The 72,089-nt window shown below is 40.5% G+C and overlaps 1 pseudogene across 1 annotated transcript; it reads right to left on the reverse strand.

Moving 5' to 3' along the window:
• Positions 1-4,391: 4,391 nt before the first annotated feature.
• On the reverse strand, positions 4,392-42,785 carry LOC308659016 (transcription factor JunD-like; annotated as a pseudogene). Its single transcript has 2 exons — positions 42,719-42,785; positions 4,392-5,464 (listed from the first exon to the last, which is right to left on the reverse strand). The product of its transcript is annotated as a transcription factor JunD-like (transcript).
• Positions 42,786-72,089: the final 29,304 nt, after the last annotated feature.

Consider the following 72,089-nt stretch of genomic DNA (forward strand, 5'->3'; position numbering starts at 1 on the left):
ATAATTACTTAATACCAAAACTATTGGCAAAATATTTTCATTTTTTGCTTATATCATATATTTCTCAGTAATATACAAAGAAAAAAGTAGTGAAAACTCTAAATAAGGAAAGGCATATGGTATCATGGTACTATGTGTTTCATTTTCCTGTAAATCTACAACTCTTCCTTGCCTCAAACATTCCCAGCTCTAGGACTAGTCTTCAACAATAAAACTTGTACTGAGAATAAATAATTTCCAACCTTATTTTTCTTTCTTTTTTTCTATTTTTACAATTTTCATTATCTTTTTAGAGAACAGTGAACATAAGTCCTTAGTGAATAAACTAGTACCTTACATTCAAAAGATGCTTTTACATCAATAAAAGTGGTCATTTATCACTCTGCTACATAGGTAGTAATTCTTTGAATACTAAGGAAAAGATGTTCTAAACTTATTTTACTACACTCATATTCATGTGAAAATTATCTGAAAATTTTTTAAAGTATACCTCACTTCCAATATGCTACCTATAAAATGAGAGTACTTTCTTTTTCTTACTCAACAAATCTCTGGTTGAAATAAGTAAAGATAGGCCAAGAAAAGAGGTGTACTGATACACATTAAAGGCCAGATAAATTGTGGGTGATATTACTGAGAAACACAGTCCAATTGATCTGATAAATAGTAGGCATTTGGTAATACTGAGATCTCTATATTCTTTCTCCATTTTTAAAATTAATTAACCCTTTTCAGGTAGATCTTGCATTTCTGAGCTTTGGTAGTTACTAACACTAACCTACCCAAAACAGATAACAGGGACTGTGAGTCATTTCTGTCCAGATCAAGTTCCATTATGCTCACAACAATATTTAGTAGAGTTGGACATAATCAGGGCCAGTCAGGACCTTCCCTTACATTCTCAGCCAAGGTTAACAGAAAAGAGGTCTCATTTTGGTTCCTAGAATGGGAAAGAGAAAATCCTGCATGATTGGCATCCACAGTTCTTTTATTTTTTCACAGTTCTTAAACTACCTGCCCATGGCTAAGCTGGACTGTACAGTGGCTGAAGAAATTACTTTCAAGCACAGATTAGTTCATAATCACAATGTATATCTGCTATATATTCAATATGATGAGTGTGAGAGAATGAGAAGATGGACTATAATGGAAAGGGGGTAATTGGAAGGAAAACTGGCTCCCTCAGGAAAAAGTTCTTTAACCTGTCTTCATTCCCAAATGAAAAAAAAGTCAAATGTCTTTCTTCCTTTCTCTCTTCTTTATTTTCTTCCTTCCTCATTTTATTGGTTATTTTTTTCTTATCTCTCACTCTCTTAGATTTCTTTCTAAGAGAAGATGTCTCAGTTCACTCATCATATTTACTTCTCACAAACTAGTCATTTGGAAAATAAAGCTCTATGGGAGGGATATCCATTTATATTAGGTGTAATTACTCTGAATTGGTTTTAGTTGAAAAACCTGAAAAATATATTTTAAGAGTATACACACATAAAACATTAGTATTTTGTTTGTTTGATTGTTTGTTTAATTTATCTTCTTACACAACAAGCCATACATGTCCCGGGTTTAATGAGAGGCCTTACATTGTTTTTTGAGGAACACAACCAAAAACAAACAACAACAACAACAACAAAAAGACAATATCAATAAAAACCAAATGACTTACTGACTTTTCTGTAATACAAGCAGTTTATAATAATTTAGAGAAAGGTATTTTATCATTTTCTGAGAAGTATTCAAACTTTCAAACGAATTTTCACTGATTTTTCACCCAAATATCAAAGGATGATTTTGTTCATTGAAAACTTTCAAGAAAAAAAATGCTCTTCAAAGACAATTTAAATTCTTTCAAAGAATGACAACAGACTTTGGGTGTTTGAGTAAAGTAAGCATTTTCTACAGAAATTTTTGAAATTTTAAAAGAAAAAGATAACTGGATCATCAGAGTACAGCTTTGCCCCAAATATCTGAATCCATACATTGATTTCAGGATGGCCAAATCTTGGAAAAAAAATGAAATTTTTCTTGAAGAAGACTATAAGCCCTGGGTACATATTTCTTTGTACCCATGAGTCTTTCAGGAACTGAGAGACTATTCTATAAGCAGCACCAGAGTTAATGAATATTTCAACATTATTCAAAGTGTAGCCATTTATCTGAGAAAACTTTCTGTTATTATTGAGTTTATTCATGGAAAATAGTCATTTTTTCTTCTCGGTTATAGATGTGTTAAAGACAGTTGAACAAGTTGAACTTGACAGTTCCTTCTACCATAGCCTGGTTTATTAGTTTACCTTGAAATGAAGCATTTTATTGAATTTGTTACAAATATGTGTGTAAACTATTATCTTCTAGTCTGTACTGAGCAGCAAGAAAACTGATTATCATTTGCTTAACTTTGTTGCTTTCTACAAAACATCTCTAGGCTTCACATTTGGGTTTTCAGTTAAACTCAGCATGATGCTCTTGATAGAGCTCCTCTTATTTCCCTATTTCTTAACACTGTAATAGTGTCTTATATACTCATACTCTACAAACACCTAAATATCTTAGTGTAGTAATTATCTCAATACACACACATGAAAAATGTTGATTCAACTTTTCATGGAACTTAGATTTTAATTCAGAAGTATTTTATACTCTTCATCCTGCTCTCATGGGGGCTTTGTCACTTCCCTTGACTGATCTCCTTGTGTTTTGTTTATTTCAAAGTTTCTTATATTTATTTCAGGAGAATTATGTAAAGTATGAATAACATTAAATTCAATTAGAAATAAATTTTATAATATTGGAGAGTTAGGGTGTTAAAATATTTTATCTCATTATTCCATACTTCCATGTAGAGACTCTGATACAAATTATAGCTAAAAGTGTTGCATGGATCAAAAATTTAAGATGTGGGCTAAAAAGCTTGAGTAAAGTACCCAAATTGACGTTATGGTTGTGTTATTTAATGCAGTTTTACCAAGTGATCACAAAACACTGGATACACACACACACACATACACATACACGTTTAAAGAAAGGAGTCTTGGAGATGTCAGTCCTCTCCTGGGGAAAACAAAACAATGTTTAAAAAATATTGTTATTTGAGGACTAACATTTGCTAAAGCAGGCTAATATTAGAGTAGGCATTTCTCCTCTAAGTATGAAGTCTTGAGCATATTACATTAATTCTCACAAGCCAGGGATTATCACAAGCCTAACAACTAAGAAAAACCCAGGATCAGAGGAATTCTCAGCCCGGTTCTACAAGAAGTTGAAAAAAGAATGAACACTAATTCTTCTAAAATTATTTTATGAAATAGAAAATATAAAAGACCTTCTAACCTCATTCTATGAAACTAATATCAACCTGATGCAAAAACCAGACAAAGACACATCAAGTAAAGAACATTTCAGACCAGTATTGCTGATGACCACAGATGTAATAATTTGCAATAAAATTATGGCAAACAGCATACAAAATCATATTAAGAGATAGTATAACATGATCAGTGGGCTTTGTCCCAGGGATGCAGGCTTGGTTCAACACATGGAAATCAATAAACATATTTTTAATTAAATAGATGTAAAGACAAGAATCAAAAAAAATTATCTCAATAAATGCAGAAAAAACATTTGACTAAATACATGGTCAAAACACTAGAAAACTATGTATAATAGAAATACGTCATAACACTATAAAAGCTGTCTATGGTAAACATATGGAAAATATCCTCCTCCTCCTCCTCCTCCGAATAAGGAGACTTTACTGAAAACAGAAAATGGGGAACAAAGGATTACAAACAGGAATGTGGACTCCTAGCAAACAAAAACAAAAACAAAGAACAAAAAGGGCAGGGGAGAGGGGTGTTGGGAGGACAAGAGGAGGTAGCAAGAGTGAGGAAAAGGTGTGATATATTTTTTCTTCTTCCCATTTCTTTTTAAAAAGCCAACACAAAGAAACACACGCACACACAACCCTTTGTTCCCGAGTAGAAACATAAATGTGGAAGAATCAAAAAACTCTGTTCTTCTCTCTTCCAAAGGCAAAAAAAAAGGGAGGGGGGTAGCAAGGAAAAGGCTTAATTTTTTTCTTCTTCCCATTTCTTTAAAAAAAAAGCAACACAAGGAAACACACAGGGACACACAACCATTTGTTCCTGAATAGAAACATAAATGGGGCAGAATCGAACACTCTGTTCTTCTCTTTTCCAAAGGCAAAACAGAAAAAGAAAAGGCAGGTTGCAGACTATGCCCCATAGAGACCCCTTCTGCAGCGGTGTGTAGGAAGGGGCGGCCTGCGGGTTTGTGCAACACCTGGCAGCAGCGCGGGCAACAGAGGTAGCATGGGGAGTGGGTCATGGGCTTCACCCCCCTAAAGGAGCAGGGGGTCCAGCTTGTCAAGTCTAGGGCTCCCTCTCCGAGTTCTGGGCACCCATGGGGATATCCCTGGAGACCGGGCCCTCTCCAAGTCCTGGGCCCCTCGCGGAGTTGGTCGCCAGGGCTGCACCCTCCCTAAGTCCAAGGCGCTCACACCATCCCCCTCCCCTGTGAGCCCGCCCCTCAAGGAGGGGGGCCGCGCATGCGCCCAGTGCTTGAGCTCCGAACAGGGGCACCCTGCTGTGCCAGCAGCTGCAGCCACTGTTGTTATGGCTGAGGACTTTCTGCTTGAGCTGCGCCACTTGCTCAGTCAGCAGGCTCCTAGTGGACGCCAGCTCATGTTCTGGCTCTTGAGCTCTTCACTTTCTCCTCCAGGAAGAGATGCTCCAGTTTGCCCTTGGGGCACTTGGAGCCTGCGATGCGGTTGAGCAGCTGCTTGCGCTCAGCCGGGATGTGTTAGTATGTGTCCATGTGGATGAGCGGTATCCGCAGGCTCTCGCTGAAGCTGGGCAAGTCGGGCACCATCTGTGGCTCATCCTTGAGCACAGCTAGGCATGGCGGCCCCAGTGCGGGGGGGGGGGCAGCGACGGGGAGAAGGGAAGTGGCTGGAAGGTGAAGGGGACATTTGCAGCACCCTCGGCACCACCCCTGTAGCTGCTCAAGTTCGTGGAGACCAATGTCAGCTTGGGGGGGGTAAGGGTGTGGCGCCCCATGCCTGACAGAGGGTCCTTTCGCGGAGGCTGCAGCAGCAGCAGCAGTGGGGCTGCACCCTCGACAAGCTGGTGCTGCTTTTCCAAATCCTCCAGGGCCTTGACAAAGTCCTCCGTGAACTCCTGCTCCTCGCTGGCCAACACCTTGGGGTAGAGGAACTGCGTGCTCCTCGGTGTAGTGGTAACCAGCACATTGGTCTGCATGATGAGGCACTCGAGCTCAGGAGAGGCGAGCTTGAGCAGCCTCAGGTCGGGCTGGAGAGCAAGCTGTCTGGGGGCGCCTGTTGGGGGTGCAGTTTGCGGACAGGGGGCCAGAGTTGGCGCTGCTGCCACTTGTTCCCTCAGGCTCAGCTTCAGGGCATCATTCTTCACCACACTGCCTGCCGCCCCTGTTGGCGCCTCAGGGACAAGTGGGCCATGGACACAAAGTTCCTGCCACTGCCACTGACGCTATTTCCCAGGCTTCTCAGTGCCTCATCACCAGGGAAGAGTGTTTCCACCCTCTGCTGCACCGAAGGCTGGCTCCGGTGGGGGAGGGTGGCCAGGGCCTCTTTCCTGGGTCTCCCACCCCCTCCCCTGCCCAGTCAGCCCTGCACCCACCCTGCCGGTGGGCTCTGTGCCTGGCCCTTCTCTGGGGGCTCCTCAGAAACATTATTCTTAAGGGAGAAAAAATTAAAGCATTCCCTCTGAAATTCAAAAAAAGGAAAAGGATGCTTTGTTGCCACTTTTATTCAACATCATTCTTGAAGCTCTATACAAAACAATTAGAAGAAAGAATTAAAGATAATGAATAGAAAAACAGAAAACCAAACTATCACTATTTGCTAATGACAGCTTCTATATTTAGAAAATCCAAAAAATTTCACCTGAAAACTTTCTTGACTAATAAATTCAGTATAATAGTAGAATATAAAATAAACACTCAAACAAAATGAATTTCTATAATCAAGCAATGAATCCAGTGTAAAAACAAATTAGGAAAACCACCCCATTAACAATGGCCTCAAAAAGAAAAATAAAGAATAAAATAAAATTCTTGGGAATCAATCTAAAAAAGATGTAAAAAACCTCTACAATAAAACCACAGAACACTAAAGATAGAAATTGAAGATCTTAGAAGATGTAAAGATGTTCCATGCTCTTGGATAGGCAGAATGATCATAGTCAAAATGGTGATACTAACAAAATAGTTATAGAGATTCAATGCAATTCCTTTTAATCTCCCAATGACATTCTTCATAAAACTAGAAAAAGCAATCATGAAATTAATTTGAAAAAATAGGAGAGCCACAATAGCCAAAGCAATTCTCAACAAATTGAGTGAATTAGAAGGCATCACAATACTAGACCTTAAACTATACTACAGAGACATAGTAAAAAAAGAAAAAAAAAGTACCAAAACATATATATAGACCAATCCATACTAGACAAAGGTGACGAAAACATAAATTGGAGAAAAGAAAGCCTCTTCAACAATTGGTGCTGGGAAAACTGGAAATCCATATGTAGAAAGATGAAATTAAACTTCTATCTCTCACTGTGCTCAAAAATCAACTCAAAGTAGATCAAAGATTCAGACATGAGAATGGAGACCCTGTGCCTAACAGAAAAAAAGAAGGTCCACATCCTCATCTGTTAGCTTAGGATCTGAATTCTTGAACAAGACTCCTAAAACACAAACAGTAAAATTAGGAATCAATAAATGAGATGGATTCAAATTAAGAAGCTTATTCTCTGCAAAGGAAGCAATCTATAACATGAAAAGAGAACCTATAGAATGTGAGAATAAATCCTTAGCACAAACACATCAAATAGAGCAGAAGTCTCCAAGATATATAAAGAACTCAACAAACTTTTTGCTAAAAAAAAGAGACATAACCCATCAACAAATGGATTAAGGAACTGAAAAGACACTTAACAAAAGAAGAAATACAATTGATCAACAAACATATAAAAAAGATCATCATCTTTAGCAATTAGAGAAATGCAAATCAAAGCTATTTCAATATTTTATTTCACTGCAGTCATAATGGCAATTATCAAGAATACAAGCAATAATATTGTTCATGAGTATGTGGGAGGCAAAGGTACACTCATACATTCCTCGTGCCACATCAATGTAGAGTAGGTCAATTTACAATAGCTAAGCTATGGAACCAACCTAGGTATCCTTCAACATATGAATGAATAAATAAAATGTAATATATATATATATATATATATATATATATATATATATATATATATATTATATATATATGTGTGTGTGTGTGTGTGTGTGGTGTGTGTGTCTGTATGTTTGTGTGTGTGTGTGTGTATATGTGAATATATGGAATATTACTCAACCCTAGAAAGAATAAAATTATGCCACTTGCTGGCATTAACTTGAGAATACCATGCTAAGCTAAATGAACCAATAGTAAAGTTCCAAAGGCTGAATATTTTATCTGATGTGCAGATGCTAATTCACAATGAGAGGCACTAGGGAAGAATAAATACACTTTGATTTAGAGAGAGGGAAGTGAAGGGAGGGAAAGAGGTATGCAGTTTTGAAGGATCATGAAATGGATCAGATATTATTACCCTGCACACTTATACAATTACATGACTGGTGTAATTCTGCATCATGTACAAAAAGAAAAATGTGAAATTATACTCCATTTATGTATGCTGTGTCAATGCATTATACTGTTATGTATAGCTACTTTTAACAAATGCCAAAAAGATAGAATCAAACAAATTACAAAATACAAGAAATAAAACACTGTTTTACTGAAATAGAAAGCAACATACACACCAATGCACAGAAAAGAGAACAAGGATAAGCCCAGACATTCAATGCACACTCATCTTTGAGAAGGGGTCCAATAATACAGAATGAATAAAGGATAGTTAGTCTATTTAACAGATGGTGCTGAGGACACTCAATATCTGCACGGGGAAGAAAGAAAACAAAAACTTATCTTACATCATATCAAACATCAACTCAAAGAGGAGAAAATGTAACAGTGAGAGGTGAACCTGTAAAATTCCTGGAAGAAAGTACTGGGGTCCCATTTACCAATCTCTTCCCATCCTACTAAGGTGACAAATATGATCTCTACACAGTGTTATATGTGTCAAAATATCATGCTATACAACACAAGCAGATGAAGTTGCTATTTTTCAATCTAAAATAGAAATAAAGAAAGAAGAGCATAAGTTTGTGAGCAAAATATACAAAGAAAACACAGAAGAAACACTTTATAACATTGATCTAGGTAATGGTCCTTTGGCTATGACAACAAAAGACAGGGAACAGAACCATAAACAGACAAGTATAATTCCATTAAACCAAAAGCTTTTGCACAGCACAGTAAAGCATGAACAGTGAAAAGATTCAACTGTTGGAATGAGAGAAATGACTTACACATCACCTGAGAAGAGTGTAAAATCTGAAACATCAAAAAATTCCTATGAAAAACCATTAAGTGAGCTGGGTACAGTAGGACATACATTGAATACCAGTGATTTGAGAAGCTGACATGGGAGAAACACAAGTTTAAAACCAGCCTCATCACATTAGCCAGGCCCTAAGCAACTGAGTGAGACCCTGACTCTAAATTAAAATAAATAAATAAATAAACAAATAAACAAATAAATAAATAAATCTCTGAGGAAGTGGCTCATTAATTAAGTGCTGTGGGTTCAACCTCTAGTTGCAATATATAAACATAAACAGAGAGTAGCATGTTGTTTGCAAAGAAATGTGGTTAGGGTAAAATGGGGTGCTGCTCTTCAATGGATATAAAGTTTTAATTGCATAAGATAGACAACTTTTAGATATTTGCAGCATAATTCTGTACTTACACTTTATAATAATATAATGTTCACTTATATGTTTTCAGAGAACATATATCCTACTTAGTGTTCTTACTATTGTGCAAGGGAGGAAGGTAGGATACAAGGGACTGAGGGAGGGAAGGATGATGGAGAGAGAGAGTAGGAGGCAGAAGGCAGGGAAAGGAGGACTAGCCCCATGATGCTGTTTCTATATTACAGTCAGAATTCCTGCTCAATATGGACCTGTTTTTGAGTAAATAGTCTGCTGTTGCTTTCATAATTGTTATTGATTTTATCTTACTACTTATTTTTCAAAAGTAAATTCCCAGAAGGCAACAGACCAAAGGTATAAACGCATCACACAAATGTAACCTGCAGGTATACTGCATTTGACCACCTCATGTACACTGAGTTTTCATTCCCATTATCACAAATTCCAATGGGCCAAGGAAATATGGGAGCTAAGAGAGAATTGGGTACAATGTGACCATGTCCTATCCACAAGTAAGTTAAAAAAGGGGAGCATGATGAAACCCAGGTAGGCCACACATTAATGCCCAACCAGAATTAGATTCAAATACAGAAAGAAGACAGCCTTGTCACTCAAGGTACTTCACTGTGTTAGCCCACCTTTCCAGCTGAGGATGTGAAGGATAGGGAAAGCAGGGTAATCCACAGTCACTTTTATTCCAGCTCTTTCAAACTCTTAACAAACCAGCTGAAGAAATTGTTCACAGATATCAAGGTGTAGTAAAAACAATTGCACTGGTTCTGTGTAACATATTCACTGCTTTGGTATTAATGAACACAACATGGATGTGTAAGCTCTCCAATGTGACTTGTTCATAAGTTTGCATTTAGAATTGATATGGCATACAAAAAGATGAATGTTAGAAATCTTGCTAATAATTTAAAATTCTGTAGTAAGGACAATTAAAAGACAAAAGGACCATGACATGTGAAGAGATCACAGAAGAAAGAAATAGATTTCTGTGGCATGATGTCAATGGTAGAGGTCACCTGCTTTTAGACAGGGAGTCTAAGTTTTCATTTTTCATTGGTCCTGACAAATTACACAAGTTGCCCTAAAAATACCAGTAAAAAGATATATATTTCCCTGGAGAAAGTGGTGATTCTAGGATCTGGAAAGATAAATTAAAAAAAATGAGCCTTAACATATGAAGGAGGAAGAGAATGAAGAGTAGGAGGAGAGTCTCCCAAGGTGTCCAACATGTGAATTCCTGACAAATGACAAAAGAACTAAAGTAAAAGATCCTGAAAGAGTGAAAGCTGGAAAAATATGAGCAATAAAATAAAAACCTTTAACAGTAAATTATAAGTGAAAGCAACAAATGAATGTATATTTTCTGAGAAAACATAATTGACTACATTGATAAAAAGTGATGGGAACAAACAAACCTTTCATATACAAGAGTTCAAAACAATTCAGGAGAATAGCATCCCCACCTGCATGTGGAGTTTAGTATCTTTGCCATTTTGTGGGTGAGCAGATTCAGTGACTTGATTGCAATAGTGAAAGAATAAGGGAAAATATTACATTCCCAAAGCATGAACCTGGCACAAACTACATTGACAATGGATGGACTGTAGAGCTTCAAATATTTCGGTGACCATCAGATAACCTCATCATGCTGTGACAACAAGGCACTACAAATCCATACTATTCCTTCCAAAATTATTTAATCAGTTTTCTTTATAGGTTACTAACAATGACCCTTTTCACAAGCAGGAAACAAACCATAAGGATATTCTCTCCCTCAGTGTTGAGTGCCTACCTTTCAGTTATCAAATAGAATAATTAGTTTTAATTTGTTTTAAATTAACAAATATTTATTGCGCATGTTAATGAAATTGAGCATAATATTTCCAAATGCATGGTACACAGTGATCATATCTAATTATCTATCTTCTACTTTCATTGATTGCCCTGCCCCAGCACCCTTCTTACTCTCCAGAAATTAGTATCAGGCTTCCATATTACTTCTAAAAAATCAACTTAGGGTGTAGGTGATACACATGGTAATAGAAAAAAGATTTCTGCAGCCACAAACAAGCATTTGCAGGAATGAACTCTCCCTACATCTCCGAGAACATAAATGTTAACACCTGGCTGAGTCTCCCTTTATCTCACTGTACACAATCAGAAAAATGATCTCCAGCTATTTCCTTCACTATGCTGACCTTAATTTTTCCATAAATCTTCTATTTGGCTTCAGTTCCCACCACCTGAGGACAGAGGTTCCACTGATATCATCAGAAACCCCTATGGCACCAAACCTCAAGGTCCCTCCTTTGTCAACCTGTGGTTCACTTTTTAGTAGTTTTTAGAACAAGAGGTCTGCCTTTCTTTTTAAAATCATCTCTTCCAGAAATTCATGTCATTACATTTTTCTGGTTTTCTATTTCCTTAACTGGATGCCCTCACTCTCTGTCTCCTTCATATAATTTTCTTCTCCATGGCTAAATATAGGTATGTTCCCAGCTCAGAGAAATGCTCCCTGTACTTCTATATCTTCACCTACACCTAGGGTCATACTCAGTCTCATTTCAGTATTATTCACATTCCCCTGCCTTCCAAATATTAATTTTCTTCCCAGTCCTCTCCTCTCACCTTCAGACATGTTTATATGGATATCAAGGAGAAATCACAAACATCAACACAAAAGCCTTCTTCAAGACTAACACTCTTTTCCCTGCCTCATGTGGTTTTTCTGCAACTACCCTAGAGGGCTCAAGTAAAAAATTCAGCAATTGTCCTTGATCTTTTCAACATTACACTCATGCCAATCTATCCCCCAAACCTGCTTATCCTAAAGACAATATTATAATCATATACGTGTGAAAGAGGGACACAGAGAGATATGTATTCAAAATTATTGCTTTACAAGTATACAATTATACGTGCATTAAATATTATAAAATATATAATTATAAATAAATAAATCAGGTTAAACCACTTTTATTCCTGTTATCAAGTCATGACATCATGTTATATAATACATATTCCATTGACAATCATATCCATGGGGACAAGTTCTGCTAAATGGCCACAAATCCTCATATCAAGGGACTTAAAAGCTGCTTTTGCCAAAAAGCACTGAATATTCACTTAGGCCTACAGATGCCCAATGGACAACTACAAGTGAGATAACACTTGGCATCTCTGAGATATATTTATTCTATTTAATGGCTTTTACTAATCACAGGTTAGAAAAGAGAAATACCTGCAATATTAGTAAGGACTCCTGAAACATTCCAGGCACAACAGGTGTAGAAAGAGGCCATTATTGAATTGAAACCCTTATCCCACTTCTGAATAAATTTTGAAAAAACTATATGTATATATGTAATATATATATATATATATATCACAAACACACACACACACACACACACACACACACATACGCACACATACATACACTGGGTAGTTAGTGTAATACCCCCTTTCATAGCTGGACGATTAATTTCATACAAACAATTAATGAAGATTTGTACAAAAAAAATTAAAAAGATGCTTGTAATACAAGTACTGAATGGCTTTCTAAAATGTTTCTTAACCAAGCCAGACAATAAGTAGGCAGATACTATGGTGGATGCTAGAAAAAAGTCAAAAGTACATTTCTGGCACCATCAATACTATTTAGACATGCATTTTTGTTGAATTTAGTAATTCTAACTATAAAACCAAAGTTAAATATCCATTCTATTCAACAACCATATATATGTCTCACATAAGATACTAAACTAGCATCTAAATTGTCTCAACTATAGTTTTATATCATAGCACATGTCTGGTGGTTATTGATTGAATTAAAATTAAATAAAAATTCATTTCTCTTCACTTTAAATTATTTCTCATAATAAAGAAAAAAATTAAGTTTTTAAATCTGCATCAACAAACCTTGCAGAATAATTTTGGTTAAAAAAGAATATGGATTTATAATTATAATGAATAAATCACTATGGATAATATAAATATTGATTCAAATGATGTAATAGTAATTAAAGTCATCAAATGACCTATGTGTTTTGAATTTTAGCATCTGTTTTAAATTTTAGCATGTGAAAAGGGGAGTAAAGAACAAAACAAAATTCATACTATTCAAAGTTAATGGCCAATTCCTAAATAATTATGAAATTGTATTATAATGTCAGAGTTTCTGACCTAGAAATATATGACTAACTTACATACAAGAATGTTATTTTGTATATTTAAATATTTTAGAAGAGAAAATGTTTTTGAAATAGTTTATAATTCTAAGTATTTGCTGAGTTTAGAATAAATTCTAATAGTTCTGAAACATTCTGTACATTATAGAAAAATTCTTCTTATAGTTAAAACTGCCTAAACTACATTCACAGTTCCTTTCAGTGAACTTCAAAAAAATTCATGTATCCTTCATTATTTCATATTTTGAACAAATCATGACCTCATTAACTTTATAATAAACATTTTGTTTTCCTTAAAAAAGTAATGTAATATCACACTTGTTCTATTATAGGTTTTATTCTGTGTGTGTGTGTGTGTGTGTGTGTGTAAACTACACTAAAGTTAGCATAGGTTAAAGTTTTTATACTCTTCACCATGCACTTTTCTATATGATTTAAGTAAATCACATTTTCAGATTGGAATTCATTATGTAATATTTAGAATTATGTGAAATATTCTATAATTGTAATAATTGGCTCTTCATTGTTATTATATCTTGATCATTTAAACTCATTTAAAATTTAAAATTTAAATCATTTAAAATTTCTTCATATCGGAAGTATGTAGTCAGATTTCATTAAAGATCAATATAGCATGAAGAGACAAATATAACAAATTGATTTATAAGAAATCATACAGATAAGAAATTATCAATAAAACCCAAACAAAAGCTGTAGCAGTAAGTTCTCTCATAGAAACACAAAAGCGCACACACACACACACACACACACACACACAGTGAATGTACTACAGAACTTTAAAGAAGCTTTAAAGTAATTTTGTCAGAAGTTATTTTTTTCTGAATTTCTAACCCACTGAAATTAAAATTTACAAATTATTTTGAACAATATTACAGTCTGTTCAGTAAGTATAAGTGTTTTTAAATGTATATTTGCTAAAAGTTGGCTATACAATTATAAATGGACTTATTAGTAGTTATTAAAGAGAATTTCCTAGAATTAGACAAGTTCATATTTTTCAGCTTGGTGTGGGGAGTCCTTTAATGCCAAATAGCAAGGGCTTAATGACCCTTAATATTAACTTAAGTGTCACTTAATATAGTTGATTCTATTAAATATCTCAGTATCAATGACAAAATATATGCTGTCAAATTTTTAGAGATGGCAACTACCCTTAAAAAATGGTTGTTTATCACATATGTTGGCCAGATCTGTTTACATTAAAAGTCTTTAAGCTTCTAGGTTATATAGTACAAATGTAGGAAACAGTACACATAATCGAATGAAACAAACCTGGATTTTAGTTCTATTGTCACTATTTCCTAGCTAGTTAACTTCTTCCTTTTCATTAATTACTGTGAGCCACCATTATTCAAGATAAATTATTAATATGTCTTTTGTGGGACTCTTTGGATTGACTATAATGCAGTCAAAGTGAATACCACACTGCTTGGCACATGGTAGTAATTTTACTGTAGCTAATATATTTATAAATAGTTGACTTTTAATGCAAATTATGTATATGCCATCAAATTTGAGAAAGGAAGGTAGAAGTGTAAAAAAATGACTGAGATAGCAAAGAGTCATATCCTTGAGTGTCCATCATATGGTCAATTCTAAGGAAGACTACCTATGTGAGGCATATGTGAGGGCAGAGGAAGGAGAGGAAAGCATCAGGCTGACTTCATTCCCATTTAGCGGGGACTCTATTCTCTCCAACAGTTTTAGTTTTATTACATGTCCCTGAATCCACAAAGCACTGATTCAGACTGATGAAAAGCACACTGGTATCTTTTCTCTTTTGATGGTTCACATGACAACTTTATTTTTGTTGCTGGATTTCTCTAGTCGTGTAGAGTATTTTCTGGTTTTGCTGGCATGATTCTTGATTGGAAACAATCATGCGGAAACAGCTATTATATGACTTGAGAGTGATATTACATTCCAGGTATCATTTTTGTCTTTGTAAAATAGATAAAATAATAGTGATGTAGCCAATACCTTTTCTTTGTGGAGAAAAAAAATCAAACTATTTATTATTTTGCATCATCTCCCAAATTCTAATTTTAATCTAGACTTTGTAAAGAATGTTCAAAGCCCAATAATATTTCTGCTATAGTTTTCCAGATTATAGCAAATTAATGCTTTGGTAGCAGGATGGAGGTGAGGGGAGGAGTGAAGGACTTATTCAACAAATAGATATAATGGAATCAAAGACCTCCCAAACCTCTGACGTCCCTGGAGGCCTGTGAAAGGAGTACTTACAGAGGGCAGCTTGCAGTGGAAAGGACCTGAATTGTATCTGAAGATTAATACTCATGGTATTGCTCTAAATCACAGCTTAGAAAGTAAGAAATAATGGCTAATGAGAAATAACAGTTAAATTGTTACAAACAATCAAAAGTGTTGCTGGAGAAACCAAGTCTTCACATTGCTTTATTGCAAGGCCAATAAAGAAAATGGAAACAAAATCTAACTACAATGTTTCCCAATGTTATTTAATATGAAGCTGTCAAAGATACAAAAATAGAAGATTTGCATATTGGTTTGAATAAATTGAGCCTGAGGAAGTTCAATCAATAACTTACTTTAAGACCTTTAATCGCATAAGGTTTTTGGCTGAGATTTTACTTTGTTTTATTCCAAAGGACCCAAGAGATACATTATCCTTCAGTCAAGTACAGAGCCCTTACCTGTTGTTGAGATTTTGCCACACTATTTGTTACAATAAACCAGAGATTGAAATAGTGGTCAGCATGATTAACCATGTACCAAATCTTTACATAAAGAAGTAAATTTGATGCATATTTAAAATGAAATCCATTTTTTTCGGGTAGAAGAGTTTTTCTTAGCAACATAAAAAAACTCAAATTACTACTTAGCATTACAGAAAATACTTCAAGAATTAGCTTATGATCTATGAAAATGTCCAATAATTATAGTCCTTTTTTCTACTAGGTTGGGAATTAGTCTTCAGTAAAGGCTTTAGATTTAAATAATCAATTTCACTATGTTTTGTGTTTGCCTCTCAATACTTAAATAAGAATAAAATAAAGAACAATGGATCTGATCTATTGTAATAAATTATGTGAGTTCTGTTCTGACAGTAACTAACATGGGAAGAAAGGATCATGAAGAGGGCCTTGAGAGGGCAGTGGGCCCATTCCCATAACTTTATTCTAATAAAACAGAGGATGTCAATATTTATTCCCTTATTATAGATAGAACTCCACCACTTATATATTCACCTTGTATTGAGGGGACATTAGTCATGGCTGAGTACTCTGATTTCCCCACTCCATCTGGACAGCTCAATGAACAGACTCCCTCCTTCAGGATCAAATGAGATAATGCATGCAAAATCACTTTGAAGAGCATAAAGTATTTCACAAATGCAAAGTATTATTACTTTCAGATGAGTAATTAGTGCTTTTAGTAATAAAGAAGTACCACTTCACAAAACTAATTTATGAATGATAGTTCTTTGGAAATGACCCTCTAATCAGTTGGGCTCATACCTAAGTGATAAGTAGTATAACTTTAGTCACTTTATCTTACTTTTCTGCTGAGAATTCAAGAAATGTTTTAAGAACAAAATCTATCAAGCTTAAAAGATATACAGTGTCTACTGTTTTTCACTGAAAAATATCTAGAATTCTAGAAAAGATCATTCATTAAATAAAGCCTCCAGAAATATTTGTTGTTTAAAATCAAATATGAACAAAAAGTATTGAGATTTTTTTTTAAAAATCACATTTTATATAAAGACAGAGAGAGAGAGGAGGGGGTGGAGAGAGAGAGAGAGAGAGAGAGAGAGAGAGAGAGAGAGCGCATTTTCCTGCATCATCTAATTTGTTGTCTTTTTAAAACTACAAATGTCTCTCTGATTACATGTTCATGTGTTACCTGCAGCGTGGTATAAGTCTATTCCTCTTTCTGAATGGGTAAATTTCTTTATTAAAATATTTTTATTGGTGTATAACCATATACAGAATAGTTGGTCTCCTTGTGGCATTTTGCACATGCACAAACATAATTTGACCAATTTAATTCCTCTACCCACTCTTTGATCCTATTCCTCTACTCCACTGGTTTTCCTGCACATACACTTTTTTTTCTAACCAGCTTCCACATAGGAGAGAAAATATGTGATCCTTGCATTTCTTAGCCAGCTTATTTCATTTAACATGATGCCTTCCCTGTTCCATCATTTTTTTTTTTTTTTTGCTAATGGCATGTCATTAATCTTTATGGCTGAATACAACTTCATGGAATATGTATGGGAAACATTATTTTTTTTTCCATTCTTCTATTGATGGATACCTAGCTTGGTTCCATAAACTGATTCCTGTGATTCATGCTGCAATAAACATGGATATGCACATATATCAATTTTCTTCTATGAGAAATTCTAAAAACTACTGAGATTTTAATCTTATATATTTTATTGATGCTTAATTCAATTAAATGTAAACTATTTTCATGAATTTAAAATATAATTTTTGAGCACAAATGATGGCTCTGTTCTTTAAAATATAATGTCATTGACATGATATGCTTTTGACATCTTGAAGAGTTATAAGTAATCAAATCTATAACTAAAACAGAAAGCATGAATTAACTATGAATTAAATATATGGCATTAGAATAATTTTAAGCATCAATTAACAAATATTTTTTTTAATGATGGAATAACTTGAGTTTGAATTGTTAGAACTTCAATCTTACGTCATATAATTTTGTCTCTATGATATTCTTTAAAAGTTTACAAGTATATGGATAGTAGGAAGATAGACATAAGTACACAGACAACTTAGCCATCTTATAAAGTAAGAATTAAATTAAATCTTCAAAGTATTAAATATCAACATAAAATATCCCCTAATAAATTTCGGACTTTTAAAATTTTGCTCAGTTTTTCAAAATTAGATTATTTATATTAATATCTTGAAAATATACATGAAAGTCTTAAAACATGGGCAATAGGCTTGAAGCAATAAGAACATAATATTTTTAAACCTCAGAAGTAAATTTTATGATATTTCTTTAAATAATGCATGCTAGAATTTCATAAAATTAAACTTATTTACAAAAGGGGATTATATGGCAATACTATTATTCTTTCTACTATCAAAAAACACAATTTTCCCATAGATTACAAAATGAAATATGTAAAAGCTCTTCTGATTTCCAAACTTTAAATAAGAAATACTAAAACTGTGAGATGTCACTCCAAAACAAGATGTACTACAATTAAACTTTTAATATAAATTAAATATAAATTTTAATCCAGATTAACAAGCATATGTTTAGAAATGCCTGGACAATTTCAAAAATTAGATGAAAATAATTAATGCAATTCTTTTAGTAGAACATTACTTTTGCATTTTGTAATATGTCATTCTTAGCATTAATGATTCTAACTAGTCTTCTGCTAGTAAGAATAATTATAATAAATTTTTGGAGAATATTGTGTGGGTTATTTTTCAATGTTCCATTCCATTACAACATGAGTTATAAGAATCTCATGTACAATAAATAATTTATATTAATATGTATAGATGTTTATACAATATATATGAATATTATAAATACCTATATAGTTATAGGTCTATATAAAATCTATAATTCAATTGAGAAATTTCATCATTGGATAAATAATAAAGACTATATCAATGTAGTTTTTACTCAAATATTTTAATAGACATTCTTTAGAAAGCTTACACAGAAAATATGAAAAATTCTCATATAACCTCTTCTCACACAGTTTCCTTAATATTAACATTGAACATTAGTGTGGGACATTAGTTTCAATGGCTGGACTAAATTTTATTTAAAATTGTTAATTAATGCCCATAGTTTAATTTTGTGTAGGTATTTGTAAACCCTTTATTTTGTAAAGTCAATGGGTTCTGAAAAGTGCATGAAGTCATATTACAGTGTCATGCTGGATAGCTTCATTGACCTATAAATGCCCTGCACTATTTGTGAAACCCTCATTCCCCTTAAGCCCCCGAGAAACACTGATTCCATTACTGTCTCTATAGTTCTGTCTTATCTAGAATGACATATAATTGAAATTATACAGTAAGAACCTTCTTTAGAATAGTTTTATCATTTTACTATATGCATGTAACTTTCAACCATGTCTCTTTGTATCATAATAGCACATTTCTTTTTATCACACAATTAGATTACATTATATGAATACACCACTATTTGTTTATATATTCAACTATTGGAGTTCATTTTGGTTTCTACTTATTGACAATTTAAAAAAAGCTTATGTAAATAGCAGTGTGCAGGTTTTTGCATGGACATGTATATTTCCATTCATGTGAATAAATATTAGGAATGTGATCATTGAATTGTATGGGGAATCTATGTTTAGCTTTGTAAGACACTGTTGAACTCTCTTCCAAAATGGCTGAACCATTTTTCATGTCTAATAGCAGTAAATGGGAATTCTTGTTCATCTACATCAGATTTTAGCCATTTTAATAAGTGTGTATTTGTGCTTTATCATTGTAGTTTGCAACTTTCTGATGATATGAGGCCTGGAACACCTTTTCATAGGCTTTATTGTTATTTGTATATCTTCTCTGGTGAAATGTCTTTTCAGATCTTTTGCCCATTGCTTTTTCTTTCCAATTTCTTAACAGTGTCATTTTTTTGTTGAATATAAATTATTTTTGTGTTTTAAATACAAGTACATTGTCAAGTATGTATTTTTTGAATATTTTCTCTAAGTATAGATCTTCTGGGTTTTTTTTCTTTTTAATGACTATGTATTACAAAGTACTACAAATAAGTGGATGATTCACGTTAATAATTAGAACAAATACAAAATCTCCTTGAATAGGACACAGACCACACTTAGCAAAAAGAGTAATCATGTGAAGACACAGTGAGCAAGAGTCATCTGCAAGGCAAGATCTCAGAAAATGAATCTGCTGACACTGTAATCTTGGACTTCTAGAGCCCAAAATTTTGAGGAAATGAATTTCTGTTGCTTGAGCCATGGTCTGCATATCTGTATTAATATGTATAGATGTTTATATAATATATTATAGATGAATAATATATATAAACTAGTGTCTAGTGTTTGCCCTATACCCTTCAATCAGTGATGAGAAGGTTCAAATTTATGCCAGGCTATTGTTCATTAAAGGAACAATAAAACAGCAAAACTCCTCAACTCCTTTTGTATTTAAGATATTTTTAAGAAGATTTTGCAGAACACTTAATTTCTTCTAATTTTCCGTCTATGTATAGTGTGTGATAGTTAATTCTGCTGTTAATGAGACATAAAAATAAAGAACAGCAGTAGAAAGGGTCTCATGAAGCATTTGATGGAGCTGCTTCTTTCTCTCTGCACCTGCTTAATTAAGCTTTTTAAGCAGAAGTCTATTTGTTACATAACTGGATAATGACTTAATTTGAACGAGTTAGCAATTTCACACCTTCTAAGCATAAGGTGAATATTAAGTAAAATCAGTAATCTAATATCCTCACATAGGTCACTTTTATTACCTATAATTAAACAATGAGATAAACTTGCAGTTTCAAATTCAAATACTCGATTACCTGCACTAATGGAGGGAATAAGACAACAGATAATCTGAGACAGTGTCATTTAGGATTAGCTATGGAATATGTTTTGTATTTTCATTCCTTTATGTTTGATAGTGTAGGAATACATGTCAATTCAAATAATAAAATTATCATATTTAAAACAAGTACCCAACCTCTGAATCCTACCATTGTATGTCTATGCCTAAGAATCTTCATAATATTCTCCTTGCAGTGAATAATACAATATATTTTAATTGGCATATTTATCAATTTAATTTTAGTAATATTAGTATTATTTAAATGACACATGTAATTTATCAGACCACTCCAGGTCCCAGGGCTCCATTAGATATTCATTGCTTAATTGTTGCTAGTGCCAGTCAGTTGATTTCCCAGCATTAGAGTTACTGATCTTAGTTAAAAACAGGAAAGGTCATTATTTCCTGAGACTCAAATGTCTTTCTCACCAGTTTCATAGCACAAATTAGCATACACATTAGTTATTAATGCTAGAAAATAATGAAGTGACTGCTTCCAGGGAAACAGGATGCATGTTTAGTAAGTTATAATAAGAAGTATGGGCAACTGTAATTTTTTGATTAAAAAAATCCAAGGTTCAATTGCATTTTTTAAACCTCACTCTCAAGATCTTCTCCATAGAGTATCCACTGCAATAAACGTCAAACACATGACCTATTTTGTGATTCCCTTCTTTGCACCTATAAATGACTTCATTACACTTAACAACAACAAAAACAATAAAAATAATATTGAAGTTTTTCTTTGGCAAATTTCTATTTAATATGACTCCTGAATATTTGTAAACCAACTTCATTTTGTTTATTCTTACTTGTATTATTTACTGATAATTATTGAGTATCCTGAGTACCAGATTTCAGAAATACAAAAAATATGTACAAAAGTGACCTTGGACCCATAATACTTATACTTAAGAATGGGGCATGATGATTGTGCAAGGCAAAATATTTTAAGTGCAATCATAGTCCTGAAGAGGGAAAAATTACAACTATTTCAAAGTTCTGTGAAAGAGGTGGCTTAATGAGGATTCTAATAAGAAATGTGAGAAACAGAGATATATAGATAAGAAGGCAATTTAGGTTGCAGGAACAATTTGAACAAGGATAATGAGACCCAAAAATATTGTCAATGACTTTCCTAGATTGGCTACACCATACTAGTAAATGTTAGCATTATGTAAGCAGTATGCTCAATTTTCATATGTGATATTATTTAACTTAATAACAACCAAGTTAGTTAAGTATTATCTTCAACTTGAAGATAAGTAAACTAAATAAAATATGAAAGATTTAAGTGCTCTCTTATTCCAGGTTTTTCAAGAAACAAGAAGCAAAAAAGGATTACATGTGTTAAAAAAAATTATCAGTGGAAACATGTGTCAGTTAAGGAGGTGGGGGACAATAGAGGGGGACTGTCAAATTTAAGGCAGTTTCTACCCTGAGTTAAGGGAAAATTAAAGGAAGAAAAGTCAGGTGAAACTCTCTCAAAATGCAGAGCAGTTGGAGAAACTTTGGCAAACCATGGGGTATTCTTTAAGCCAGAGCCACACTCAGAGAAGTCACATATCTTCCAGCAATGGACCTACTTCAATTTCCCAATTCTTTCAGTTACTGGATGAAGCAGCCCATGGGAAACAGGCCAGCACACCCACCACAGGGAAGGGTCTCTAGAGCATAGCAGCTAGGATCAAAGTCAGTTAGTTCCCTTCAAAGCCTGACAGAAGTATTCCCAAACTCTCTAAGGTAAGAGACCCAAAAAGTGACCAGTCTAATCTTCAAACCAAGTCTATGCAATGACTTCAACCCAAATACAGGAATAAAAATAAAAACAGCATTATGTAAGTACTTTCTCACAAGGACTACATATGTCAATAATAATTTGGTCATAAGTATTTTAACTTAATCATGATAAAATATTGATTACCCTATTAAAATTTCTTCTTACATGGCACTTCCTATATTTTACATTTAAAATCTTATCAAACAGCAATAGAATTTAAGATTTTGAAATGTATCTACAGTTCAATTAATCCAATCCACTTGTGGTACAGATGAACTAATTCAAGGTTATGAGAGATTTCATGACTTGCTTAGGGTTATTTAAAGAGTTAGTGACAATAAGCATTGACTGTACATGTCCTAACTCATGTTTACAGGGTTATCGTAACCAGTACCAGTTTTCTCCCATTTTTTCCTCCCATTTGTTCCTTTTATTTGGCTTCAAGTTTCTTTATACATAATTATCCATATCATAGCATTCATATCATTGCAAGTTCATTTGCTATTGCAAATTACATAAAACATATTGCAATTACATAAAACTAGCAGCCATAAAAATACAGCATAACGTCCTTAGTATTCTCCAATTTTCAGAACTTTGGCAATGATTGGCTTATGTAGTTTTTGTTTGATATTTGATTTGGTTATTGTTTGTTTCTCTATTGGACCAACAAGGTATGGGAAATAAAACAAGGTATAGGGAATTTGGAGTATTGGCAATTAGCATTATTTGCTTTTATATTTTTTGGTTAATCTGACTAATTATGAAATAAATATAACCTCCTGAATTGTATTAACAACAGTACTAGCAGAGCAAGTACTAAGGAGATGCATTTTCCCCTCCTCATTTATATCCTCTTGCAGACATTAGAGAGCTATGAATGTTAAGGTAACCACATGAAATTGCTGTGACTCAACAATTTTGGACCTACAAAACTGGCAATTTTGTACAGTTTAATGTAATGGATTCCTGTCTTGAACATTGGAACATTGAGGCATTTTGAAAATAGTTTATCATGAGGAAATATCTTAAATTCACAGACTGTCAAAATTATGGGAGTCTATAGGGTTTCATCATTCAATTCTGTACTCTGGCCATGAATCTTCAACAATTTCTCAAGCAGGTTGTTTCACCTCCCCCGCCCGCCTTCTTTAAGGCATCTAACAATGGGAAAACATTCTAATTTCAGACAGCTATAGTTCTCAGGGAATTCCATCTCATACTGAGTTTCCTAGTAACATTATCCTCTGATCTTAGTGGTTTCTAGTGCTTTCTAGACTCAGTTTTAGTATCAACCCCAGGATAATGTGTTCAATATCTTAAACCAACTATTCTCTTTTTAAATTGGAAATTTAAATCTGATCATTTCTTCTAAGGTGTTCTGTATGTTTTTTCACTGTCACGGTCATTGTCCTATGGGTATACTCCAATTTCTGTGAGAATGTAGGTACAATGATTAAACATAATATTCCAGATATGATGTTACCTGTGAAGATTTGAATTCAATACAACCATTAATTTCCTTACCATGACCCATAACTGTTGTCACAGGTTATTATAAACATATACCCTAAATGTTCAACTAGTCAGACACCAAGATACTGTCGAGGATTTAAACTGTGAGTTCGACATGACAGAGACAAACATAAAAGGGATTGAGGCTTCACTTCTGTTTTCAATATGTTAGCATTGATAGACCATGGCACATTGAGATGGTAGTATAAAACACTGCACAGATTGGTCTTTGTCTATATCCTGAGGAATCATGTCACCAATTTCCTCCAAAAAATTATATTATGTTAGACACTACATCATGAATATCATCAACAAAATTGAAACTAATTGGCACTTTTCTCAGTTAAAATCTCAGGAACTAAAAACGACCTTGAGATTGCCTCAAGCTTAAAGACAACATCTTAAAAATATACTAGTATTTTGTTAGAAAACATAGGTTTCCAGTGGGTTTCAGAAGTGTGGAAAACAAGTGCATATATTAAAAAAAACAGTCAAAATCTGTGACTAAACAAACATAGTATGATTTTTTATTTCAGCCATCTTTAATATAATTATTAATATTTCAAGGTGAAGATACTATTTCATAGCACACCCATTTATTCAAAATTCCATGAAGCTTAGGATGAATTTAAGAGAATCAATGTGCCTCAAATTTTAAGTAGTTGTATTACTATACTATCATGTTTCTACCTCCATTAAAATCCCAGTTACTAAAGTGTTCTTGGCCAATATACTCTTTCTCTTACTGTAAAATGGAATATAGTTTCTTCATGGAGGTGAGGTTTGAAACAGTAGTTGTTTTGGTATCACACAGTTTATAAGAATATTTTTTTAAAAATCAATATCAAGGTCACTCTAGCATATAACCAATTTTATTTATTTATTTTACTAATGACTACAATTTCCTTTCACAGTAGCATAACAGGAAAATGTAGTTGCTTTTAAAGCTTATTCACTATATTAGGTCTCTTTGAAATATATGTTGAAAGAAGATACCAGGGTTTTCATATAAAAATAATGTATATTTAGGCAGAGTTGATGGCTACTTTTAAAGTGACAGTTACCTAAAATTCCTATTGGTAGCACTGTGACATTGCAAGTGCAGTTCTTCTTTGAATTGAATAGTTTTGCAGTGAACATTTTAGGTTATGACAAGGTCAGTGTATTTTAGAAGTCTATTTCCTAGAGCATTACATTTAGTAGTGGAAAAGTTTCTTAATACATTTCATTTTACTAATAAACAAGTAAATAGCTAAATAAAAATCAAAACAATTAAAGTCTAAAGGCTCCCTGATTAGGAAACAACGTTCTATATTATACAAATACATGTGTTGCTTGCATTTTAGTGTTGGGCAACACTAGTTCTTTCTGTATTTGGAGATCATATTATTCCTTTTACTAGTAATTCAAAATAATCACTAGGAATTCAATATATTATACTTTCCACACATTCTGTGTTCTTTATGTTCAAATTGCAGTTAGGTCTTCAAGGTTTATAAAAATAATCTTACATTTTAAACAATCATCGCCAAGTCAATCATTGCTTTTAGGCTTAAAGTCATATCTTTTGTAAGTTTCAACCTTGAAGTAAGACAGTCTAGGCTGCATAGACAGTCAGTAAGGGTAACTAGGTTAAAGTTCTCTGTTATCAGTAGTAATTCAGAATGCCTATGATTTGGAAAGTTGTCATAGCTGTATAAATGCACACACTTTTTGTATAAAATACCCAGCTGATTATATATACCTTACCTTGGAATGCCCTCTGCAATCTCCTCTACGGTGGCTCTGGATCATCTCAAGGGGCTGCCTGCAGCATTCAGAGGTTAAGATGTGACGACATGATTTAAACACAAGGCTAATGCCCTCTGCACTAGGAATGAAGTCCTGGAAATAGAAGAGCCTGCTGCACCAGAAATGTTGCATCATTATAGTTTGATGCCTTGCTTATGTATTCCTAAGATCTTTTATTACCATTTAAACAATTGTGAAGTTTCAGAAGATGTTCTTTTTCATTTCTAAGCTATTTTTTAATATTGTTCTAATAGCAGATTTAGCTAAGCCTGGAATGTGAATCACTTTCAAGTAGCATCTTATCTACATAAGCTGGTGCACAATTTCTACTTTTACATCATTTGTGAAAATGATACATTGCATTTTGCATAGTCTATTGCCTTATTTAATAAACTATTTTATATTACAAATAAAGTAAATTTGATTTGATTATAAAGTGACCAAATTTATAAGTAGTAATCAACTACAAAAAGCCTTTTATTTGATTGAAGCACTCTTGAATGTTTGATTTGTAGATGCATAGCTGAATTCTTAATTTCCAAATATAAAACAAATTTCTGTAAGAAGAAAAAAATTGGTCATTACTAAAAATCATATGAAGGCTTAAGTAAGTGTCATTTCTTATCATTGATTTCAACATGATCATCTAAAATGGAATAATAATTTATGATCGTTACATTTAATTATTTTTTTTCAATTCCCTGCTATAATTATCATGGTATTTAAGCAACATTTCTTATTTTCCTGAAGACTGAGGCAATAAGACGGTCTTCTATAATTCAGAAGTATTACAGTTCTAGGGACATAGATAACACTAAATGGCCAATACTTATTCCCCAAATGTTTGTGATTTATCTGTTTTACTGTTTTAAATAGCTGCCAACAAATCATGTTGGCTTTAAACAGTATAATATTTTCATGCAGTGAAAAACTATTTATTTCTATTCACAGGAAAATTCCCACAGATTTAATACATAAATGTAGGTGAATTGGTACTAATAATTTCTAAAACAATTCCACTTTCAATTACAAATTATAATAAAATTGTTTTTAGGTCTAAATGAATGCTACTTAACTTAATGTGTGTATGGATTAAGATATGCTTGATGTGAAGTGCTCACATACTTTGTCTCTCCCTGTTTTGCATGAATTTATAATGACATTTTCTAATACTTTTCTATATTAATTTTAATTCTGTCACCATATTAATGAAGTTTGCTAGGTTTATTTTATGACTTTATTCAAATAAGCATGAAAAAATGTTTGCTCAATAATTCCCATTATTTTCTGTTGATGTTATGGGTCTAAAGTAAAGGTATATATGGATAGGTGTACATGCACCTCTCTGTATGAACTATTTTGTTTAATAGTTTTCATAGATAATTTAAATTATCTATGAAAATTTACTTAATAATTTACATATGTCAGTGTTAATCTTGGTTCATTCATCAGTGTTATATAGTATGTTACTTGAGAAATAATGAATTCTAAATTAAATTATATGTATTTATTTTAGGGAAATGGAATAATATAAATTAAGTAGTAGATGTATCTATGTAAGTTTTGAGAAAAAAGTTCTAATTATACCATCTCATCACTATTTTCCTTTTTGTTTTATTTTCACTCTTTCTTACAGAGAATTTATTAATTATGCTTGACCACTCCATTAAAAATCACATGTACTCAGCAGCTCTGATGTCTGAGGCAGGAGGAGTGCTAGTTCAAAGCCAGCTTCAGTAACTTAGTGATCCCCTAAGCAACTCACTGAGACCCTGTCTCAAAATAAAAAAAAAAAATTAAAAGGGCTGGCATTGTGGCTCAGTGGTTAAGTGCCCCTGGGTTCAATCCTTGGTACCAAATGGGAAAATATTACATATAAATGCTAGTATAAACAGAACCCAACCAATAAATATACTGTATGATTTCATGAGAAATAAATTGCAGATTTCTACTTCATCAGTTCACACACATAATATAATCATCTCCCCTTACTAGTAACTCAAATAAAATTTAGGTTAACAAACCACCAAGCTTTTGTTGCTTTAAGGTTCTAGCCCCTCTATAAAAGCATACCCATGGGAGAGATGATAAGTCTATGCATTCCCAAAAAGCTTACATGTCTGAAGAGTTATAGAATTAAAAAAAGAAGAGATCATCTTAGATCTAAGGAAATTCAAAATAAAAATCTCCCTACTATTTAATAGAATATAAATTGAAGTAAGTTCCCATTTTTCTACACTTTTTTAGCAGTTAACTTTTTTCATTTTTTTTCAGTAAGAAAGCAAGATTCTCTGTACCTTTTACTTGCTTCATCAAAAAAGGAAGTACAAATTCACTTTATTATATCATGTCACAGTACCTTGTCTGATATTTTAATGCTTTTATTTTCATGGGCTAAGAAAATTTAGCACATTGGTACATAGGGACTCAGTAATGTTGAGCCTTACAACATTTCTTGTGAAAACATATTTTCAACATATAGCCTAAATGGGAGAAAAATTGAGCGGACTGATTGACCTATTATAAGAGACACAACAAAAATACAGACAAATTAAGGGACAGAATACAGACAAATTAAGGGACAGGACCAATGTCAAATTGAGGAAAGACAGTTTTTAAAATGCTAAAAAAGTGTCCTTTAATATATTCATTAGTAGTTTATTATCTTAATTTATTAATCAATGAGATAAAGTACATCTATTTTTGATATTTAATGAAAAATGATTAATAGAAGAAAAAGTATGCCCTAATCTTCTTCATGGTGGATTAGGCCCCAACTTCCTTAATAAGACTACTATAGCCCAAGAATTAAAACCAAGAATCAATAAATGGGATGGACTCAAACTAAAAATTTCTTCTCAGTAAAAGAAACAATCTGTGAGGTGAATAGAGAGCCTAAATCCTGGGAGCAAATTTTTACCCCTCAAACATCAGATGGAGCACTAATTTCTAGGGCATTTAAAGGACTCAAAAAACAAAATACCAAAAACCCCCACAAATAACCCAATCAATAAATGGGTCAAGGACATGAACAGACACTTCTTAAAAGAGACTATTCAATCAATCAAGAAGTATATGAAAAATTGTTCATCATCTCTAGCAATCAGAGAAATTCAAATCAAAACTACTCTATGATACCATCTCACTCCAGTCAGAATGGCAGCTATTATGAAGACAAACAATAATAAGTGTTGGCAAGGATGTGGGGGAAAAGGCACACTCATACATTGCTGGTGGCACTGCAAATTGGTGCAGCCAAAATTGAAAGCAGTATGGAGATTCTTTGGAAAACTGGGAATCGAACCACCATTTGACCCAGCTATCCCTCCCCCTCCTCCATCTATACCTAAAGGATTTAAAAACAGCATACTACAGGGACTCATCCACATCAATGTTTATAGCAGCACAATTCACAATAGCTAAACTGTGGAATCAACCTAGATGTCCTTAAGTAGATTAAACAAATGTTGAATGTTTTCTCTGATATAACATGACTGACTTATAGTGGGGTAGGGACAGGGAACATGGGAGGAATAGACAAACTCTAGATAGGGCAGAGGGGGGTGGGGGGAAGGCAGGGGGCAGGGATGGAATGTGATGGACATCATTATCCAAAGTACATGTGTGAAGACATGAATTGGTATGAACATACTTTATATTACAGAGAGGAAAAATTGTGTTCTATGTGTGTAATAAGAATTGTGATGCATTCTGCTATCATGTATTCAAAAAATAAAAGCAATTATAAAAAAGAAAAATTATGTCAGAGGTGATGGTCCAAATGCCACAAGACCAAAGCCTAGGTCCACAGCATTTAACAGACTGCAATTATGAGCCACATAAATGGTAATGAATTGATGGGTGCTTCTTGTAACTTAATACAGCTAAAGTCCCCATTCTTCAAAACCATGAATTTTGAAGAATTTCATCAATGCTAGACTTTTCTCTAATATAAGATAATACACTTTTCCCATCACCCATTTTATTTCAATTACTTTTTTTTCTTCCCACACTTCATGAATTTTGGAAGTGAGAGATGGTAAAAAATTATTAAAATCATAAAAGTAAATATGATATGTTACTGGATGCCTCATGTTTATTCGGCTACTACATGCTGTTTTGTGTTTTCTCTGTTATGATCCTGTAAATTATATCTTTTTTTTTTTTGAGAGAGAGAGAGAGAGAGAGAGAGAGAGAGAGAGAGAGAGAGAGAGAATTTTTAATATTTATTTTTTAGTTCTCGGCGGACACAACATCTTTGTATGTAGTGCTGTATGTGGTGCTGAGGATCGAACCCGGGCCGCACGCATGCCAGTTGAGCGCGCTACCGCTTGAGCCACATCCCCAGCCCCAAATTATATCTTTTTCACCCAGAATTGTCTAATAACATTAGAGTGCCTATACATAAACTACTCAAAGGATTTGGGTAACACAAAGAGTAGAACTCTACATTAAGTCATTAATTCATATTCAGATTAAGGAGAAGTGAATGTAGTAGAAAATGTGTAATATGTTTCAAGGAAGTTTTTATTATTATTATTATTATTATTATTATTATTATTATTATTATTTATAGAGATGCCTGAAGAAAACCCATCTTTAAATTTATCCATAGTAATACATAGTAACTAGCTATGAATCTTGATGCTTTATTTACACATTATACAGTAAAATGGTGGAGGAGGGTATTGAGGGTAATACCAATGCATTTTAAAATTTATTCCATTACTTTTATCCAAATAAGGATTGAGAAATAATCTTTACAGAGACATTTGGGTACGTAAATAGAAAATCTTGAATTACTAGAGAAGTTGAGTTTCTTCTAGACCTTGGGAAATCAACTTAGCTTTTAAGACTTCAGTTACTTTTCTGTGAAGTAGATAAAATATTTTCCTTGTAGAACTTTAACTGGGAAAAGTAAATGCAAACAGAACACTGAATATGATGCTTGTCTGAGAGCCTTGATGAATACTTTTTTCTTTCCCTAACTCTGAACCAATATATTTAAGAATCTATGTACTTGAGAATCCTGAAATTGTAGATATTAAATATCTTTTTGAAAAACAAGAAGTCATGAATACTATTCAAGTATTTGACCCAGTTTATAGTATTTTGGATAATAAAAAATCAAACCATCTTTATTTTCTCTAAACCCAGTCATTTAAAAGGAACTCTGTATACAATTTTCAAAATGAAAGTGTTCCTTTTCTTTTTATGACTTTCAGAAAGCCTAATCCATTTAATATGTTCAAGTTCCCAAAGATTATTTTAAAATTCATGATATAAATATGTAGCACAGGTTTGGAGGTCCTTTGATGAATACCAGGGAGTGTTCTCTCTGATTGGGAACATCATTTCTTATCTGGAGTGACATCAGGTGACACCCGTGAATGTTATTTTTAAATCATTGGATATGCTTGTTGTTCCAACTGCACCAGCACCTGGTGAAATTTGCAGCTGAGGGGATTTGGTAATTTTAAAAATAAGTGAATCCAAGATTATCTTTAATTTCAATTTCAAATGCTATAATCACCTGTATTTAATATTAACCATATTTAGACAAGTTGCCTGTCTCCCCTTAAATGCATCCTCTTTACCTCTGTCATTCTGCAAGGCAACATTTCAACTGCTTTCTTTCAATATGCAGATTTATCTTCTCCCATGGCTGGGTTGTCATTAAAACTGTCACAAACTAATTATTTATGTATACCTATTTATTACTAAACCAGCAAAATCTTCACCCCCACTGACTCTCTTTTCCCAGGTCACCTTGTGAGTAAAACTTTTCATTTTTTTCTATTTTCTTTCATTTCCTGTTTTTGTAGGCATTTATTAAATACTGCTCTGCTATTCCTTACAACAAATCTGTCTAAGTCACACATGTTCCAATATTGTCATTCTTTTGGTATAAACTTACCATTGCACGTTCACTCAAATTTAATGACCTCACGTTAAAAGGTATAAAGGGTGCAAAGCATCCTAAGGATAATAAAATGAAATTTGGGTTTGTAAGATCCATGAATTGATATAGATCCTGGGAAATTTAGGTCATATATAGAAGAAAAGTTCAAAAGAAGCAAAAAGTCATTAGAGTAAAAGGTACAAGGCAATTCACTCTTTTCTTTTCTTTTTTGAGATGCTAATATGCACTGCCTTTGAGAGAAAGTATAGTCATTATTCAGTGTTTGAATATCCACAATATGTCATACATTGTGTGCTTGGTATTATCAAGGAGGCAAAGATGAAAAAATAGTCTTTAGGGCTGGGGATGTGGCTCAAGCGGTAGCGCGCTCGCCTGGCATGCGTGCGCCCGGGTTCGATCCTCAGCACCACATACCAACAAAGATGTTGTGTCCGCCAAGAACTAAGAAATAAATATTAAAAATTCTCTCTCTCTCTCTCTCTCCCCCCTCTCTCACTCTCTCTTAAAAAAAAAAAAAGAAAAAAATAGTCTTTACTCCTCCTAGGTTCGTATAGTCTACTTAAAGAATTACATGTGTATCTAACTGTAATAGATGGTGACAATAATTACTATTAATATAACAAAAATACACAACATGAGGGAGGAAAAAAAGGAAGGAAAGAGGATTTTCTTATGACCTAATTAATAAAAGAAAAAGTCCCTCCAAGAGAAAAAGTTTGTCAACCTGTCAAACTGTGCTTATAAGAACTATAATAGACCAAATATCTGTCAAATAGAATAAGACTCAAATTACAGTTATGACAAGTAATTTTCTTACTTGGAAAAAAGTTTCTTCATTTTATGCCCTTAACTGAACTTAAATGTTTTTATTTCTTTTTACCTTTTGAAAACCATATTCACTATTTTTTTTCAGTCTTGCCATTGAACGAATAGATAAAACTACTTTGCCCAAGAATGTTTGAGTATCCTATATAATTTGGGTTCACTGCTAAAATATCAGTACAAGATTTAGGATTTTTCATGGAAGAAACATAGAACCAAGGCAGCTGATAGAAAGACAAGAATTCTGAATGGTCATAAAAAATTGTAATAAAATATAATGTTTCACTTAAATAAACTATAGCTCTCAGAAAAGGAATTGTCGGTTACAAAATATATAAAGCAGAAATAACTCTAAAAATAAATACAAATATATAGGGGGTAAAATATAATCAGGGATGGCTCATTTATTTACCCATACCTGAGATATTTGGAACAGTTTGGATTATTATCATTCATATAAAAACTGTTTCTTTTTAGAAAGGAAATATGAACCATCACAGATCATTCTGATGAAAAGTTATATGTTGTGAATTAAAATATGCTTATGAAAATATTTTAAAAACATGGACTACAGCCTCCTAATTTTGAAATAATTTGTTATTGTTATCTGTATGTGTATATACACATATATATAAATGTATTGTTTTCACAAGTAACTGAATCTGCCTTGTAATCTCTTTTATCACCTCTTTTTGTTGTAGGATTTTTAGTATTATTTACCTAAAGAAGGACAAGAAAATGAGTGACTGAATCTCAAATCATTTCCAATATTATGATTATGAAATTTATTTAAAATATTTCTAATAAAATTTTATTTTAACCATATAATATTTCAATAACTTTTTAATTTCCCTATTACTAAAGCCAAATAATAGAAAATGCATTTTAAATGCTATTAAAGCATTTTTTGAATGAAATTAAAGAAAATTGAAATTTTAAAATGAAAAGAACAATAATAAAAGCTGAAATTAAAAAAAAAATGTTACTAATTTACCATGAAAGGCTAGAAGAAGAAAATTCAGTTTATAAAATAGTGTAAATTCTTCTTTTGTGATTTTATGGTGTGTTTGACAAGTTAATATTTCATTCATAATACAATGTTTGACCTCAGCAATTGCATATTTCCTTGTTTTCTTTGACAGTTGAGGAAGGTGAGATCAAAAAAAAAGTAAGCAATATCATCTACGACAACAAAACAAAACCATTCTGAGTGACAGATAATTGCCGATAGGGGAAAAGAGTTTGACTTAAAATACAAAAGTCTTGATGATTCCACATTGGGACAATTTCTTAAAATATCTGTGAACTCATTTACATTGAGTGTCATAAACCTGATTTAAAAGGTCAAAATTTTATAAGGCACACAATGTTTTAAACAAACAAGCAAAATACTTAGGGTTTACTTAAATGACTGTTAACCATATCATGATTTAACCACACAAGACAAAGTTTTTTGTTCATTTCAATTCTAGTGAATCCATCACTTTCATTTCTACAAAACCAAATTGTTTAAACATTTTATTGTTGAATTTCAATGAGAGTTTTTGGATTTCTTACAGTATTTTAATTTCACAAAGACAATCCTTTTGCTGATTATCCATTAAGACAGCTATTAAATAAAAATAGGTAAAACGTGTCTTCGAAGGATCATAAAAAGACTTTACTGACAACCTTCCATTAAAAAGAGGAATAGTATCCTTTTAAAAGTGTAAATAGTTCATATTAATTTTAATATGTCTTAGAACCTATTTCCTTGGGTAAAGCTAATAACAACAATTAATGTTAATAGTCAAACATTTATAGTCTAAAAGTGCTATATTAGAAAAATATGTGAATTTTGGTCAAATCATTTGCTGGATTGGAACAATCTTTCAAAATTATTTTTTAAAAACAACCAGGAGAATAAAATATTATATGATGTTCACAATATATAATATCTAATAAAACTATGCATGTATTAACATCACAGGGATACTAATAAGAAAAATCCAATTTAATCATTTTAGGTGAAGTAAATTAGAGCATGTGCGCTTATAGTAATGAAAATATCTAATAATTTATAAGTTTTCAAGATACTTACATTCAAAATAGGCATAAATTAAAATAAATGAGTTATTATTTTTGTTTATGGTTAATTATTTTTATTTATTTGTTCTAATTAGGGATATATGACAGCAGAAAGCATTTCAATTCATTGTACACTAATGGAGCACAATTTTTCATTTCTCTGTGCATGATTTAGAGTAGCACCATATGTGCAGTCATGCATGTACCTAGGATAATGATATCCATCTCATTCCACCATCTTTCCTGTCCCAGTTCCCCCTCCACTTCTTTCCCTCTGCTCCAACTTCCTCCATTCTTCCCATGCCTCACCTACCACTATGAATCAGCATTCACTTGTCAGAGAAAACATTAAGCTTTGGTTTTGGTGGACTGGTTTACTTTGCTTTCACATGGTATTCTCAAACTCCAAAATGGCATGATATTGGCACTGAAATAGACATGTAGACTAATAGTACAGAGTAGAAGGCACAGACACAAACCCACATAAGTACAGGTATCTCATACTAAACAAAGTAGCTGAAAACATACATTGGAGAAAAGATAGCATCTTCAACAAATGGTGTTGGGAAAACTGGAAATTCAAATGCAGCAAAATGAAATTAAACCACTATCTCTCACCATGCACAAAACTCAAAGTGGATCAAGGACCTAGGAATTAGACTTGCGCATAATAGAAGAAAAAGTTGGCCCAAATCTTTATCATGTTGGATTAGGTACTGACTTCCTTAAGGAGACTCCTAAAGCACAAGAAATAAAATCAAGAGTTAATAAATGGAATAAATTCAAACTAAAAACTTCTTCTCAGCAAAGGAAACAATCCATAATGTGAAGAGAGAGCCCATAGAGTAGGAGAACAACTTTGCTACACACACATCAGATAGAGCACTTATTTCCAGGGTATATAAAGAATGCAAAAAAACTTAACACCCCCAAAATAAATAACCCAATCAATAAATTGGCTAAGGAACTGAACAGACATTTCTCAGAAGAAGACATAGAATTGATCAACAAATATATGAATAAATGTTCAACTTCTCTAGAAATTAGAGAAATGCAACTCAAAACTACTTTAAGATTTTATCACATTCCAGTCAGAATGCAATTATCAAGAATACAAGCAATAATAATAATAATTAATAATAATAAGTATTAATGAGGATGTGGGGGAAAAGGTACACTCATACATTGCTAATGGCACTGCAAATTGGTGCAACCACTGTGGAAAGCAGTATGAAGATTACTTTAAAAACTTGGAATGGAACCACCATTTGACCTAGCTATTCCACTCAGACTATACCCAAAAGACTTGAAATTAGCATACTACAGTGACACAACCACATCAATGTTTATAGCAGCACAATTCACAATAGCTAAACTCTGGAACCAATGTCAATGTCCTCCAATAGATGAATGGATAAAGAAACTATGGTATGTAGACCCAATGGAATATTACTCAACATTAAAAGAGATATTCTTTTGCTAAGAAATTTCAGTTACCAGAATTGCCAAAAGACCTCACATTTAAATAATCTGCATTGTGGATCAAGAATAGTGGTGTGTGCCTGTGATATCATCAACTTGAGAGGCTGAGGAAACTTCAGTAACTTAATGAGACATTGTTTCAAAATAAAAAAGTGAAAAGGGCTGGGGTATAGCTCTGTGTTAAAGTGCACCTGCATTGAATTTTCAGTGCCAACACCCCCACCCCTAAAAAAAACAGTAAGAAAAAAAATCATGTTCATTAAACATGGGTTTGTAAATTTTATTTTAAAAGTTTGCACCCCATGAAAACATTAATCTCAATCTCACTCATTTAGCCTCTTTAATTGTGTAGGTTTCATGTGACCTCACTCCATCAATCTCCATATTTGGCTTATCACCTGGATTCTGCTTATTGTTACTGCATATCTCATTACATAGCATAAAGACCACCACTTATTTGGAAACTGATCACTTCCAAAAAGCTTTTCATGACCACTGTACTCTCATACCTATTCTGAGTGAATTGTACATCTGTCCTTACTTCTAAGTATTTTTTGCTGAGTGGACTTTCATACCCCACTCCAGCTACCCCTTGGTAGTTTTCAGTCTCTGGTAAATATTAAACACTTGAGATGCTCACTGAATAAATGAAAATATTTTCCCAGAAACTTACTTAATGGCCAAGGGAAAATAATAATTCTTTATATTAATGAACCTAGCCATGCTTCTTTCATGTCCATAATCTCATGTGCTTTTCTCAATAAAGCTGCAAGGAGGGTCTTTTTAATATTTATTTTAGCTATGAAAAATCTCATTTTCCAAGAAAATAGAGATTTGCCTAAGACTGTATGTAATTCAAAGTGAAGAGAAAGTCACATTGATATTTACACTGCTCTTGCTTTCAATTAATACTCAAAAGAACATTTAAGACATAAAAAGAAATACTTCTAATTTTAACATCAATTACTTGCAGTTATTTATTTAGAGTTTATCCAACAGAAACATGTGCATCATGCAATTTTAGCTGCCTAAACCACCTATACTTTTGGTAGATACAAGATCATAAGTATATATTTTTCAAGAAGCAACGGAAGGTGACTTCTACGCAATTTCACTGATTCTTACAGAATTAGCCATGTGATCTTCAAAAGTGAAATATCAGTGTGTGTATGTGTCTGTGTGTGTGTGTGTGTGTGTGTGTGAGAGAGAGAGAGAGAGAGAGAGAGAGAGAGAGAGAGAGAGAGAGAGAGAGAGAGAGAATGAACTTGGACTCAAAATTAATTATAATTTTTGGACTCCAGTTTGTTCCCCAAACCTGATTATAATCGGCTTGACATCAGACATTTTATATACCTTCTTAATTTATGAAAACAATTAAAACTGTAGTGCTATGTTAATAAGAAAACATGCTATGGTTCAATTTTTCCATCACATCTTCTAAATATTTGTAAAGTTAACTCACCTGCACTCAGTAAATGTTTGCCATGAACATGCATAATTGTAGACACGGAGGTGACTTTAAGGGTATAATTATATTTAGTGTTAAAAGCTTATAAACTTTTAAAGTATAAACTCTTGAAATATCTAATGAAAACCACTCTGTCCTCTGACTGGTGGGTGAAAATATGTTCCCCAGCAGTGGCCTGTTCTGTCTCAGCTCTGGTCGCCTTGGCCATCTCGGTGTAGTTGTCAGGAGCCAGCAATGAGCCAACACTTCTTTCTCAGGAAATGCCCCTGCTCAGACCATTCAAGGCATTTGGCTATCCACACATCACTAGGTGCCAAGAAAGAATGACTCTGGCCTTGGTACAGATAAACAAGTGAGCTCTCTGGGACTGGAAGTGCCTCTGGGTGCCTCGCCTCCTGGATCCCAAGTTCAGAGAGTTCCATCACCAAGGAAGTGAGGTGAGGTCACTTCCTTCAAGGAAGTGAATGAGGTCACTGCCTTGGCAACCACTTTGTCCTAACAGTTGTTTCCAAGGGTCCCATGAGATGGAGGCTGCCCCACCTTCCTGTGACATTTTCACAAGACATAAAAGTCTACATACCCTAGGAGCCCGGGATCAGCAACCCACACAGGCCTGATTGTGTCCATCTTCCCTGCATTGAGAAGACAGAGGCTGATTCAGCCACATCCCTTCATCCTGACTGGGTTGTTGGCCATGGAAGATGACTTTAGACCTCACAGGTCCTACCTAGCTGCATACATTTGCTCAAGGGATCATTTCTGCATCAACCTTTGAGCTTCTCAGCAGCTGGAGAATTCCCTACATACCTGTATGGCAAGATCAACTCAGGACCTGCTGTTATGTGAAAATAGATTGAGGGAACAGAGTCTGGTTAAGGGTCATATCAGGTTCGAGTTGGGTTAGGAGTCATTCTGCTGGATGAATACCAGTATTGGGCAACTGGGTTATTTATAAGAATGTAAGGTGAAATGTAAGTATGAAAATAGAAAACTAGGTAAGATCTGAAGCACACAATCTTGTTGGGCCCTTGATTTGGATATGTAGTTTTGAATTATGTTCTGCAGAAGTGAATCCTCTAAATCTATATACAATGGCATAAGATCTTGTACCTGGGGCTACTGAACGTAAAAGAGGACTTCCAGTGAAATTGAGATAGTAGGCAGGATTCCAGTGTAGGGTAAGGAAGAAGAGTGAGTTTAGGATTTGGGCAAAAGGCCCTTTTTGCAATCGAATGAATTTCTATTAGAGTGTAAATGGGAATGTCAGCACACATGAAGGGTCAGTCACAACAAGACACTTGGGGAAATAGATACCAATAGGGATGTTAGGAGATCGGGCAAAGTACAACATGAGTGATAAGATCAGGGATATTTTCAACAGGGGGGTGGTGGAATACACTATCCTAGGAAGAAACAAGTGTATACTCACCACAGGATTGAAATTTGAAAACAATAGGCAACACAGGTGTAGATGATTTTAGTAATCCATGCTCTCATTAAAATTAGGCTTTGGAAGAATCATAAGATAAGTGTGAGTTTTGCATTTTGGGTCCAGAAGATGATGTGATGAAAGGAATACATGGAGCAGGTGACATGCGTATTTCTTCCACCATTTCTGGGAGCATGTTTTGAAACCCTATCATTTAGAGTTTGGGGATAAAAATAGGTGTACCCTGGGTCTATGTATATAGAGATGATTCATGAATAGACCATATGGTGAATAAAAAATATAACAGGTTACTATTTTAAATAATGGATTGAATTGTTATTTTTAAAAATACATGAAATCTGACATTCACAATCAAATATTCACTCCAAGTAGTTATATATCTGGAGGTAATATTAGGGTTACTAATTATACCAAACTGTGTTTGAGTTTTGCTTTGAAAATGATGATGGGATTCAAAAGTAATGTGTTCTAAAAGAAATCTCATGAAAAAGCAAGTAAAGCAACATGGGGAAATACATGGGTTATGATACAGGGAGTGAATGTAAGTGAATCATATGCATATCAATTTGTGAATACTGGATGAAATGATACATCCTACGATGTATCATTTCTGAAGAAATAGGAATTTAAGAATTTTGAATGAAAATTTACTTCAAAATACACATCGTCCCATATGAATATACTTTCATTGATGTTCAACTGGGTCACTTACTGTAGAAATATTAGGGTTAGTAATCAATATTCACTGAAGTTCATTTTGAGTATTCAGAAATGAATATGTATGTCAAGAAAATGAATATTTCTGAGAAATATCTTGTGAAAAGTTGATTATGAATCCACACAGATGGACATGAAAGAATCAAGGTAGTATAAGTATATGACTCGTATATTTCATGTTTGCAAATCCATAGTATATATTTAATATATTAAAATGTAATAGTACGTATGCCAATCGAAATTCATAAGGGGATATATATCCTTCACATATGTACCCAAATTATTCATTTTCCTCTACATTGTTTCATGTATAAACTTGTTGAAGTATAAGCTCACCACAGCTTGAATTTTCAGTTACCTCAGTGTATTGGGGGGCAGTGATCTCTTCATGAACTTTGTATTTTCCAACATCAGAATACTCTCAAGAATATACCTGTGATGGCAGTAGGATTATCTATGTGTATATACAAATATATATTGTGACCCAGGCGACAGAGACAGGGAGTCAGGAAGTTACAAATTTGTTAAGTTTGAAAATTCATGGAGAAATAAAAGGAGAAAAATGTGTGACAGGTTTTATAATATGTATCTCTGATGAAGCAAAAGGCAAGTCCAAGTATACAAGAAGCCTCCTATCAAATGCTTCTACTTCTATTCCTTTAGGATTATTTTCATCGATGTTACGATAAGTAGTCAGAGTCCAGCAGGTTATGGGTTAGTGTCAGAGATTCAATATTTCAAATGGCAAAACAGAAAATGAGTCTAATATGTATGCGAACACGTGCCACATAAAAATCTTCCACTGTCATCCACCACAATGCCTTGACATTACTATCACCCCAAATAAGACACAATGAGAGGAGAAGAGGAAAAAATTCTGTGAATACATATCTGGAATTGGAAATTCTGAGGAGCTCACAAACTTGGGTGTTGCAGAAGAGATCCCAAAAGTAGGGGACAGGGTAAACATTCCACAAACATGCAACTTTGCTGGCCTAATGACTTCTTGACTATCTGCCTCTGACATTTGTGCACTAGAAATATAGCTTTGTGCTTTAGTTTCCTTTGCAGTGAGACCATGAAAGCTTGGTCTCAGTCTCTGTGAACAGGAGGACATGGTTTCCTATTTTCCAATACAAACAGGAGGCAGCAGAGCTGAATCCTCTCTTTGTAGGTAACTGTGGCCATTGGGGTATGACTGTCTCCCTGGGTGGATTGTGAAGCCTTTGGCTCACCCTCCAGTTTTAATGGCATTTCTTGCAGCTTCCCTGGAAAATTGGTCTTTGCTTTTGAAATACATAAAGGTCAACCGGGACACAGTGCTGGAGGGAGCTCTGTCACATGGGGTGAGTCAGGGTCTGAAGGAAAAAACACAAACTGGGCTGCTACCCCATATATCTTTCCCACTTGAGCATAGCAACTTGATTCTGAGCATCGCACCAGATCCTCTGCCCACAACAACATGCCTTTATATTTTAGGGTCTGCTGGCTGCACCTTGTCAGTCACATGTCATTTGGAAGCCAATGACAGAACCACAGGGGCCCACCACACATGTTGGTCACACACCTGCACTCCATTGCTCCAGGCCCAGTTCCCTGCTGGCTCCTACTCACTGGCATCTCTGTTCTTCACCATGGTCATGAATTCCACTCAGTCAAAAACAGCACTGGCTGGTTCAGTCATGATGAGCATCAGGAGATCTAAAGGTTGTCCAGGGATTTCTGGTCATGGGATTCTCAAAACCTTCATGGTATTGGCCTAGCCATATTGCAAGAATGAAGAAGTTGGCACTGTGGGTTTTGATTCATTCAGGAGCCATTAAGTGTTGAGGAATCTCCTTTCAGTAAAAGCTCTGGAGATCGCATGCAGGCAGGGCTTTTCAAGGAGTGGCGAATGGTCACAGGAATCCAGGCCCATTGGGGTCTAAAATATGAGGTTCATGTGAGTTTTGGCTCTCAAGTATAGCTGAAAAGGCTTTAACAGCAAAATCATGTGAAATCCTGTCTGAGATTCCCAGTGCTGTGGAGAAAGCCACCCTCGGGCTAGATCTAAGTTTCCAAAGGCTCCTCTAATGCCTGGCCTTGTAAAATCCCAACACAATTCATGGCAAGACTTCTCTGAGATCAGTTCCAGAACTCAGACTCTAATGGTATCACACCGGAGTTCAAGCTGAGGTGGACCCAGTCATCTTTTCCAACCACCACACCAAAGACCACTATTCTAACAAAAACACTCCCACATGGCCCTCATCTTCTTCCATACAGACACTCATCATAACATTCTGGCTGGGGGCTTCTACAGGGGGAGCAGTCTAAGATGGTGTGCAAAGTAAGCTCTCATGCCCATCATATGCCGCATGTCATGGTGGCCTGGACACCCTTCCTGAGAAACAGGATAGAGAAAATGGGCCTGTAGTTAATACTGCTCTGCTTCTCAAATTCGAGGCCTCCTGCCTGCCAGGGGTAGATTCTTTATGTGTACTGGACTCATGAGAAAACCCAAACACCTGTGTGCTAGTTACTGGAGGGCTTGCAGCAACTCATGTGACCCAGAGGATCCCTGTTCTTACTTCATAGGGGCCAGGAGCCTGACCAGAGGAAGGCAAGAGACTTCATCCAATATTACACTTCTTTTTCATCCTTTTAGATTTGGATGGGCACAGGGGATTTTTCTTTAGTTTCCTGGGTGCTGGGAATGTCATTCACAGCCACACACAGGGCCAAGAGTCTGATTTAGACACAGCTTTTACAAAGCACTTTACCTAAAAGGCACAGATGGGGCCTATTTATTTCCATTTGAAACTGTTATCTTGAGGATTCCCAAAGGAGTGCCCTTAGGCAAACCCCTCCCTGCCATTCAGGGGAACAGAACAATACGGAGGAAAGAAGCCTGGAGAAAAACTTTTTTTTTCATTGAACAACGTGGCAACTGACAGCTCCTAACCATGCAACTTGGGTGGCTATCTATCCAAGCAGGGATTCTCCAGAGAGATCCTTACCAGTCATGCTAATTTTGGACTTTTCTGAGATGCTTGGCGTTCCATCAGCAATCCAGTCCATGGCCATGTCACAGAGCTTGAAGGTGGTACCCATCTTGGACACAAAAACAAACCCTTTCAGAGAGTGGCCAAAATTCAGGAAGAATACAAGAACTTAGGATCTTGGTAGGTGTTGCCCATCTGCAAGGCAAGCAGCAATCCATTCATCAATTGGCCCTGAGGAGTCCTGCAAAGATTTCCAGGAGACAGGACACATTCACGGCTGCATTCTACTCTCGACTCTCTTTGACCCCAAACCCAGTGGGATCCACTGACATAGAAAGACTCACTAGTTAACAGTCCATTTCCAACCAACACCACCACCACCAACAACAACAAAAACGTTTTTCCTTCATGTTCTCAGAACATGAGCCAAAACGACCAATTGAAACACACACCCACTAAGACACACAAACCACCCCTGTATTTGGTCTGCATCTATCCACTCTGTCCTCTGACTGGTGGGTGAAAATATGTTCCCCAGCAGTGGCCTGTCCTGTCTCAGTTCTGGTCGCCTTGGCCATCTCTGTGTAGTTGTCAGGAGCCAGCAAGGAGCTAACACTTCTTTCTCAGGAAAGGCCCCTGTTCAGACCATTCAAGGCATTTGGCTATCCACATATCACTAGGTGCCAAGAAAGAATGACTCTGGCCTTGGTACAGATAAACAAGTGAGCTCTCTGGGACTGGAAGTGCCTCTGGGTGCCTCGCCTCCTGGATCCCAAGTTCAGAGAGTTCCATCACCAAGGAAGTGAGGTGAGGTCACTTCCTCAGGGAAGTGAATGAGGTCACTGCCTTGGCAACCACTTTGTCCTAACAGTTGTTTCCAAGGGTTATAATGAGATGGAGGCTGCCCACCTTTCTGTGACATTTTCACAAGACATAAAGGTGTATATACACTAGGAGCCCGGGATCAGCAACCCACACAGGCCTGATTGTGTCCATCTTCCCTGCATTGAGAAGACAGAGGCTGATTCAGCCACATCCCTTCATCCTGACTGTGTTGTTGGCCGTGGAAGATGACTTTAGACCTACCTAGCTGCCTACATTTGCTCCAGGGATCATTTCTGCATCAACCTTTGTGATTCTCAGCAGCTGGAGGATTCCCTATATACCTGTATGGCAAGATCAACTCAGGACCTGCTGTTATGTGAAAATAGATTGAGGGAACAGAGTCTGGTTAAGGGTCATTTCAGGTTCGATTTGGGTTAGGAGTCATTCTGCTGGATGAATACCAGTATTGGGCAACTGGGATATTTATAAGAATGTAAGGTGAAATGTAAGTATGAAAATAGAAAACTAGGTAAGATCTGAAGCACACAATGGTGTTGGGCCCTTGATTTGGATACATAGTTTTGAATTATGTTCTGCAGAGGTGAATCCTCTAAATCCATATACAATGGTATAAGATCTTGTACCTGGGGCTACTGAATATAAAAGAGAACTTCCAGTGAAATTGAGATAGTAGCAGGATTCCAGTGTAGGGTAAGGAAGAAGAGTGAGTTTAGGATTTGGGCAAAAGGCCCTTTTTGCAATCGAATGAATTTCTATTAGAGTGTGAATGGGAATGTCAGCACACATGAAGAGTTAGTCACAACAAGGCACTTGGGGAAATAGATATCAATAGGGATGTTAGGAGATCGGCAAAGTACAAAATGAGTGATAAGTTCAGGGATATTTTCAACAGGGGGGTGGTGGAATACACTATCCTAGGAAGAAACAAGTGTATACTCACCACAGGATTGAAATTTGAAAACAATAGGCAACTCAGACGTAGATGATTTTAGTAATCCATACTCTCATTAAAGTTAGGCTTTGGAAGAATCATAAGATAAGTGTGAGTTTTGCATTTTGGGTCCAGAAGATGATGTGATGAAAGGAATACATGGAGCAGATGACATGCGTATTTCTTCCACCATTTCTGGGAGCATGTTTTGAAACCATATCATTTAGAGTTTGGGGATAAAAATAGGTGTATCCTGGGTTGACGTATATAGAGATGATGCATGAATAGAAAATACGGTGAATAAAATTATAACAGGTTACTATTTTAAATAATGGATTGAATTGATATTTTTAAAAATACATGAAATCTGGCATTCACATACAAACTTTCAATCCAAGTAGTTATACATCTGGAGGTAATATTAGGGTTACTAATTATACCAAACTGTGTTTGAGTTTTGCTTTGAAAATGATGATGGGATTCAAAAGTAATGTGTTCTAAAAGAAATCTCATGAAAAAGCAAGTAAAGCAACATGGAGAAATACATGGGTTCTGATACAGGGAGTGAATGTAAGTGAATCATATGCATATCAATTTGTGAATATTGGATGAAATGATACATCCTATGATGTATCATTTCTGAAGAAATAGGAATTTAAGAATTTTGAATGAAAATTTACTTCAAAATACACATCATGTCCCATATGAATATACTTTCATTGATGTTCAACTGGGTCACTTACTGTAGAAATATTAGGATTAGTTCACAATATTCACTGACATTCATTTTGAGTATACAGAAATGAATATGTATGTCAAGAAAATGAATATTTCTGAGAAATATCTTGTGAAAAGTTGATTATGAATCCACACAGATGGACATGAAAGAATCAAAGTAGTATATGACACATATATTTCATGTTTGCAAATCCATACTATATATTTAATATATTAAAATGTAATAGTACATATGCCAATCAAAATTCATAAGGGGATATATATCCTTCACATATGTACCCAAAATATTCATTTTCCTCTACATTGTTTCATGTATAAACTTGTTGAAGTATAAGCTCACCACAGCTTGAATTTTCAGTTACCTCAGTGTATTGGGGGGCAGTGATCTCTTCATGAACTTTGTATTTTCCAACATCAGAATACTCTCAAGAATATACCTGTGATGGCAGTAGGATTATCTATGTTTATATAAAAATATACATTGTGACCCAGGCGACAGAGACAGGGAGTCAGGAAGTTACATATTTTTTAATTTTGAAAATTCAGTTGCTTTTCCTCCCCTGCTAGAGACTTGGTTTGCTTTTCTTTGGCTCACATTCATTTAAAACAAAACTGCTTTCCTACCAAAGGAAAGATATTTGCTGGCCCTTCCTGTCTCTCTATATTAATTGCTCACTGCCCCCACCACTTTTGTACCCTTTGCCGTGACCCTTCTGAACCCAAGGTGGTTCTCTGCAGGCTCCAAAGGTGCCTGCATGCTGTGCCTCTGCACCCCCTTGCCCTTCCAGTTTGGCAATCCCTGCCCTCCAATTCTAAAACAAGCCTATAGAGCAGGTTTCCCCAACCCTTGCTCCAGGTTAGGCCCTTGGTAATAATCCAACTCCACATTCAGTAAATATCATTTTACTCTCCAAAAATTCCAGTTGTTTATATTTGCATAGATCACCTCTGAATGAATCCTAAAAGTCAATAATCGTTTAGGTGGTTGAATGGCTAAGGGTTGGGGTGGAAGGGAGATAATTCATGGTGCATACAAAGTGATTCTTTTGAACTTTCATACTCTGTATGTTTATTACCTATTCCAATAAATATGATTCAGATTTAAAAACACCAACAAAAGGCTGGAGTTGTGGCTCAGTGATACAGCTTGACTGGCATGTGTGAGTCCCTGTGTTGGATCGATCCACTGCATATAAATAAATAAAATAAAAGATCCATTGACAACTAAACACACACACACATGCACACACACACACACCCACACACACACACACACACACACACCTGAGCTGTAGAAGAAAATTCCATTCTGTACTGTTCTCATATTAACATAGGCAGATTTCTTAATCTGTCTCTTTTTAAGACCTTTATTTTTAACTTCACAAGTAATATGTAAATTTCCTCCATTGTAAATGCCAATGCAAATTAGTCTTTCTGCTACAAGACTCTTTTGACATAATACTCATGTAATTTCCATTCTGGTCTTAAATGTGTTTTAAGTAGGGTATATTAAAGACATTTTTTTCCTGGCATATATCACAAACCTGGAGAGGGAGAGTTGTTTATAAAATGTAGACTTGAGGTGCTTTTAAATTAGTAATGTTGGGTTTTACTGAAAGGGGTAATGAGGGTGGTCAACTGTCCAAGTATTCCTAGTACTGGGAGGGAATGAGAGATGTTCAGTGCTAAAGCTGGAGAAGTCCCAGGCAATCAGGGATAAATTGGTTACCCCAAATTAAACAAGGTGCCTCGCCAATGAAAGTGACTACAGGCTCAAAGAGAGGGACGTTCGCTGTGAAAACCCGCACTGGGTATCGATGCATGGGGGTTTGCACTCCATAACCTCTAAGCTGCTGGACCATAGAGTCATGGCCCGTGGTCTCCCTGAAGGCTGAGCAGCTACAGAAACCTGCAATTTACATGAACTTGTGACTATGGCCTCCGAGCCTCCTATTAACAGAAAAGGCCAAAGAAAAGCCTCTGGTTTCTTGTCTATGTCTTTTTTTGGGGTGTGGGGGGGGTGCCAGGGATTGAACTTGGGGATCCCTCAACCCCTGAGCCCCTCTCCAGCCCTATTTTGCATTTTATTTACAAACAATGTCTCTCAGAGTTGCTCAGGGCCTCACTTTGGCTGAGGCTGGTTTTGAACTGATATCCTCCTGCCTCAGCCTCCCAAGTCCCTGGGATCACAGGTGTGGGCCACTCTGCCCAGCAGACTTTTCTCTCTCACCTCCACTGTTGGGGCATCCAAAGCAGTGCCTGGAAGATGCTGGCATCCAGGTTTGGTTGGACCAGTCTGTGAATTGTTTGGACCAGGGACTGCATTTTTTCCCCACTGAAACACAGTAATAGTGACCATTTCTTCCCTCTGTGCTGCAGGCAGGTGATGTCATAGAAGAGTTAATCGAAAGCAAGAAGATGGAAGGAAGGGCCGTGCTGTGGGCAGGACCTTTGGGAACTGGAAAAGTCTTTGTGTTCTCATTGATTTCTGCTGCCCAAGAGGACTATCCTCACGTAGAAGCCAAATGGAATATACATCTTAACTAGTCTTTGTTTTTTGACGTGGGTCACATGTGTGTTTCAGAAAGGAATCTGATCCCAAACTCATGCTTCTTGAATGAAAATCATCCTGGCAAGAGGGGGAGGAAAGTCCTCTGAGGGGTCTGGTCGCTGGGATGGTTCTTGAACTCTTTCAAGTCTCCTTTGCTTGGGAAATGTATCTCTTTTTTTTTCTTTTCTTTTTTTTTTAACCAGTGATTGAACTTGGGGGCACTCAACCACTGAGCCACATCCATTTTTTGTATTTTATTTAGAGCCAGGGTCTCGCTAAAGTTGCTGAGGGCCTTGCTAAGTTGCTGAGGCTGGCCTCCAACTCGTGATCCTCCTGCCTCAGCCTCCTGAGAGATAGGATTGTATGTTTGCACCACCACGCCCAGCTGAAAATCCATTTCTGTTGGTCCAGGGCCTCCTAAAAATTTGTGACAGGCTATGGCTGTGGCTCAGTGGTAGAGCACTTGCCTTGCACGTGGGGGATGCTGGGTTCAATCCTCAACACCATATAAAAATAAAGAAGTGAAATAAAGGTATTGTGTCCAACTACAATTAAAAAATTAATATTAAAAAATTAAAACAAAGATATTATGTCCATGAACAATTAAAAAATATTAAAAACATCTTCTGTGGCACATTATTGGAAGGGGAAAATGAATCAGCCAGTATTTTTTCAAATGCAAAATTTGCCCACCACTATTTTGGCTATGAGCATAATTGACAAATAACAGAAACGTACTTTTGATCTTCAAGGGGCTTCTAGTGTTTTCCGGGCAGAGAAACAGGACGTCTCCTGATGGCACAAAATGCCTCAGTTGCGTGCTGAGCTTCAAACTGCTGACTGATTTTATTTATTTAATTATTTTTAAAGAAAGAGAGAGAGAGAGAGAGAGGAGAGAGAATTTTAATTTTTTTTTTTTTTTTTTTTTTTTTTTTTTTTTTTTTTAGTTTTTGGCGGACACAACATCTCTGTATGTGGTGCTGAGGATCGAACCTGGGCTTCATGCATGCTATAGCCCCTGCTGACTGATTTGAAATGCTGGAATTGGGCAGAGGGTTTGATAATTCCCCTGGAGTTGGGCTTTCCAGGGGACACAAGAGGACACACGGTGCAGCTCCTTGGGATCTGCAAGGGGATCGACCAGATCCTCAGGCTTCCCAGAGCTCCTGGTCTGGGCATGGCTTGTTCTCTGGAAGGGCCTCTTGGCATAAGAGAGTAGGAGCCTGCACTCCTGTATGTAAAGAAGTGGGCTCTTACCAGATGTGGTGGCCCCTGCCTGTTATCTCAGTGACTCTGGAGGCTGAGACAGGAGGATCACATGTTGGAGGCCAGACTCAGCAGTTTCACCAGGCTCTAAGTGAATTAATGTGACCCTGTTCAAAAATAAACACCCTAAAGTTATGGGCTGCATCTTGGTTGGTATTGATTGATCAGCTGGGAGGCCTGGGGCAGGCTCCTGACCTTTCAGAAGCAGAAACACAATCAACTGTGAAATAAAAGCTTGAATTCTAATTTTGAAGTTGTACATATGGAGTTGCCAGGGTGTGTTGTGTGGTGTCTGATGGTGGATGAAGAAGTCCTGTGTCTGGGGGAAGTTTTTTGAGGCTGGAATGCCATACAGCATGCACTTACAGGAACATTAGCTTGTTCAAGTCGTCTTCCATTTTTTTTTTGGGGGGGGGGCGTTACCAAGAATTGAACCCCAAGAATTGAACCCAGGAGCTCTTGACTCTTCAGCCCCATCCTCAGCCCTTTTTACATTTTATTTAGAGACAGGGTCTCACTTAATTGCTTAGGCCTTCACTTTTGCTGAGGATAGCCTCCAACTCGTGATCCTCCTGCCTCAGCCTCCCGAGTCACTTGGATGACAGGCCTGCGCCACAGCACCAGCATGATAGCAGTTTCCTTCGGTGCTGTTTCTCTCAGTGTTATTTGGAACTTTTTGCCTTCCACTGTTGCTCTTAAGATGTCTGATTTTCAGGGTTGGAACCTTTCTTTCTGGATGTTTTGGAGGTACTTTTGGATAGGGGGCCCTCCCCTGATTTCCCTTTCTTGATGTCCACAGGGCTTTCTGAGTCTCATTGTTTGGTGTTGTTTGTTTGGACACTCACCAGCTCTGAACCCCTGAGCTGTGGGCTTTTCCTGTTCTCTGTGTGCTCTTTCTGGAAGTCCAGCTAGGTGAGATCAGCTCTGCAGCAATTTTCAACCTGGGCCGATTTTGCCCCCCAGGAAATATTTGCCAGTATCTGGAGAGTCGTCTCTTGTGGTTTTCAAAACATGGTGGGGGGACTCCTGGTATCTAGTGTTAGAGGCCAGTGATGCTGCCAAGCAACCTGCACTGCGAGGCTGTCCCCAAAAAACAGAGGAAAGACTGAGTAATCCTTTTTTTTTGGGGGGGGCTACCAGGGATCAAATGCAGGGGTACTTAACCCCTGAGCCCCATCCCCAGCCCTTTTTGCATTTTATTTAGAGAAAGGGTCTTGCTGAGTTGCTCAGGGCCTTGCTAAGTTGCTGAGGCTGGCATCCAACTAGCCATACTCCCACCTCAGCCTCCCAAGCTGCTGTGATGACATGCATGCACCCACACATCCAGCTCTCAGTTTCTTAATCCATAAAATACAAGTTAGTGGGCTGCGATTGTGGCTCAGCAGTAAAGCGCTCGCCTAGCATGGGCAGGACCCGGGTTCGATCCTCAGAACCACATAAAGATAAAGGCATTGTGTTGTGTCCATCTACACCTAAATCAGTTATATCAGTTCAGTCACCTATATCAGTTCATTATTTGTTGCTAAGGGGAGGGGTGCTTAACTGTATAATGGCTTGATTTTTGAGCATTTTTTAAGATTTAAGTTCTTCTCCTAATTTAGGGCTGGAACAAAATTAAACTTGTTTTGAAGAAAAAAAATTAAAAATAAATATAAATAATGTGACCCTGTTTAAAAATAAACAACATAAAGGTCTGGGATGCATCTTGGTTGGTATTGATTGATAAGCTAGGAGGCCTGATAATATTAAAATATTAAAAAAAATACAAGTTAGACTTTCAAGGTGAGAGGCTATGAAAAGATCAGTGAGATCTATAGAGCTCCATAGGAAAGGGTAGGTATATATGGCTTTCTTAGATGAGTTTTTCTTAATAATATCATATTTTTAGTTGTAGTTCTGTATTGGACACAATAACTTTGTTTTATTTATTTATTATTATGTGGCACTGAGGATGAAACCCAGGGCCCTGCACATGCTAGGTGAGTGCTCCAACATTGAGCCTCATCTCCAGCCCAGCCCCTTCCATGAGTTTTTAATTGGGAAAGCTGGACAAACATGGAGCCATTCTTAACCAAGTATTGATCCTATTTGAATGGAAGGGTATTGGTAGCCCCTTCAGTATTAGGTGGAGGGAGGCAGGGATGCTGTCTCTGCCTTTGGGACATTTCCGTATCCGCTCACAGGGAGCCTGATGGCCACCTGCCAGCACAGCAGAAGTCCTCTGTGGCCTCCCCTTTTGTCAGGAAAGCAGTGACCTCTACCACGCGGCCTGCGCAGTGGTTTCATTAATGAGGTTCTGGCATAAAGTTAGTTAGAAGAGATCAAAACACACAGACAGTACCTTATTTTACATTGCTAGGTCCGAGACGGCTCACCTCCCTTGTTCCCGCCTCCAGCCGCCCAGCAGGGCAGCGAGGATTACTCTGGGCTAGCAGGAGAGAGAGAGAGCGAACACGCCTGGGAGTAGCCTTTTATTTGGGAAACAAGAGATTCAGGGGAGAATTCCATCCAATGAAGGTTGAGGGGGGGCTGCACTCCAAGGTCAGGGTCAGTGATTGGGTCCCCAGGGTCAGTGGTCACGCACACCCCCACACGGATGGGCTCTCTCATCAGGAAAGGGTCGGGAAAGCTTTGACACAGCCAAAGCGCCTCAGGCCCTTAACGGGAGTCACCCAATCACGTGTCAGAATGGCTTCCCTCAGTGACCCTCATCTCTTCTTCTTCTTCTTCTTCTTCTTCTTCTTCTTCTTCTTCTTCTTCTTCTTCTTCTTCTTCTTCTTCTTTTAAGGAGGGACGGCAGGGATTGAACCTGGGGCACCTAACCATGGAGCCACCTCCCAGCCCTTTTTTGAATTTATTTGGAGACAGGGTCTTACTGAGTTGCTCAGGGTCTCACTGGACTGCTGAGGCTGGCCTCCAGCTTTCAGTCCTCCTGTCTCGGCCTCCTGAGTTGGGATGACAGGCATGGGCCACCACTAACTGTAGTGTTGCTCTCCACTCATGATGGTGTCTCCAGGTTGTGCTGTAAGGTGACTTGTCAGTTCTTGTGCTGTGGCAGTTTGATGTAAGAAGGTTGTTGGTGGGGAGGGGATGGATGTGGAGAGAAGGATGGTCCTGCTTCTCACCATGTCCTCCCCAGGGCTGTGGATAAAGGAGGCCAAGGAGGTCTACGAGGGGAAGGTGACGGAGCTGACGTCATGTGAGACCGAGAACCCCATGGGCGGCTATGGCAAGACCATCAGCCACGTGATCATAGGGCTCAAGACAGCCAAGGGCACCAAGCAGCTCAAGGGGAGTCCATCCTGAGCCCTGTCCTCAGCACTTTGGCACCAGGCAGGTGGTGTGACCTCTGTGTCCTCCTTTCCTTGGCCTCTGCACTGTTGATGCCAGATGGGATACTCAGGATAACACCGTGTAGTATAAAGGGACACCTTGCAGAGGGCTTGGACATAGGTCCATTCATGAGGTAGCTCTTCCTTTGCTCATTGCTCCTGGGAGTTGTGTAGTTAAGTCAAGAAATTGCTTCTGCCATCTCGTCCCCCACATGATGACCATTGGCCAGCCAGGCACAGTGGAGCATGTCTGTCATCCCAGCTGCTCAGGAGGCTGAGGCAGGAGGATCACAAGGTGGAGGCCAGCCTCATCAACTTAGTCAAGGCCTGAGCAGCTCAGGGAGAGCCTGTCTCTAAATAAAATACAAAATGGGGCTAGGGACGGGCCTCAAGTATAAGTCACCCCTCGGTTCAATTCCCAACACTACCCCCTCACCTCCCCAAAAAGTCAAATTGGACATAATTTTGTTTTCTTTTTCAAAATGTTTTTACTCATCCACTGTGTTATGATTGACTCACACTAGCTCTGTACCTGTCCCCTGCTGCATAGCCAGGTCCCCTGCTGCGGGCTTGGGGAGGTATTTTACCTGTGGCTCCTCACAGCTATGTGCCTGTGTGCGCAGACACCATGAATCTCACTTCCCCTGTTTTCCAGATCAAGGCCACAGGCTCAGAAAGAGGCTCAACAGTCGTCCTGCGTCCATTGCTGGCTGAGGGGCAGGGTGACTGTGAGTCCCCTGGTGCTGGGTGATCCCTGTTAGTCCTCTGAGCTCACTGGGACTCAGTTTCTCATCTCTGGACCACTCTCCATCCACCATAGAATCTCTCCATCTTTCCCCCTTTTATAATTTGATGGTTCTTTGATTCTCTGAGGTGGTTTCTTGGTCACTGCTTTATGGAGATCATGAAAATATCACTTTTTCCAAGGGCTATTTTTCTCTTTCTTAATGGGGCCTTCATCTCAGGAGCTTGGCTCCGCAAACCTCTCTCTCTCTTTTTAATCCCTCACCACATCCTGTCCACCATGGATTAATGAGGTTCTGAGAAGGTGGCCCCTTCTCAGGAATGACACCTTGAGCCAGTTCATCTGGAAAATCAATCATATAAAAGGGCCTGAGATGAAAAGAGAAAAATTGTCCTCTTCCATGTAGGAGAGAGGACACAGGAACACAGTGGAAATTTGAGCCATTCATCGGTCTGCTTCATCCAGCTTCTTGAAGAAAAGAGCCTAATGGAGAAGAGGAAAATTGTCTTCCAAAACAGAGGTGGTGCCCACCTCTGATCCCAGCAGCTCAGGAGGCTGAGGCAGGAGGATTGCGAGTTCAAAGCCAGACTCAGCCAAAGCGAGGCCCTAAGCAACTCCGTGAGACCCTGACTCTAAATAAAATGCCAAACAGGGCTGGGGATGGGGCTTGATGGTCGGGAGCCCCTGAGTCCAATCCCTGGTATCCCAGCCCCCCAAAACCCAAGTCCTTCTGGGCAGTTTTCCCACAGGGATGAGATATTGGGACAGAAGGACCTCAGGTGCATTGTGTGGAGTTGTGAAGTATCTGAGTTTGAAGGAGGCTTATGAATCTTGACCTGGGGACTCCCCAGCCCTGTTCCTCTTTGCACAGTGACCCAAGGAGGCCAGAGAGGCTGGGCCCTTGTGAGCTCCTGGCAGCTCTGTTGGGGTGCAGTTGTGAACATGATCCACCCATTTTAAGTGTGTGTGGCCCACAGGATTTTGATGCATAACATAGTTTACACCCCCCATATCTTAATTCTAAAACATTGTCATGACCCTCCAAGGCACCTCATTATCATTGTCATGACCCTCCAAGGGACCTGCTGTCCCTCCCCCTGGCTTTTGGCCACCACATACCGACTTTGTTTCTGGATTGGCCTTTTGGGGCCCCCCTCCTGCTGACGGAGCCCTGCACTGGGTGTTAGTCTGTGTCGCTCCCCCCACTACCCCCTTTGACTCTGGACTCTCTCTGGGACAGAGCTCAGGTGTGTTTCCACAGGGTGGCTGTCTGTAGCAGCTGCCCTGGAAGCTCAGCCTCAGGACCTGTCTGCCAGCCAGGTCCTGCAGAGTATGCTGTTTTTGCCCAGTGCACACCCCTTGGGAAGAGCAAGGCCCCATAGAGCACCGTCACCCTGAGATGTGTGTGCACAGCCCCAGGGGGTGCAGGGTGCTAGGATTTGTTTTTTATGGTCCTGCGGCTCAAATCCAGGGCCCTGGCCATAGCGAACAAGCGCTTTGCCACTGAGCTGTGCCCCAGCCCCAGGGCCTAGCTATGTGGTCTAGACTGGCCTCCACCTTGGTGATCCTCCTTCCTCAGCCTCCTAACCCAGACAGTTTGGGGGGATTTCAACTTCTGTTTCCCCTTCTGAACTGGACTCCTTTGTGGGTGCTTCTAGGTGTTGTCACATAGAGGAGGAGACCGAGACCCAGAGAGCCAGAATCACAGGCCATGTCAAATGCAGCCTCAGGTGGATAAGCAGGAAGCTCTGGTGCCTGAGCAACCAGAGAGAGTCGTTCCGTGTTGTCACCCAGTGCGCAGTAGCGTTCCCAAGTCACGCTGACGTCAGAGGAACTTGGTCAACACAGGGGGCTGGGCTTGGCCACCTGCGGGTTCCAAGTCACTGAGGTAAATGTGCAGCCACCAAGCCCAGGACACTGCCCTCCACAGGTGGACAGGAGAGGAGGGACCGTGTGGGTCCAAAGCGTCCCCTTGACCCAGCCAGGATTTGGCAGTCAACGCCATCTGGACGCATCCACAGCAAGCACCTCTGCAGACACAAGGGTACTGTGGACTCCCCACAACCAGGGTCCCAATCAGGCCATGAGCTCAGCTGAGGCACATGAGCAGAGCACCTGACCAGTCCTCCCGCATACTGTTGATGTCACCAAGAACAAGGGCCATCAAAGAAAAGTTCACAGCCCAAAAAAGCCTCTAGAGATGGGACACCAAGGTCCCTGGCTGGGATTTTAGGACAGATAAAGGGGCATCAGGTAAAACGGAAGGTGGTGGGTGCAGGTGGTGCCTGGGTGCTAACTACAAAGGATGATGGTTGACACACAGGAATAAACTGCCACCATCACATTGCTCTGCAAATATAAAACTGCTCTAGAATTCTAAGTTTCCCCCCTTGTGGCCATGGGCATTGAACCCAGGGCCTCACATGGTTGTCAAAAGTACCAAGAAGGCATGTGCAGTGGGGCCGGCCTGTCATCCCAGCATCTCTGGAGGCTGAGGCAGGAGGATTGCACTTGGAGGCCAGTCTCAACAATTTAGCCAGGCCCTAAGCAACCCAGCGAGAGACCATGTCTCTAAATAGAATATAAAATAGGGCTGAGGATGAGGCTCAGAGGTTGAGTGACTCTGGGTTCAAACCCTGATACCCCCCCAAAAAAAAGATGGAAGCCGACTGGCCATGAGAGCCCAGAGCTCCCTGGGCCTCACAACCTCCCTTGGTGCATAGAACTGGCCTCACTAGAGTCCTGGGTATTTGGAGGTTGTGGTCTTCAGATCTGACCTCTGAGGGCAAGCTTTGTCCTGGCCCCTCCTCTGACCCAGGCCCCAACCTTTCCCAGGAACAGGCCAGAGGCTGCAGTGACAGCAGGCCCCAGCTGTTGGTTGGGACAGAGATGCCCTGGTGACCAGAGGAGTCTTCTCATTCCTGGTCCTCAGGTGTCGGGGAGGTGGCCCACTGGCTCTGGGCAGAGGTGGCCCTGGGTGGGCAGATGGGGTTGCCGAAGGGCCTGATGACCACATTCATCTCCCAGAGGAAGTTTTGATGAGTGACCCATAGCCAAAGGCGGGCAGTGTCTCCATCCATTATGGGCAGGACACAGCCCAGGTGGGAGCAGGGGATTTGCCACAACTTATTGCGCTGACACGCCATCTAGCAGCAATGACAGCACCCCCATTTTTTTGCGCCATTTCAGCTTGAGACTGAAAAATGGGGGGTGGTCCCTGGAAGTGTTTGAGTCGGTCACAACTGGGCCCAGGCTCTTGGGTGCCTCCCAGCACAGGATTGGATGGCCCATCAATCCCAGCTTCTTGCCTGCTCTCAGGGGCCCCTGTGGAGTGGGAACCCAGAATAGGAAGGGCACTTTTCTTTTGGCACCAAGAACTGAACCCAGGGTCCCTTACCCACTGACCACTGTCCCCAGCACTTTTATATTTTATTTAGAGCCAGAGTCTCACTGAGTTTCTCAGGACCTCTCTAAGTTGCTAAGGCTGGCCTCCAACTTTCAATCCTCATGCCTCAGCCTCCCAAAATGCTGGGATGACAGGTATTTGCAATTCAGCCCAGCTCCTTTCTGTTATTGAGCCTCAGTTTCCCCATCTGTAAGATGGACCTCTGTCTCCTATCACTGGAGGTGTGTGACCATATCCCATGAACCTGGGAGGTGATGTGTGATCAGCCACCCAAGTAGCCCGGATTGAGAAGAGCCCCCAATCCAGGTCCCTCCAGGAAGAGAATTTGGCAGTCTGTCAACAAGGAGACCCCCGCTGGCCAGCTCCACCCTCCCCTCCCAGATGCTGGGCTTAGAAGAAAAATCTCCATTTGAGGGATAAGAGGCCTGAGGAGGGCCCTACAGCCTAGGATCAGACCAGGGGAAGTCACTGGCTCCACCCAGTGTCCCCACTGGGAGAAAGACCCTGGGCTGCTGACCCAGTGCTGCACACAGGGGAGGAAGCAGTGGCCTCTCTCGGTCCCAGGCCACAGGAAGCAGAGAATGGGATGGAGGTCAGAGGCCATCCTTCTTCCTGCACACCCATCGGGTCAGCACCGTGCCTTGTTCCCCTCCCCAGGGAGATTCACCAAACTGACACCTCCCACTTGGTGGACTGCAGGTGGCCCGCCGGCCTGGTGCAGGAGGCCGCTGGTGGGACCTCTGTTGCCCTCATCACCTGTGCAGGCGGTGATTAAAGGGCAGCGTGTGGCCTGGCAATAGGTGCTGCTGTCACTGCGCCCAGCTGCGTTGACCCCCGCCCTGTGAGATCCATGTGCAGCAGCGTCTGGGCCAGCATCATAAGATGGGCCCATGGGCGCCCTACAATTGCCTGCTCTATCACCTGCTGTCACGGTCACCATCACTCCGCCCACGGGCAGGTTTGTGCATGATTCACGGGAACACGGAGGCCGTGGGGAGGGACGCCGTGGGACCCTGTGTGGGACGCAGGGAGGCTGTGGGCCTAGGGACATGCAGGGGGACCCCCTAGAGCTCGGCACCCCTGCCGGCTCATCCAAGGACCCAAGGGACTTCGGCTGGGGCGGGGGCGGAGGCGGGAGCGCAGTGACAACCAGGCAGGCGGACTCCACCCCTGCCTGCGTGAGACTCAGCCACCATCCTTGTCCCTTGTGGACCCCTTTCCCCATTGCCTCAGCCATTGGAGAACCCCAGATCCCAGCCGGGAGCCTGTCAACCCAGGCTGGAGGCTGAGGCTGGAGGATCACAAATTCGAGGCCAGCCTCCAAATGTAGTGAGACCCTGTCTTAAAAATTGAAAAGGGCTGGGACGTGGCGCGGTGGTCAGCGCCCCTGGGTTCAGTCCTGACATCTGAACATGTCACAGGGGTCTCCACCACAGAGGCGAATCCCACACCCAAGGCAGAGGCGCTTGGCCGCCAAGGGGCAGCTCTGGCCTTCGGCCGCCTGCACTCTTCACCCTAAGCGGGAACTTGTCGCACTCAGGACGCGATGGTGACAGGCTGCCAGGGTCCTGGGGCTCCCACCACCCTGCCCTATTATGGTGCGTTCCTCCAGGCAACGGGGAGACCCCTGAGGTGACCTGTCCCCTGGGCACCTTCCCCGAAAACCAGCGGCCTTGCGGCTGCCCAAAGCCCAGCAATACTCGTTGGGGCCAGGGGCGGGGGCCTCCCGCAGCCGCAGCGCTGGCCACCGGGCTGGGGATAGCCCGGCCCTCCCTTGAGGAGCAGAACTCCAAGCGGGGACGAGGTGGGGACCTCGGCCTGGTCGTCTGGGCCTCAGGCGACCCACAGCAGAGACGCGCTGTCCCCTCCTCGCGGTTCTCCGCGGCTCCGCCACCACCTCCAAGCGACACGAGGCCAGCAACTGCAGAGGCACAGCGTGGTCCCGGCTCTGCCCACTTCCGGCCCTGGGGCGTGGCCACACGCCCAGCTCCTGCGCCATCCACTCTGCATCAGGATCGCAAAAAACCGTGGCTAGGTGCCCCTGGGGGAGCCGTCCAGGAAGGCGACTCCCGCAGTAGGTGTGCAGGCAGGGGCCTGGGGTAGGCAGAGCCTGGAGTTTGACATCCCAGCTGCCTCCTGGCCTCCTACTGCCCTGGGCCTTACTTTCTTCCAGCCACTGGAAGTCCGCTGCAGACATGATGGAGGGGGTGGATGAAAGTAGGGCCTGATCCTCAGTCCACCCCGCCCCCCACGCACATACCAACATGCTGTCTGACCCTGGGCTCCATTTGCTCTGCTCTGAGGCAGGTTGGCAGTGGCCCCAGGCACAGCTCCACGTCCCCAGGGCAGAGAGAAAAGGCACAGTGCTTAACCGGACAGGAGGTTCCTAACTTGGGGGTTTGATTTTCCCTGTATCAAGGACTGAACCCCAGGGCTGCTGGACCATGGAGGCCCACCCCAGCCCTTTTTATATTTAACGACAGGGTCTCAGGAGTTGCTGAGAGCCTCACTAAATTTTTGAGGCTTGCTTCCAACTCATGATCCTCCTGCCTCAGCCTCCCGAGTTGTTGGGATGCAGGCGTGAACACAAGGGGATGCTCCCAGCAGGAAGAAGGCCAACCGTGTCTCTGGGGATGAGCCTGAGCAGAAACGAGACCATGACCCTGCAGTTTATAAAAAGTTGGCTTTATTTATCATTTAATCACCATATCTCATTTATGCCATTTTGGCGTCCACAGTGGCAGTCTCCTGGAAGCTGGGTCAGCCCTTGCCCACCACTGTGATCAATGCCCACAGGCTGTAAGCCCAGACCACACAGGGCCAGTAGGAATGCAAGAGACTCTGAGGTCTGGCGCTCTCCAGTCACAGCCCGGGAACCAGGGACTGGGCCTGCATGCCAGAGCCCATGTAGTCCCCAGCGGTGGCCTGGGGAGGCCCTGACATCTAACAGGTGCAGGAGAGGGATGGTGGAGGCCCCTGTGGGCTGGGAGGTGGCTGGTGGCGGGGTTGCCCTGCTGGGGACTGGGTCCAGACAAAGCCACATGTGAGAAGGTGCTGGGCCCTGGGTGGGAACAAGGTCCCCCCGTTCTTGTTCCAGGTCTCTGGGGACAGTGTACCACCTCTACTGAGCCTTTACAGGGCCCGTGCAGAATAGGGGCACCCTGCTGAGGGAACCTGCAGCTGCATTTGAGAGGGGCCTTGAGATCTCCAGGATGGTCCCCAGCTCCATGGTCTACTCACTTGTCACCACAGATGTCATTGTCTTTTTGTCTCAGACACCAGAGCACCTTCCCGGGGACCCCAAGCCCCGGACCCTGAGCTCAGGCCTTGAGCCTGAGCCTCCCCTCCCAGCCTCCTAGTGTGGTGGAGGCTGTATGTGGTGGAGGCCGAGAGAGCTGGCCCCTTACTTGCATTTGGTCCCTAAGTGCAGTCAGAACATTCTAGAAACAAAGGGAGAGACAGAAGGCGGCCCTTCCCAGGGGCACGGGGGGGGGGGGGGGCAGCTGCACAGTGAGGACACACCACGGCTGACTGGAGTCTGGACAATTGGACATGGTGGGGTGGTCCCCTGAAGCCCTGAGCTCGGCCAGGCGAGGGTGGAGGTGGTGACCCCAGGCCTCCCCCAGATGAGGACAAAGCTGCCTGGCCATGAGGTGTCCACGAGGTGGCAGGGATGGCAGTCCTGGATCTGCCCCAGCATAAGTCCTGTCTGGAACCTTGGTGGGAGAGCAGCCGCCCACAGCTGGGCTGGGAGCTATGTCATCCTGAGCCCAGAGGACCTAATGCCCCCACTGGAACAGTCTACAACCAGAGTGCCACCACTGGTGACGATGCGGACATGCTGGTGATGCTGTCCGTGTCCCCAAAGGAGGTTCAGCCCGACGCCTGACTACCCTAAGGCCATACACAAAGATTTTGTGCTTCCAACCAGAGTCAAAAAGCCACATTTGTGGGGACCAGGGACACCACTGTGGCTGCACACATCACTGAGGGGGGGAAGGGGAGGCCAAACCCAAAGTCAGACAGAAAATGGGGACAGTGCTCCCCATCCCTGTCACGGCAACAGTGGCCATAGCCAGAGGAGGAGAGGAGCCCCAGCGGACGATGTCCCCTTGCACCACAGCACTGCTGCCCCTGGCCACCACTGCCTTCCGAGGCACCGCCCGGCATCCTCCCTGGTCCTTGGGCAGGTGTGGCTTTCAGAAAAGCAGGGCCCTCATGCTTCCCACCTCACTCTGCTCCTGGATGAATATCTCGAAGGACTGGGAGATGACGGTGACCACCAGCTGGATCCCGATCCCACCACTGAGGGTACCCAGGAAGTCATCCAGGACCAAGAAGGCCCCGACGCACAGGCGCCGAAGGCAATGCGGATGCACCTGGCGGAGGGCAGGCGGTCAGCCCCAAGGCACCACAGAGCCCTCAAGCTGGCAATCAGGCTTGCCCATGACTGAGACCAGAGACTCAGGAGGCCCCAACACCTCCCTGGATCATCATCTGCTAACACCCTTGTGCCTCCACTAATGCTACGGGACCTATTCCCTGCTAGCGGACTGTGACTAGTCCTAACTGAAAGGCTGCCAGATGCAGTGGTCCATGCCTGTCATCCCAGAAACTCGGGAGGCTGAGTCAGGAGGATCGCAAGGTGGAGGCCAGCCTCAGCTACTTTGCAAGGCCCTAAGCAGCTCAGCAAGTCCCCGTGTCTAAATAAAATATAAAAGGGCTATGGATGGGGCTCAGGGGTCAAGTGACCCTGGGTTTGGTCTTCAGTACAGGGGGCTGGGGGACTGGGGAAAAGACTCTAATGCTGAAAATGTCTTTCAAAATGACCACTGTCCCTACCAAGGACTAGAAAGCAACCTAGGATTTGCAATTGTGGCTTTTCACATGATTGCTTCTTTCAGGAAAAGTCACCAAGTGAGAGCCCACAGGACAACCTGGTCTGCCACTTGACTTTGTAGACAGCCCTGCTCACTGTGGCTGCTACCGAGTGGCAAAGGAAGCTGAGAAAATAGCGGAGAGCCCTAGGGATACCAGAGGTAGCCCTCCATCCAGGACGAGGCACAGCTACAGTGGGCGATACTCCTGCCCTGGGCACCTGCCACCTGGGGCCTCTCCTCACCCTTCCTCCTCTCCATCACAAGGTGATGGCCTCACAGGCCACTGGGCCATGACCCAACTGGTCTCTGACCTCCTCTCTGCCAGGGCCTTGTCCACTAGCACTAACCTCCCTGCTTCCAAAACCACCAGCCCTCTGCGGCTCTGCTGGCCTCTCAGCCACAGCCACCATCTGTTTTTTTTTTTTTTTCAGTATTGGGGATGGAACCCAGGGGTGCTCCACCCCTGAGCCACATCCCCAGCCCTTTTTTTTTTTTGTATTTTGTATTTCACACATGCCCAGCAGCACCCAGTAGGAACCCTTGCACCTGCCCTCACATGCGTGTCATGGGTTCGACTTTTTACTGGGAGCTGCTGATCAGTGGATGTAGGGAAGATGGGTGAGAACAGTGAAAGCCTGGCATGTGGCTCCCACCCAGCCTCCCACTGGACTTGTGTCTCTGTTTAGAGGAGAGGGGACACACTGTATAATCACCCAGGAACAGCTGAGAGCAGACCCAGACTGGGTGATGCTAGTCATGTAAACACTGAATACACTGAATTTTTTTTCTGGAAGCTGATTATTTCAATAAAACTAATGGACAGTCTTCCTGGAGCACTGGTGGGCAAAGGAACAGTTGATGGGCTTCCCTCCATCTGTTCATTCGTGGGAACATGCATGTTAAAAGCCACGGTGCATCTCCTGTGAGGTTGAAATTCTTATGGGAGACAGGATGCTAATGAGTGAGCGGATTATAAGGGATATTAGTGACAGTACCATGAGAATGGGCAGAAAGACAGGGCAGGGGTGATGATAGTGTAGAAATAGCAGATGGAGACAAACACTCTGGAAAATTTGGCATGTGAGCAGAAGCTGGCTTCTGTGTGAGAAATGTGTCCATCATGCAAAGGGCATGGCCAGCTCAAAGTCTGGGGTGGAAGAGGCCCTCATGTGCTCTGGGAAGGCTCTGGAAACCATGTGGCTGATGCAGATGGCTGATGGAGAAGGCAGGTGGAGGGACAGAGGAAGGGCAGGTGGAGGGGAAGAGGGAGGGAGGGTGGGGGACTGAAGAAGGGCAGGTGGAGGGTCAGGTGGAAGGGCAGACGAAGGGCAAGAGGATGGACAGGTTGAGGGGCAGTGAGGGGCAGGTGGAGGGGCAGAGGAAGAGGCAGTGCAAGGGCAGGTGAAGGGACCAAGGGAGAGCAGGTGGAGGGGCAGGTGAAGGAGCAGGTGAAGGGGCAGAGGAAGGGCAGGCGGAGGAGCAAGTGAAGGGGCAAAAGAGGAGCAAATGGAGGGGCAGAGGAGGGATAGATGGAGGGGCAGGTGGAGGGGCAGGTAGAGGGGCAGGTTATGTGGCAGGTAAAAGGGCAGAGGAAGGGCAGGTGGATGGGCAAGTGGAGGGGCAGAAGAGGAGCAGGTGGAGGGGCAAATGAAAGGGCAGAGGAGGGGCAGAGGAAGGGCAAGTGGAGGGGCAGAGGAGGTGCAGGTGGAGGGGCAAAGGAGGGGCAGAGGAGGCGCAGTAGAGTGGCAGGTGGAAGAGCAGGTGGAGGGGCAGAGGAGGGGCAGGTGGAGGAGCAGGTGGAGGGGAAAAGGAGAAGCAGGTGGAGGGACAGTTGTGACCCCCTGGAGCAGAACTCTGAGGACAAGGGCAGTGTTGCCTTTCACAGGAGGAGAGTGGGGGGCTTGCTGGGTTTGAGCAGAGGACACCCATGATGGGACCCATAAGTCCAAAAGTTATGCTCTGTCTGCACATAGGCCTCAGGGGCAGAGATTTGCCTGGGAGTGCAGTCATGAGGCTCCTGCAGGACCTGGGGAGCAGCTGGCCAGGTGAGAGGTGGACCCCTTTCCTGCTGCTGCCATAACCAATCAGCACAACCTCCCGGCTGAACAGCAGGAATTTCTTGTCCCGGAGCTGGAGGTCAGAAGTCTTGAGAAGGTGTGGGTAGGGCTATGATCCCTCCCCAGTCTCCAGAGTAGGACCATTCCCTGAGTTTTTCCTGCTTCTGAGGCTGCCAAAGCTCTGCCTGGTGGACTCTTTTTCCATCTGAAAAGCATCAGGGTCTCATCTTTAGATTCCTCTCTGTCATCTCATACCTGATACTATATCTCCTCTGTTATCATCATCTCACTCCTTCTCTGGCTCTGGTCTTGCTTTTACCTTCTTCTGAGGCCAACTGTGAGCCCCGAGTAACCCAGGATTCTCAACCCATATCAGGAAGCTTAGCCACATCCTCAAAGCCCCTTTTCTATGGGAGATGACATGTTCCCAGGTCCCAAGTAAGATGACAAGTTTGGGGAGGTCATTGATCAGCCTCATGGGTCAGAATCTGAACAGATTTGAGAGTGAATCCAAAGGATGTCCAGGTATGGTGGATGTGGGGTAAGATGAAGCAATGGACCACAGGCAGCCAGGGGGTGACAACCGAAGCAACAGGAAGAATGGAGAAACCATCTTTGCAGAAGCATCTGCAGTGGGAGGAATGGAGGGACCCAGTACCATTTGAGATGCTGCTAAGGGTGGCCTAGGCAGCCCTGGGGAGAGCATGGTCACTGGTGATTTCCTGTGCTGTGGGGCCCCTGGAGCCTGCTCAGGCAGAAGGCTATTGGATCCCAGGGGAGGAACATGCCCCTGGGACGTGGAAGGGCTGGTGACATGTCACTGGGGTTTCACAGGAAAAAAAAACACACTTTTTGAAGAGCCTGAGTTCTCACTTGAGAGGCCAGGGACTAGAATCTGTGGTAATTTGGACATGAATATCAATGGCACGTTGTCCACCGTGACAGATTTGTGAGAGATAAGTGTGTGTGCACCAGTGTGTGTGCGTGTGCAAATTATGGCCTCAATTATACTAAGCTTAGTATAAGAAAACTAGTTTTTAAAATTATTCCCCCAAAATATATATTCAATGCTTATCTCTGAGAGGTAGGATTTGGGGTGATTTATGCTCATTTTCTAAATAATCCACAGCATGCAATATTAAAGCTGTATTACCTGAGACGAACACATCAGATGGAGATGACATTACCCAAATAGAAACGATCTTACCTGGGAACGAACAATGGTTCCTACTTAACAATTGAATCCTCCCCAAAATAGATTCCATTTTCTCCTTTGAAACCAGGGGTCCATTTAAGGATCAAATAATTTAACATTTGTGTATTAGTTGAGGTGGGTTTTGCTATAGATAATAAAGCGTAACCACAGTAACTCAAATAACAAACACTTATATTCTTTATATACTGAGATGCTTGGGAACAGATCATTTTAATATTGGCCCTTAATTGTCTGACGGCCCTCTAACAGAGGTTGAGGAGAATCACTAGACCAGCTAATGAGTGTCTCCGGGCTGAGTGAGAGGGTGATTGTCGCGACCCGGCCCGCCACCCTGCCTGGCAAAAATCACACCAAGTCGGGAGTTGAGTCAGCTGAGATGGTGCAGCAACTCAGTTTATTGTGGAGGGAGAGGACTTATATAGAGAGAGGAGAAGGAGTGGGGGCAAAGGCAGGGGCAAATCAGAGATCAGAGAGTCCCCCAGGTTGGGGTAGCCTAGGCACCCCAGTTACAGAAAGAGAGCCCCGTTACCCTAGTTACAGAAAGAATACCCCATTAGGTATGTGTGCCCCGTTGCTGGGGAGTTATTCTTTGTGTTTGCAGAAGCCATATCTTGGGGCCGTTCAGGCACGTATATGGAAGCCATTTCTCAAGCTCTAACTGTCATGTACATGGAGAATCTCAAAAGCAGAATCACAAGACTGGGGATTTCTTTTTCCCCAGCGATTGCACTCCCATGGTCAGCAGAGGTCCCAACACTCAATAATGCCTGCAGTAAGGCTTTTGATTCTTCAGCCGTTTGGCTCACGGGCACAATTTGGCTGCTGCAGCTCTCACCATCATAGCTATTTCAAGGCAAGAAAAGGGGGGAAAAGAAAAGAGGGTGTAGGAATTAGAAAATCAAATGCTTTTTAAAATATCATCAGAAGAGTTCTATTTCTATTTCATTGGCTAGCTTTTGGCCAGTGCAACAAAAATATGATCAAAGATAAGGGTGTTAAATAATAAATGCTGTATTATCCAATAACCACTTTGTTCCACCCTGAAAAATCAAGCACTGTGCCTGGACATTGGAGGTAATCTGGAAACGTTGGCCACTAGTACTTTCAGATTTTTAATAATGAGTGACCTGGGTCTCCATGTTTAAGAGTAGTTGTCTGTGCCAGGTGTCCTAAGGCAGCTGGCCTGATTCTTTTCCAGCCACCCACACCTGACAGGGCAGGTGCTGTTCAAGTGGCTCATGCCTCACTTCTCATCAGGAGAAGCCATGTGCAGTTGAGCCTGGCTGCATGGACAAGCTGGGGACATGTGAGGTCACTCACCAGAAACCAAATGGTCACTGAAGGCTCCTCAAGGTGCCTCCAATATCAGGCGCAGTGGACACGAGTGTCTGTGCAGACAGATGGCACAGAACTACTACCACCACACACCAGTCAGCTTCAGTCTGCAGAGTCATGTGTGGGGGCAGCACCTGGCCCCGGCCACCATCCCTGTCAATTATACCAGCCCTCAGTGGCCCCAGGCCTCTACCAGAGCAGACATCCAGCATGCCCAATCAGCCCTGTACTACCTTCTCAGGAAGCCCAAACACCACCACTGCCCCAGGGATCAATGTTGGTCAGCAGAGCCCCAAGTGGCCGTGAAACCCTGCCTGATGTGACCAGCTCAAAATCCCACCTTCCCCTGGGTACACTTGTCCCCCCCTCTGTGGTCACCTGGGGCTACTCATTGGGTCCCAGCCACACTCACATCAAGAGAGGGTCCTAGAGGTACTAGGTCTGAACCCCTGAGGGAGCTGTGCCAGGTTGGCCTCCTGGTTGGGTGGAGGGCACACTGGTGGAGAAGGCTTGCTTTGGCAAGTGTTGATGAAGAGGCAGGTGCCAGAGGATGGAAAGAGGTCCTGAGTCACCTGGGCTGTGACTTATGGAGATAGGAAGAAGAAAGAGGAGGGAGGGGTCAAGATTCATGGGGTACCAGGAATTTCAGGAGGCTGAGGCATGGATGGCAGACCTGCAGATCATCTGAGTGCAGGGTCATTAGCTTCCGGGCCCCAGGCCTGTGCAGCTGGAAGTGAAGGATTACTTCTGTACTCACCTTCCAGCCATGGGAAGTTCCTGCTCTCCTTCCCCAGGACAGAGTCAGCAACACTGAGTGGGTGTCACAGGACGAGTTACACCACACCATTCACCCCTGATCATGATGGATTGTGAATGGACCCTCCCCAGTGAACCTGTCAGAAGCTGAATGGTGGACATGCACACACACACACACACACACACACACACACACACACACACACACCTTTTCTCAACCTTCTCCATCCCATTAAACACAAGTCCATCTGTGATTCACTTGGGTAGAAGTCTGGGATCACCTCTGACTCTTTTCCCCCATTCCATGTGTGATCTCTTTAAATTAGCTGCATCCTCCGTGGCCAACAGCCTCCTCTGCCAGGTCGTCTATCTCTCCAGCCATTGCATGGGACTCCTGATGGCTCTTTCTGCTCTGCACCTAGTCCTGAATCCTGCAATCTGCTCTCCACCCACAGCCAGAGGGACCTGGTGACAGCAGACACCATGCCTGACCTCAATGTTCAACGGCCAGTTCAATGAGCACTGTTCAATGCCCTCATGTCCATTACACCTGGAGAGAGACCATGGTCTTCACAGAGTCTGGGAAGCCCTGCAGCTCTCTCCAACCCACATGGCCTTTCTCACCCACCAGTCATGCTCACCTCCCTATTTTTCAGCTAAGCACCAGGCCCACCTCAGGACATTTGCACAGGAAGTTCCCCCTGAGATCCAGGCTCAGTCCTTCACCTGTCAGCCTTCTTTCAGGAGTTACTTTGTCAGACTGGCTAATGCCATCTACCTAAACTATGAGCCCCTCCCCTTCTACAGCCCCAGACTGCCTAATTCTCATTATACATCTATATTAAAATTGTCTAGCACTTACACTATGGTGTCCCAGCTAGACTGTAAGCACCATGAGGACAGGGGCTTCTAATTCTTTCATTTGATGTCTTATTCCAGAAATGAATCTACATAAATATTAATGACCTCTCCAGTCACTCTGCTATGCCCTGCCGGGCCTCAGAACCCAGCCAAAGAAAGATGCAAGGTCCCTTTCGTGACACAAAGCTGAATTTCTAGAAACTCAGGAGCATCTGAAAACATTTACCTCCAGAATCAGAGGAGCCCTCTTCATCCTCCACTCCTCAAAGGTACTTGTTGCCCCGGTATTTCTACTTTATGGCTTATTTGACAGACTCTGACTCCAATGATTTCAACCAAGTGTTATTAATTTCTTACTGTCTCTCTCTACCCATCTGTTTCTTCCAAATTTCCTTTCCTCTTGGCTGGTCAAAGTTCCTGTATTGTGTGTCCTAGATGCTCCCCCCACATCTCCCAGGCATTGCCCATGGGTCCATTCCTACTAATTACGAAGACCTTTTTCTAATGTCCAGAAATTCTGTGAGTGTAATGGGGATTTTGCATTGGGAAGAAAATACCTGAAAACCACATATCTGACAAAAGATTTATATCCAGAATATGTAAAGAGTGCCATGACCCATCAACCATCAAAGACAACCTAGCTGCAAACAGCAAAATATCTGAACAGGCCTTTTTGTTAAAAAGCCATGAAACTGTTGTGTGTTCAGCTTGTTAGTTACTGGGGGAAACCATGATGAAAACCACTCACACCTCCGAGGGAGACTGGTATCTGATACCTGGCAACCCTGGGTGTGGGGGAGGTGGAGAGCAGTGGGGGCTCTCAGTGCTGCTGGTGGAATGTCAAATTCGACAATTACTTTGGAAACATTTTGGCAATTTCTCAAAAAGCTAAACATAATGTTAGCCTATGACCCAAAAGGGCCACTTCTCACCAGCTCCTCAACAGAACTGAAAACAGATGTTCAAGTTAGCATTCTTCATCCCACCCAAAGGTGGCCTTTGGGCACACCTGATGGTGTGGTGCTGAGCCTCACAGGGTCATCCAGGTGACAGAAAATGGCCAGACGATAATGTAGAAGAACATAGTGACCCTTGGAAATGTTGCACTGAAGGAAAACAGCCACACACAGAAGGCCACGTGCTTGCCACAGAAGTGCTCACAGTGACAAAAATCCATGCAGACAGACCAGAAATTGTGGGGCTGAGGGTCAGGGAGGCCCAGGAGTGACAGTTAATGAGGTAGCAAAAATATTCTCAAATATGACAGTGCTGATGGTTCTGCTGTTTTGTAAAATAGCAAAAACACATCCATCATAAGTGTCCCAAGAACCTATGCATCTTGGCCATGAGAGGCAAGAGGAAGCCTAGAACAGGAGCTTTTAAGTTAGGAGAACTCATCATTTTTTGTTTAATTAGTTACACATGACAGTACAATACATTTGAATCAGATGGGATATAATTTCTCATTATTCCGAGTGTATAGGTTGCAGAATCACATTGGTCATGCAGTCACGTATATACATACAGCAATAATAATGTCTATTTCCTTCTACACTCCTTCCTTTCCTCCTTCCCCTCCCCTCCTTTTCCATCACTTCTTTCTGCCCAATCTAAGGTGACGTGATTCTTTCCCCCCCCCTCACATTATCATACATGTATTTTGTATAATGATGAGGGTCTCCTTCCAACTTCCATGCAATTCCCCTTCTCCCTTCCTTTCCCTCCCACCTCTCTTCCCTATCTAGAGGTAATCTTCTTCTCATGCTCTTCCTCCCTATCCCATTTTGAGTCACCCCCCCTATATCAGAGAAGACATTTGGCATTTCTTGGGGGGTTTCCTAACTTCACTTAGCATAATCTTCTCTAATGCCATCCATTTCCCTGTGAATGCCATGATCTTGTTATTTTTTATTGCTGAGTAATATTCCATTGTGTATAAATGCCACATTTTCTTTATCCATTCAACTATTGAAGGGCATGCATTTTGGCTCAACAATCAAGGTATTGTGAATTGTGCTGCTATAAACATTGATGTAGCTGTGCCCCTGTAGTATGCTGTTTTTAGGTCTTTTGGGTATAGTCTGAGAAGAGAAATAGCTGGGTCAAATGGTGGTCCCATTCCAAACTTTCCAAGGAATCTCCATACTGCTTTCCATATTTGCTGCACCAATTTGCAGTCCCACCAGTAATGTATGAGTGTACCTTTTTCCTGCATCCTCGCCAGCACTTGTTGTTTGACTTCATAATGGCTTCCATACTTACCGGAGTCAGATGGTATCTTAGAGTAGTTTTAATATGAATTTCTCTGACTGCTAGAGATGTTGAGCATTTTTTTGTGTATTTGTTGATTGATTGTATATCTTCTTCTGAGAAGTGTCTGTTCAGGTCCTTGGCCCATTTGTTGACTGGGTTATTTGGTTTTTGGTGTTTAACTTTTTGAGTTCTTTGTATACCCTAGAGATTAGAGCTCGGTTTGATGAACTTGTCATATTCTATGTCCTCACAAAGGGCTGAAATGTGGCCAAAAGGAGATTGGACGCCACCAATGTTGTGCCCTTGTTGTCCCCTTGTTGAATGTATCCAGAGCCACCATTCACCCTCCCATGCCAGGAGTACAACCCTGTCATCAGAATGTTTATTCATCACTAGGAATGCACCCCAGGCCCTTACTTGGAAGGACCAGCTGCCACCAGTCACACATGGTGACATTTTCATGCAGATACTCTGAGAAAATGGCCACCTGGGAGTGTGTCTCAAGTCCTCATGCTTGTCACATGTCAATGTGGTTAGGCTCCTCCATGGCCTGTCACACCCTCTTGTCCATACTATGTGTCTTCTCCACAAAGACATCAGCACTGAGCCAGGGGGTCTCCACCCTGATTGCTCACGGCCACAACCAGCAGTGTGACAACAAAGCTGACCATTGGGGCTCATTGCAGAATCAGTCTGTAGGAACAAATCCTGGGCTTGATTATTTTTAATAGTGCCTCAAGTCACATGGCTGGGTTTGAGAAACACTCCTGGACCAGAACCAAAATGCACACAAAGCACTGGGCACAGAGTGGGGCCAGTTAGCAAAGGTGAGGCCAGGCTGCTGATGGCACGTGTGCCCAGGGACACCTTCTCCCAAAACACTAATGAGCATAGTAAGAAAGGCCACTCACAGGGTCTCTTGGGCCTTAGGGCTTCCAAAAACTTGGGACAGGCCAGGGAACGCACTGCCTGACTTAAGATGTCAGACTTCTGTCCCTGGTGCCACCTGTGCTCTCCAGTCTCTGAATGGTGCCATGGTCCACAATGCCACCTCTGTCTCCAGATGGCAAGACCCAGCTAATGCAAGTAGTGAATCTCATTTTGGTTGAGCCATAACCAGATGTCTAGGTGCAGCCTAAGAACCACGGGCCTTCCCCAGCCACTGAGGAGGTCATGTGCACAGCCTGAACCCTGCACATGGCCACGTATTCCTGGGAGTGTTGTGTATAGTGAGACAGGGTGCCAGCCACTCAGTGATTCTGACAACTGTGTCCCCTCTCTCTAGAGCAGCCTCACCCCAGGCAAAAGAGCTCCTGCCATTACACAAATCATCCAAAAACTTCGAGCAAATTCTGCTTTCACTGTCCGGTGGCCATGTCCGAATGCCCCACCACCCGCTTTATCTCAGGGACTCTCTTGACCGAAGTGGGCTTTAGCTGCTCTTTCCAAACCTCTTATTGAATCCACACCTTTTTCTCCAAAACATGCCTGAACCTTGGTCTTCTCCTCTGTCCCCCCATCTACTCTGTCCCCAGCCTTTTTTCTGGGAACCCCTGCTGTGGTCTGTACACCTAAGCACTACTAATCTGCCTTGAGTGAGGGAATCCAGGTTTTCATTGGGTCACAGCAGGAATTTATGCTCAGAAAACTGATTTTAGGTGCTGTGTAGGAGATGGTGTTCACCTGCCTGACAGTGGTAACCTCTGCATTAGGAATAGCAAAGCATTGTACTGCACCCATTAAGTGTCCACAATAAATAAAATAAAAATAAACTCTGGATTCTACTTTTGATCTTGTTATTTGCTCAGTACACTATTAGACCAGGACACAAGAAAAGACCACTGACTCCAATTAAAATCAAATTAAAGCAAGCTTATTATTTCGACCGGCCAGGCTGCCTTGCCCCTCAAAATCGTGGGAGCCAAGGACCAAGGCAAGGCTTCTTAGCGGCCCAGTTTTATAGCCCAAAAAGTTCACAAAGGGGGGTTACAGATAACAACACTCTGAGGAGCATAACACAAGTTTACATTTTTGCTGGCCCTGGCATCAGAATTTATGGAGATCTTAGAGACTCAGAGAGGATCGTTATCCAGCCAGGGAAGGCCAGAATTTATGAGGCGTCATCACTAAGGTTTAGGAAAGGGTTGTTATCTGGTCAGGGAAAACGGGACATGGGTGAGTTAAGGGCATGGGCAGGCATTCCAAGCAGGTTC

The sequence above is a fragment of the Spermophilus citellus genome, assembly GCF_964194105.1.
Source record: "Spermophilus citellus genome assembly, chromosome: 10".
In the NCBI taxonomy this organism is placed as follows: Eukaryota; Metazoa; Chordata; class Mammalia; order Rodentia; family Sciuridae; genus Spermophilus; species Spermophilus citellus.